Consider the following 63,377-nt stretch of genomic DNA (forward strand, 5'->3'; position numbering starts at 1 on the left):
TTTTTTATCTTTTGAGCTTTATAATAACTGGCTGTATTCAAAGAAGTGAATAGTTTCACTTTCGGTTCTGCCAGTTGATTCTATTCCACAATGTTTAGTTCAGGTGCTCTTGTTGAACATTTCCGCAAGCTTCAGTACGCTCAAGGGTGCGAACAAGGGTGCGCTGAGTGACCGACCCACTTTCTTCTCCCTGCAGCACATTCTGCCGGCAGAAGAGGACACCCTCCACATGTGGTGGCTCTGCAAATTCAACTTACATCGTCCCACACCTTCATTAGCCCACCAGATCTAAAACATGACTTTCGCGGCGAGCCCCTGAGCACCAAAGTGCCATGTCCCGTCTGCTACCGGAAGTGCCGTAACGGGATCATTATGGCCCTGCACTTGAAAAAAAAACATTTTGAGAATCGGTGCTTCAAGTGTGGCCCTGTGTTCGCCAACGCCACCTCTGCCATAGCCCACAAGCGCCTCCACCGCACGGTCGGTCATTTCCAGTGCGGCTTTTGCAGGAAGCTCTTCGGACAGAAGACGACCCGAGATGACCACTGCCTGCAGGAGCAGCTCTGCCGGCCTTAGCGTCCGCGCTCTGCGAGCAGCCTGTAGGCCAGCGACGGTATGACCGACACCCTCGACGCTTGGGGCTTGAAGCGAATGGTGCAAGACTATATCATTGGTCTCTCTTGACATCAGGCTATGCTATGAGTGTATCATCCTACCTGTCATGGAAGTTGAATTAAGGGATCTGGAAGTTGCCATTTAAGAAGCAAGAATACAAATTTTTCTTCCTGTTTATTATAAAGTGGCGACTTAAAAACCCTACAGGTATTTCACTGATCACTTTGCTGCAAGCTGCCGCGGTGGCTCAGTGGTTATGGTGCTCGACTCTTGACCCGAAAGACGTGGGTTTGATTCAGGCCGCGGCGGTCGCATATCGAAGGAGGCAAAATGCTACAGTTCCTTGCACTATGCAATCTCACCGCATGTTAAAGAGCCTTGGGTGATCGAAATTATCCGGAGTCCTGCATTATGACCACCACTGTGGCTGAGTGGTTATGGCGCTCAGCTGCTGACCAAAAGACCCGGGTCCGATCTCGGCTGCGGCGGTCGATTTTGGATGGAGGCGGAATTCTAGAGGACCGTTTACTGCGCGATGTCCATGCACGTTAAGAACTTCAGGTGGTCGGAGTACCGGAGCACCTTCTGTACGGCGTCCCTCATAGCCTGAGTCGCTTTTGGACGTTAAACCCCGATAAAACCGGAGTCCCTTATTTTTATCGTCTGTCAGAGCGTGAGCCGCTTTGGGACGATAAACCCTTTAAATCATAATCCAACGAGTTATTTGGTTTGGTTTATGGTTTATGGGGTTTAACGTCCCAAAGCGACTCAGGTTATGAGAGCGCCCTAGTGAAGGGCTCCGGAAATAACTACCGCCTGGGGTTCTTTAACGTTCACTGGCATCGCACAGTAGAGGGGCCTCTGGAATTTTGTTTCCATAGAAATTCAACGGGATCGAAGCCGCGTCTTTCGTGTCAGCAGCCGAACACCATAACAACTGAGCCACCGCGGCGGCGCAGCGAGTTAGTTGATCGCTACATTTCCATCGGTTGCTTACCTGCCATGCCTCACTTCGTTCGGACCCGCCGGGTGGCTCCTGAGTGTGGCTCAGTCATTAGGGCCAGAGTAGCCGAGGTCAGTGCCAGCCGCGGCGCCCGCGTTTCAAAAATTGCCGTGAAATAAATTGTGAACTAAATTGCGGTGTTTAACGCTTGGTAGTCAAACCTAACTTATGAGGGAAGCCTTGGGGGACAGCTCGGCATTAAACTACCTGGGTTTCCTCAACGGCCACCTTAGAGAATCCCAGGTGGTCTAAATGAATCCGGTGCCCTCCACTACTACGCCGCCCCAAAGCCATGTGACGTTCTCTAAATTGGACCGCAATATTTCCTATTTTAGCGGACATGAAATACCCAGGCACATTCATGTCCCGGCATTCCATATCAGTGAGCGACTAATGCTTAATGAAGTCACAAATCGAAGGAGCTGGTTGATGAAAGCTCTTCATTGCTGATTGACACGCTGGCGCTGAATTAAAAGCTTGTGTATCTGAATTTAGCGCGCAGAAAGTATGTGCTACTAGCTGTTGGCATCTGACGCTGTAGTCCCTGACGGACGCTGAGTCAGTGGCGATCCCAGATGCAGAGAGGTTCAAATACTCGTGAAATTAAGAACGGCTGAGGAAGTTAATGTGTCGTGGTGAAGGGCGTCGCTTTTTTATCGAAGCTCAGATTAGCACAGTAAGTACCTTACCTTAGTTACCTTGAGCTGCGTAGACCTAGATGCAGACTTGAGATTTCAGGTTTGCTACAGTGTACCAGAGGAACTAACTACCTTTACACATAGGGCCCGCGGAACCAGTGAAAACTAGGCGTGCGCTCGCGGACTAACCAGTATGGACCACGCTTTGACGATCAGTTTTTTAACACATTACTTGTCACCGAACGAAAAGCAGTGCGGGTTCAAGGCATCTGCAAGAAAGTTTTGCACCAGCATGTGAGCGCAACAAGCACTCTTATTTCCGTCATGACGGGGTCCATATTATGTCCATGACTGCAGAGGTAGCTACCGTCAGCAAATTACATTTTGAAAATAGGGCTAACGCACTGCATTTTTTCGGTATTTTTCGCAGAACACCGAATGGGTTCATGTGAGGACCATTATTCCAGCCAATTCTGTCCTTTCATTCATCCGGCGTATGGAAGGAAGACACTGAATCTTTTGAATACTTGGTTGGCATTTTGGTAAACAGCCGATGGGGTGTTTGGCTATTCCTTCTGTCACTGTTGTACATGCACGGGTTGCGTCAGTGCATCGAGCGAAGAAAAGAACGTGGCGAGATTTAAAGAGTACTTCAGGCGCGATATACCTGTATGGTACGAATGAACGAGTCTGCTGCTGTTTTTGATATGCTAGTTTGCGGACATGATTCCTGGAATTTCCTTTAAAGGGCCATTAACACCAAATGCTTGCTTGTTTTCTTCTTTGAAACGATGTGTTAGACATTGATATACACGGAGAATCCCGTAGTATTCACCTACTACCGATAATGATATATAATTGGATTTCGTCTTGGCGATGTTTTGATTTTTCTTTCATAAACCGAACGATAACTGTGACGTGTGGTTAAACTTTAGGTCATGCCACTTGTAATTCTAGCTGTTGCAGCAGGCTGGTTTAGTGTTATAGGGAGTTGAATCTACGTATAAACGTTTATATTGCAATTTTTCCGTGCCTCACGTGACAGTGTTCAACTGTTGTCACAACCATCGTTTGGTTGATAGAACCGAAACTGAAACAGCATGAGAGAAGAAATTCAATTACAAATTATTTCGAGGTCGTAAGCGAATACCGCGATGTGATCCATGCATTCGAATGAGTAACGCCTCATTTGATAGAAGAAAATGTGCAACAAAATTACATGGTTACGAAACTTTAAATATTGCATCGTTATTCATGGTTCAACGCAAATGGCTCATAGTTGGTGTTGAAAGGCAGTTGAAATTACAGGGTTACGTTTATGCGTGAACATGACTGACCTGCCCTTCAGTTAGCCGAGTCATTAACAACGAACAGCATAGAGAAACGTTTATACGTCACATGAAGATCACTATTGAATTCAAGGTTGTGATCATTGTTACGGATTGCATCGGAAATTTTCCAGTTTATAAGGATCTTTGATACAATCCTATATGGCGCATTACTAACTCAAGTTTAAGCTTTATAGCCGAAGAAAACTCCCTTACACCAGACGACTCACCTTTGGTGGAGGAACAAAAATATCTGCGATTATAATTTTTGGCAGAGTGTTAAGAAATATCTTGTTTTCGAAACCAGTATTGCAATCACGCATCTCACCATCTCCCCTTTTTAAGTTGTGGGCGCCTAGTCGTTTTTAGAAGTGCCATTACAGAGCACGGGAAAAAGCTATAGCCAATTTGGAAAGGTACAGCGTTTCATGCAGTATTCATTTGCTTTAACATGTCAGTGATTTTTGAATGCAAGTTGCTGCGTATCACGCAAGAAAAAAATTAAACCGCCGAGGTGGCTCGGTGGTTATGGCGTCCGGCTGCTGTCCGGAAAGACGTGGGTTCGATCCCGGCCGCTGCAGTCAAATGTCAAAGCAGGTGAAATTCTGGAGGCAAATGTACTGTGCGGTGTCAGTGCAAGAACCCCAGGTGGTTGAAATTTCTGGAGCCCTTCTCTACGGCGTCCCCATAGCCCGAATCGTTTTGAGACGTTAAACCACTGTAAACCGTCTTTAGATAAACAAGCGTTTGAATCAAGGTGACTCTCCCCGACGGCTTGAGGCTTAAGCGCTGACGTTCGTTCCTGAGGATGCTACCATGCTTCTGGCTAACTAGGATGTGTCCCATGGCGCTACGATTGTTATAGAAAACTGGACATATGGTTGTAGCGCGGTGCGCCAGAAGGTATACGGTTTCGCGCTTTGCCTTCGCAGGCAGCGGCCGGTGCTTTGGATGTGGAATGTGCAGCTTCCCTGCATCGTCAACATCTCCGTCCTGAACTTCTGGACTCGGTGCGCGACGTGTGCTGGTTGCGTTGTGGTAAGTGTGGATCGCGCATGGTGAACTGAAGTCGGCCTATTTCTGATTCAGGTTCCTGCAGTAGTGAACAGTCGGCAGGGTTGAATTGCGCTGTTGAATTTTCATCGTGTCACTGCGGAGCACCCTGTCAGCTACACGTGTAGATCGCCCAAGTAACCTGATACCCGGACGCTGCTCTGAAAAATCTGTTGGAGGGAAGAGTTTCAGACAACGGGATTATTGCTGAGGTTCAAGGAACGGCAAAGTGGTTTATTCGTCAATGCAACTTATGAATAAGGTATAATAGCTAGGTTTGGTTTATGGGGCTTGAACGTGCCGAAGCCACTCAGGCTATGAAGGACGCCATAGTGAAGGGATCCGAAATTTCGACCACCTCGAGTGTAACGGAGTGGATTCCAAGAGAAGGCAAGCGTAGCTGGAGGCGGCAGAAAGTTAGATGGACGGGTGAGATTAAGAAATTTGCGGGAATACGGTGGCCCCAACTGGCGAAGGGACAGGGTTACTAGAGAGACATGGGAGAAGCCTTTGCTCTGCAGTGGGCGTAGTCAGATGATGATAGTGATGATGATGATGATGATGATGGGGTTCTTTAACGTGCAGTGACGTCGCACAGTAATGGTCTATTGGTATGGATCAGCAGAGCGCAATAGTTTCGGAAGGAGAGCGAGAAGCAACGTCAGTGATGACAATGAAGTCGACACGGACCAGGACCTGAACTACCAGAGGTTTTCAGCGGAACTCGCTTCTAGTGCTCTGCGGAAATTTCTTCAATCGTGTGAAAATTAAACCCAAGCAGCACAGGAAATCAGACCAATATTGGAAATTTATGGTTTTACTCTGGTGGTTTGTAGGACCGGCGTTTCCAGTGTTGGCACAATTAGCTGAGCTGCTGGTGAAGCCAGCACGAATCATATCGCAAGATAGAAATACCGACTCCCTTGATTGTTTCCTCCCTGAACACCGGTTGTTGTAAACATGTTAGTCTATACTGTAACGACTCGCAAGAACCCTCCTGCCGCAGTTGTGAAATGTGATGACTCATTCCTCGCAGGTGTAGCAAGACGAAGCGAAAGCCGCGAGGACGACGTAGTCAGCTGCGCCAGTGCAATGTCTCTTGCCAAGCCATGTGGGCGCGCCCAGCAACTGCAGGGAAGGACTAACTCACAGCACAGTGCGCCGCACCGCTGCCACGAATCGATCATGCAAGATCATTCATCTCCTGTCCACATGGAATGAGGTTCTCTACTAGGTCCAGATGGAAGTGAGGGAAATACCTCTAATACCCGGGCAGTTCACCTTAGCAAGCAGACATTCTCCCTGCCTTATAGGCCACAGCCTGGAAACATTGCAAAGAGTGGCCAAGCACCTATACTTCATCAATGAGCGTCATCATATCACAAACATGGACGTTATCAACGGCATACTGAACTTCTGCCACGGCATCCTGTCCGATGCTCTCAATGGCAATTAGCGCATCCAGAGTCTCCGATTTAATATCTGGCACCAGATTGAACCTCACAGCTTTTTATCCGCAATTCCATCCATGAAGGACTTGAGTTACATCGAATGCTCGACTGCTGAGTTCAAAAAGCCTCTTCTCTGCGGACGTCAAAGACGCTCGAGGCCTTCCATGTTACCAAACTCCGGACGCCGAACATGGACTCAACAGAACTCTTGAATGTGCTAACCGAGTGTCCTTCGTTGAGAAACCTTTCTTTGAACTTCAGCGTTCTGCAAAGCACTTCGCTTGAGTGCTGCCATGAATAGACTGCGTATCATCCATTCCTCACACCATAATAGACTGGAATAACCTGACATCACACATATGTACTGAGACTAATTTACAATCGTTTCAGCATTCGTTAAGCAAACCATGCAGTAACAGATTTTGTATTTTTCTTGTATTATGTGCATTTACTGAGTATTTTATTCTCATGTGAGTTAGTTCCATTAGTTGCTACAAACTGCTGACGGTCTGTTAAAAAGCACTCGAGCCATTTTAGTACGTCAGTATCGAGCCTTATCATGCGCAGTTTTAGCAGCAAAAGCCGGTGACAAACTTTATCAAAAGCCTTGGCGAAATCTAAGAATATGCCATCTGCAGTGGAACGATGATAAAGAATTGCATGTAATTTATGAGTAAAGAGAACAAGTTGCGTTTCACATGAATATGACTTACGAAAACCGTGTTGCGCATGATGAAAAAACGAGTTTGACTCTAAGAAATTTGCTATATGTGAAAAAAGAACGTGTTCTAGGATCTTACAGGGGATGCTGGTGATTGAAATATGCCAATAGTTGTAAGGTGAGTGCTTGTTTCCAGATTTATGTACTGGAATCACCTTCCCTATCTTCCACTCTGCCGGCATCGCGCTATTTTCTAGAGACTGCTGAAATAATTTAGAAAGAATAATGGAGGAATATATCTTAGTGCTTTTCAGAAATTTTTAGTTAATGCAGTCGATGCCGGCGGCTGAAAATGGTTTCAGGTCGTCAATGATTTTGCGAATCCATCCGGGTTGACTATGACAGGATACATTGGCAGATAATTATGGGCGCAACAATAAAGTAAGTCGTTTGACAGGGATTTTGTGAAGTAGCTGGAGAAGACATTTAATACAGTGGAGCATTCATCATCAGGAACAGGTTCGTAATTAGCGCTTGTTAAAATAATTTTAGACCGGTCTGTAGGATTGATAACTTTCCAGAACTTTTTAGGATTATCTACCAATATATCGGGTAAAGTCTTTGCAAGAAACATTTTTTTTAGTATTTTTAACTGCTGAAATTTAAGCGTCTTTTCGCATATCGCAAGATATGCGAAAAGGTTGGTTGGGTTCTGAACCATCTTTTCTGAGATTTCTGGGTATGGAAGAGGAACAGTATTCTCCCTTTCATTATGCTAAAAAAAATGCCAACACAGATCAGCCTTGCCTTCGAGTATTGCACACCGGTTGCCTTTCACAGGTTTCCTGGCTGCCGTATAGCCCTTCCTGATTTTTCCGAGTGATCCCCAAACATTAAGGTTGGTTGGTTGGTTGGTTGGTTTATGGGGTTTAACGTCCCAAAGCGACTAAGGCCATGAGAGACGCCGTAGTGGAGGTCTCCGGAAATTTCGACCCCCTGGGGTTCTTTAATGTGCACTGTCTTCGCACAGTCCACGGGCCTCTAGAATTTACTAGAAATATAAAGAGTGACGGCTGATAGAGGGGCCATCGAACTGGTAGCCCACATTTTTGCCGAAGACACCATGCTACATTCTTTTTCACCCGGCTGGCTCTTTTTCACATCTAGAGAGGAAGGTAGGTGTGATAGCTGAATTCCGAGTCTGATAGGTAACAAGGCAATAGAAGTAGTATCTCTGCATTTTGATGTATTGAATTTCCAGCAGTGGAGGCCGTTCCTCGCTGCTCTTCCGACGATGCGTCTCCTAAAAAAGATAACCGCAAGTTGGCATGGCATGCTCGAAGGAATCCACCAATTCTGAGCGCTCTTGCGTGAAACTGGAACAGAGGAAAACGTTACGTTCAGGCCCAGCTTAGAGCCATTCTTTTTTAGAGTCGAATTAAGCCTACTGCAGTGCAGGTGCTTCGCGGACATTAGCTGTTATTCATTGCAAAGAACCGGTTATGAGCAGCTTCACAGACTAGTGGGCATGCTCCCCGTATATAATCATGCGACATGGCGTAGTACTTTACATCGAAGACGTTATCTTCACGGATGTGTGTTCTGCCATAGCGAAATACGTCGGTACAACGACCACGCTGAAGAAGCTGCATCTCGGGTTTTCTGATTATGCTCTCTCTGCAGACGATGCAAACATAGGCTGGAAAGGCGTCATCGAATCATTGCCAAGAAACCAAAGCATCGCAGAAGTTTGGTTGGATGCGGGATTAATCAAGACAGAAGTGGCGGAATGTCTCGGTAAAGTCATCCGATGCAGCGAAGACATTAGCAGGGTGTTTACCTTCTATTCCAGAAAGATCGCTTTCTGGCACATCTGTCCAGAGGCATTGCCAGAAACTACGTCCTTGTTGACGCTGAGTTTCCGTTGTGCATCGACTCAGAAGCTTTCGCCTTATTGGATACAGCGCGCCGAAATTACAGCCTGGTAGCACGAGCTTCTAAACACCAGAAAGGAACGGCGCCTGAAAGGTGCGTACGAAGTATTCAGGGTATGGAAGAAATATACGCCGGCAATGCCGGAAGAAATTCAGAGTGTAAGTCCAGGATTCTTGGACAGCAATTTGAATCGTGAGGTAACTGTGGAATATTGTAATATATTGTTATAGAGACAATGAAGGTAATAGTCCGTTCTACCGAACATTTTGCCATGGCTAACATCGAGCTGTTAAGAGTGACATAGAAAACGAAATGGGGAATATTTTTGTCGATGGCAAAAGCGTTAATAGCAACGAAATGCAAGCCTGGTGAGGAGAGATCTGCCGAAGCATTGACTGTTACAGTGATATACAAATGTTCCATCATGACCAAGTTCCCATTGAAAAATGCACCTGTCCACAGTTGCTGGTTATCCGGTACACAGAAGCGTATATCCTTTCCGACCTTCGTGATGATTATTACTCATTTTGCAGGATTATTTTTAAGAATGCACGCCAGGCCACTAAAACGTAGTACAGATCCCTTAATAAAGTATTTTGTCTACGTAGAGTTTATTGGGCTAGCTTAATTTTCCCGTAACGTTATGCACTAGACAGTGGAGTAATAGTACGTCGCCAAGGAGCCAAGAAAGTTTTCAGCGAAACGTTCGTGCAAGAGTGAATGTGGAAGAGACTGTTTTTCCAGTGCAGCGTGTTTGAACAGTATATCGAGCATTCCGATTTAACATTGCTAAGCACAGAGTTGGGCTGCTGAGGCTGACAAAACTTTGTAGCGCATAAGCGTAGGGGATTAAGGCAAATTAGCTTGCGTTCCCCAATTCGTGGAGACCTTTGGCGACACCGGCCCATTCGACGGTTTTGGATTGAATGTCGGGGTCATCACTAGAGCTTAGCTTATTCCATGCTTCTTTAGAGTCTGCCGGAGGGAGCCGGCAGATCACACGCACATCTTGTGGGGCTGCATCAGAAATCCAAAGGAAGCAAGATCAGGAACAATCCCGCCGCAGCTGGAGGCAGCCGCGAAGAGCAACGACCATGGCCAACAGCTATGGCCCATCCAGCAGGTCCTCGGGGCGGTCGAAAGGCAGGGACCCAGCGAGTCGGCAACGGCGAGCGGAAACCCGCGCCGAGTAACGGCAGCCTCGTAGACGACGTAGGCCCTCGTCGGGGCGCGCGAGCGCCCAACTGCAGGCACAAATAAAGTTTGCTCCAATCCAATCCAATTAGAGGGATCAGACAAGAGTTCTGAGGGAGGCTTACGGACTTTGGAGACCGAGATCATGTGGTCGAAGTTTTTCTTTCTCACCAGAAAAGCGGCAGGAGGGACTGATATGCTTATATATGAATTTATATATGTAGTTTGGGCTGGGAGGGTCCCCGGCTGTAGTTGTCTCCACGTGACCTGTTGTTGCATGGTCAATGTTTCACAGGGTGGTGGAGGGTTCTTATGGCTCAGGGTATGATATAATAGCTCACCGAAAGGTTCTGGTTCCTGAATTTGCGCCACCGCTCGGTCTGATAATTCTCGAGCGTGTTGGTGAGCAGCCTCAATTCCTGGATTCCCCGCGCGAGCTGGACTCCATATGAGTTCAATATCTCTCTAGAGACGAGGTTCTGTTTTTTTGTGTAACTATTTGCGCGGCGGGACCTTACCCCTAAGGAATTTGCTGATCCCTTACTTCGAGTCGCTTACTATATGATTGCGTTAGCAAAGGCTCCCATGCGATGCAGCGATTCCGCACCAAATGGTTCGTCGAAGAAGCGCGACAAAAGCTTTCGCCTAGCGCATTTTAGGCTGCCAAATTGCCCCCATAAGTTTTTTATGCGAAGCATATTACTAGAGCTGCACCACAGCCCGTCAAGCGCGGCGGTGGAGCTGCCATTGACCTTTAGCGTGACCACGTGACACCACGTGACAACATGACGTCACAGCAGAGGAGAGATCGGCTGCCGGCTCGCGCGGTCGGCCGCGGCGGTGGAGGCTCCACATCAGAGGCGCGGCGGCTGACCACGAGACAACATGACGTCACAGCAGAGGAGAGATGGGCTGCCGGCTCGCGCGGTCGGTCGCGGCGGTGGAGGCTCCACATCAGAGGCGCTGCAGCTTACCACGTGACACTACAGCAGCGGTATAAATCTGAGCTTGCCTCGCTCTCCGGGAACTTACGAGGCGGCCGGGTGTTGGGATGCCGCCTAGAAGCAGGGCTGATTTAAACGATAAGCGAAAGCTTCAGCGTGCCACAGAGACCAATGAAGAGCGGGATGAACGTCTGGCTAAGCGGCGTGCTCAATATGCGGCTCGGCGACAACTTTCCACAACAACTGAAGAACAAAGCGAGGAACTTTACCAAGCCTAGCCATCAATATGCTTCGCATCTGACTAGGCTTTACCTTAGCTAAGCTCAGCCATTTTTTCTCTACAGGTTAGGTTTCGAGGGGCTTGTGCACAAATCGCTTTTCTTCGCAAGCTAACACGGCGAAAAAGACCGCAGCGAGCGCTAATTGAAGCTATGTGGCTGCAGCTATGGAGGATTTATAATATCATGCACATGCTCAGTGTGTGGTGGAGCTGCCGGTGAAAGGACGTCGTCGCCATTACTTTGGGACATTCCGTTATCATAGGCTCACTGGCGGAACAGACGAGACGTTTCTCTATGAACACCTTCCGTACTGAGCAATAATTTAGTGTCACGTAACAGTGTCCTTAAGGCCTGTGTTAAGAGGGACATTCCACGCGTTCATTGTTTCCAGAGAAAAGATATTTGCGAGATCAGGAGCGCGTACACGTTGTATTTTACATTTTATTTATTTCCTTTGTCGAATGTTCATTTTTGCTGTTAATATATGCGCGCACGTGTTATGAAGTATTCTCTCCAAGGGGATCGGCCAAGACCAAAACCAACCCACGTGCAGCTTCGGCGCACTATTGGTGGTCGCGTCGACTGCCACCGCCTTGCATGAGTAATTAAGCAAAATCAGCGGACACTTCGGGGTTGAATGTCTCGGAACATGCTTACTCCAGAAAAATTCTGCCTAATGAAGTAGTATGGAAATGCTTTCAACTCAATGTTTACAATATAAACATTCAAGTTAGCGGCTCTGCCAAATGTTCATAAACATGTCTGCGAACTTGGTGCGTGACGGGAATATCACCAAATTTTAATGTTCTGGCCGTACTGCTAATGTGCAGAAATGATTTACACGTACCGCTCAGCGCAGAATTTTAAGATATTTTTTGTGCTTAGTTTTGATCACCAGGCTCATTGCTTCAGCGGCGCCTTTCGCCGTTTACGCCAAGCTCAAGAGCCACCAATGGAAACAAGGGAAATGACATACCCTTGAGCGAAAATGGACATCTCCTCCTGTCTGGATCGTAGGCGCCGCTGGTAATTGGCTTGGCAGTCATGTCTAACCGATGCGCTTGAGATTTACACCACTGTTGCTCTCCACTGTACGCAGCCGGTTCCACATGACCTCGGAAAGCCACGGAGATTCCGCGACCCACCTTGTCTGCCTTCACTCGTCAAAATCTGGACAGCTCAGTTCGGATTTCGTCACCCTTATTATGGATGGTGTAAATCCGACGTCGCATATGTGTTCGACTCCCTCCGCGTGCGAAGACTCTTTTCTATGGTTTCACTAGTTACTGACAACGTTGCATTTCGAACCCGTCCAAAAATTGTTTAGACTGTCTATGGACTGTCCATCGACTTCTGTCTATATAGTCGATAGACTCTCTATAGACAAATCTTCGACAACAGACTATAGGCATTACTAATGCTATAGACACTCTGTAGACAATCTATGCATTTCTGGCCATACACTTTTAGCAGACTTGTCTATCGACTATAATAGACAAATATCTATAGGAAGGCAACAGTCTATAAGGCAATAAGAAATAGAGTATAGACAATCTATAGATAGTCGATAGAGAGTCTATAGACAATCTTCACATTTCTGGCCATACACTTTTAGTAGACTTGTCTATAGAATATAATACAAAAATAAATATCGATAGGAAGGCGAGAGTGTCTATAGCCAATACAAATGCTATAGACAGTCTGTAGACTATCTATATATTTCTGGCCATACACCTTTAGTAGACTTGTCTATAGGCTATAATACACAAAGAAATATCTATAGGAAGGCAACAGACTATAAGAAGTCTACAGACTGTCTATAGACAATTTTTACAACGGCAGGATCCGATCATAGCTCCCCTTACACAGGCCGTTTGATGTACTGCACCCCAGGTTTGATTCCCTACTCCATGTGTCCAGTATGACTATCCCAGAAAGTGTAAGCCAAATTCGCTATCTGCTCTGGGTCCTCGCATATGGCAGCCTGCTTAGTGTTCAATGCCTCTTTTCGGCAGTTTGCTCAATCTTTTCATCCGCTGTACTAATGATTTCAACTGGCAGCAGGCCTGCATATTTCACGCGACCTATATCGGGGACGCCACTCCACTGGATGAAACTCACTTCCGGCGCCTGGCGCAGCGGATTTTTCGCTGGAGGTATATGCATACTACGATACTTGGCAGCAGGAACCGCACCTCTCCTAGGCTTCATTCAATTGTAAAACGCCTTATAACTATCTCCTTTATTTCATAAAGTGTGCAAGTGGGGCTTAGAAATTTGTTGGAGGAAGGAAAAATACACAAAAAAGAAGAGTACACAGCGGCCGGCCCTTCGCAAATTAGACCTCGCAAGAAGCGATTCTCTACAAAATCAACTATGCGGTATGCTTCTGTTCACTGAGATCTCATGACAATTTTACGCGAACCCAAATTGGTGCTCAGCACAGGCATTTGTTGGTGCAGAACTGACTCCGCCGGCGGCCAGGCGCATTCGTCACAGCAGTTTCGCGGCAATTTGTTGCTCTGCATCAAATGCAAAATCTGCCTATCTATAGTGGCCTTACTTCTTAGCTGGCCTGCCGTTTTATTTTTTTTTAGCGTTACTCCACGAAAAAAGGCTTCCTTGGGCAAGTGTGTCGAAATCAAACCCATAGAGCAACTTCGCCTGGAAACATGCGTCACGTACTTGAAGCGTTGTGGCTGAATCTCTTCTGCAAGTTCATGCAATACACACAAACAAATGCTAATAATATAAGCAGAGTCTCAGTTAGCGCTTGTTTCTATATGTTACATAAATGCAGAGCCAAAATGCAAACCCGATGAATCTGTATTGAAGCCGATAGTGATTTCACTTTCACGGCGCCATGATAGGTACGACAGAAAGCTCCGCCAGTAGCACGTTTTGTTTCAGTCGAGGTCAGGCTCCCAGCAGCCCACATAATCGGCCCAGTAATGGAAATGAATGGACTCACTCGTGTCCTTTGTATTACCGGCCTTTGCCAATACGTGGCCAGCACTGGCCGATTATCTGTGCTGCCAAGAATTAAACGCTCAATTTCCCAAGTATTTCACTCCAGTGAACTTTAGCTAGTATAAAGTCACTTCAGTGCGCAGCCGGTCCAGCTTCGAATCAGGCTGCGTACAAGAGAATCTGCTCATTTTTGTTTTTTTTTTTCAAACAAGAAAGAGTGTCATGCTTAGTGCTTACAAATACCCAGGGTCAGAATACACCGAGGCGTGACAAACAAGCGGCACTCATTGTAGCCGTGAAATATAGCACGTCTCCGTGACCACGTCTTCCAGCATAAGGTAGGGCCTCAAAGCACGCCAGCAGTGTTCGTTAAGGTCTCCAAGCTGTGCGCACCCGTCTGGCCGAGCGTGGCACACGACGCTGAAACGGACAACACCGGCCATTCGCATGAAGGCGTGCATGTCTTCTAAGGTCCTGAGTGCAGCCTTGACCGCAGCCGCCGCTTCCTCCACGGATATGGACACCACGTCGGCGAACTCTTCCAGCAACGCTCGATGGCGACTGATCCGCTCCAGAGCTGCGGCAGTAAGCCTGCGGGCAAGAGACTTGGCTTGAGGCGCGATGACCGATGGCCTTATCATATCCGCCTAAGGATGTTGCCACCTGTCATCCTTGGCCCCTGCCTTTCACTATCTTTGAAGCTGTAGTTTACGCAACGGAGCAAAAAACTGCTGTAGTTTTCATGGAAACCTAATTCAGCGTAGCGTTAATTAAGGCAATGAAAGGACGGTGTCTTTGTTCTGGTGAAAAATGAAATTTAAGCAGTTAAAGAAAGCGTCCTCAGAGCTCTCAAAGCGCTGATTTTTGGCTTCTGGATAAACCGACGTAGGGCGAGAGAGAGAGAAAAACTTTATTATGGCAAGTGTGTTTAGACCCCCCTTGGTTCCCTGGACCACCGCACGGTCCCACTCTACGTCGGAACGTTCATGTGGTGTTTGTCCATGACGTCGGCACCCCGAAGCACCGCAGCAAGCTGCGATGGCGGGTCCGGAGACTAGGGCGACTGGTGCGTAGTACATTAGCACAAGATCACGTGATACTTCGTTAAAGCGGCACAGCCTGCTTAGTTTTTCAGGCGTGATATTGAGGATTGGCCGTCTGTTTTTCGTCCGTTGTGCGAATGATTTCAGCGGGCATTGGATGCGTTAATTACTCGCGGTGTCAGCCTATTGCCTGAATCTCGGTTAATTAGCTAAATGAGAGTTTGCCGTCCTCCAGGACAATACAGATGCTCTTGTGTGAACAGGTAGCCAACGCAATGCCTCTCTGTCGTCCGCCGTAATCCATGCTCACCGAGTCATCCTTCCTCATATCTCCGCCAAGCTTTTTGCCAGTGTACCCTGCAGCTCTTATATGTAAATTTATATGTACTCCCTCGAATATATTCTCAGTTTGTCTTCAGGCAGGAGGTTGAAGTACTGTCGCGGGTAAAAGTAATAGACCCACTCTCCAAGTTTCGATCCCGGCCACTCTGCTTGGGGGCGCCAATTGACAAAACACTTCTGGTGCCGAGACCAGAGTAGTCGGACCTTCTCGAAACTTGAAGTGCCTTATCAGGTGGCGGTCCCATGCAGAGTGGCACGGGTCGGAACTCGCAGCTGTGGGTCTGTTACCTTTGACCACGATAGTACCTAGGTAGCGTTATTGGAAGCACTGTCAGAACGCCTTCGTCATGCCCTTTCTTCGTTGTTCCATTGGCTGGTGCATAGTTTACTCCCTACCGGATGGTGACGATTGATTGCTGTGGTCGAAATTTTTCAATCTTGAATTTATTCTGCTGCTGCTGGTAATCCCCGAAATTTGGTCGCAATGAACTGCAATTAAAGAATGCCCTACTCGCAGACCACGGCTGTGCCAGCATTGTGGTCTCCTAAAATTTGCAGTATTCAGCGTTAAACAAATATGGCGCAAGCTCACTTCACTGTGCACAAAGGAAATGCATTCTTCTACCGTGAAGTGAAAGTGCTGCATTCAAGTGCTGTGACCTGCTTAAAACCGATAAGAGGAAATTATTACAAACCAAGTATAAGGCCGTAACGATATCATTTTGTGTACATAGAGCGTGTTTCAGACAAAACTTCCGACAATTTTTAAGAATATGCTTTTGGAGTTTGAAAAGCGCTCTTTACGGGAAAGCATTCTCAACGGTGTAGTGCACCATAATACAGCTAAGACGTGCTAACTAGCAGGCTAGATAAGCAATAGAGAATAGATGAATTTTTAGTTATTACCGTTAGGCTCCTTAATTATTCAAAGGTATGTAGCCTACGATAGGTAATATCCATATCAGTTATTTAGAATTTCGGAAACGCTATTTACCCTCAGCGCTGAATTGTCCAACAAAGTTTGGCTACTACGATGGTATATGAGCACTGGAGAAGTTGCTTTGCCTGCAAGCAAATATGACGCTAGCTCACTGCACTGTAGACAAAACGCATCCTGTCGGAAGTGAGATTGCTGTATTCATGTGCTCTGTCCTGCTGTGAGGAAATGTGAGGAAATTACTTGAAATTACGTGCAAGGCCGCTATGATAAGAATTTGTGTGCCTGCATGTGGGTTCCAAATTATTCAATACTGATTTTTCCTTGAAAAGGTGCAAGACTTACGACAATGCGGTTCATCCAGCTGCATCCTACAGCCAGATAAATATTATGTACCTGATAACCCTCGATAACTAAACGACGAATTAACTAAATTTAATTGATTAACCAAGCTTATTATACTGAGAAATTGCGGGTCCGCAGTACTGAAAGTAAGCTGAGTTTCAAAATTTTCTTAATATCAATAGTGGTTCTAAATATCAAACTTCTTTAAAGCTCGTTGAGTTGGCTTTAACGGATTAAATATTTTTTTTTAATTTTCTTCGCTCGCATTTCAGATGCAGCAAATAGAAACGCCGCTTTATTTTATGAAGTAAAAATGGTTAAAGTGATTTCCGCGACAAGACTACGAGCAGTGACCACCTTGTAAGAAATGTGTAATGCGTGAAAGCCAACTGAAGAGCTTTAAAACGTGTATTTTTGATGTGCAATATTTCGAACTACATTGCCAACCAAGAAAATTTGAAAACTGAGCTCAACTTCAAACTTGCCGGCATTCAATTTCACCATGTAATAATGGTCCCAAAAATACCAAATCAATTAGTTGATTAGTTTAATTCACTAAATTGTACAATTGTAACACTGTATCAGGTATATAATGTCAGCCATGCTATAGAATTCACCAGAAATCGTGGCTCTGTCGCATCTTTCACACATTTTTCAAATAGAAATCTGTATTCAGTAATTTGAAACGTCCTGTTTATTAGCGTGTCCATCTTTCTCGCACAAAATTTTTCAAAAATTCGCAAGTTGTGAGACACTGTTCTAAAATTGTTGAAGGTAATGATCCATTCTGCTGATATGTAGCAAAATTGTTCTTTTAGAGTGTTCCTATCGATCGCATCTAACAGTTATGACTGCAGTGGGAAACCAATGTTGAAAGATTTTGACGACAGCAAAAAAAAAAAATTGGCTGTTGCTTAGCTAAGGTTAAGCCTGGATATCTCGAAGCGAAAAGCTCTCGCTGCTTTTCAGCCAACTCCCAAGCTACCACTTATAGATTGGTGTTTCTGCGCCTGTTGCCTCTCCTTCCATGGCGAATGTCTGCGCCTGTTCTATGGGAAAGCGCGCCTTACATACCCGTCCTTTCAAATGCGCACAGCTACGGCGAAAGGTCAAACGGTGGCAAGGAGGGGAAGCGCTGGCGCACATGCGCAGTAGCGCGCGGCGGCGGCGCTGACGGCGGCTACCTTCGCCGTGCGTGACGTCGCTCGGTTTCGCGCGTGCGCAGAAGTGACAAATCTGGCCTCCGTCTCTCACGCAAAGCCCGGTGTTGACTAGTCTAGTGAAGCTTTTCGCTTCAAAACGTTAATAGGAAAAAAAAATACAAGACTGCCGTCGGGTGATCGGCGCATATATTGATTGTTATAGTGAAATATTATATGAAAAAAAAAAACTGCGGTCATAATCGGTTTCCCGCTCATAAATGCTTTTATCCAGAATTGCTGGCAATGTAAAGTCGGGGACAAAAGTCTCTGGACCACGTGTTCCTCAAACGAAGCCCATAGCTCTGCTATTAGAGGGCGGCTGGAAACCAAACTGCTGGAGATGACGGAACAGAATAATTACTTTCACCTCCACAAGTGTGGTCTCCATCCGCAGGCTTTTAGTGGTGCTATGGGCTTCGTTTGAGGAACACGTGGTCCAGAGACTGTACGCTGTGGACCCAACTGTACGATGTGGCTTACCTTCGTATAACCACTGCAGCTTTTTGCATCACTCATACGCACCTGTCGAATGGGGCTCCTTTCCGGAAGTTAGAAGTACGTGCAACCAGGCTGGAGTTCCGCCTCGCCGTGTCCATGACTGCGAACGCTTCGGGGACGGCGCACGCGGGGAACTCAGCACTGACCAAAGCGTAGTTGTTCTCAATGCCTCTCGACATATGCATTAGGATGTTTTGGAGGAACACCACTTCTGACACCCAAAGGGTAACCCTCCTGATGTTCTCGCTGCAGCTGATAACTTCGCCCAGACATTCACACTCTTCGGTCTGCATGAACTGCGCCTCAAAGTCCAGTTCTGTGATGCTTCGGTTTCGTGACAGTGCCTCGAATGTGGCCTTCCAGCTAGGACTGTCGAGAAATTTGATTCGCAGTTTCCTCAGCGTTGTCGTATTCAAAATGTAGTCGGCGATGGCAGAGGACACATCCGTATTGCACTCGTCTGAGATCATAAGCACGAGCGATGTCACGTGATTCAACACGGAGAGCTGGCGCACCAACATCTGAAGCTGGGAAACACCGGTTTCCGGATAAGAGCGGCAATACAGAATGTCCCGGAAGCTTCTGCACTGGACCAGGCTTAAATTGTCTCCACCTATGAATGGATGGAAAGGTGGTATGAAGGTGACCTTATCTTCGGCTCCAGTCTCCCGCAGGGCCTTGCAGAGGTCGTGAAGGGCACTCCCTACTCCAAGCCATTTAATGGTGACGTTTTTAAGGCAGCGCTTTTTTGAAAGGATGCTGAAGACCTGCCTCCACTGCTCAAGGCTCCAAATGTTGAAGCTCAGAGACAATCGTTCTAATGTTTCGTTCTCTCTTAGAGCTCGAATCCAGTCAGTGCAATCAACTTCCGGTGAGGGGGTGAAGAAACTTCTGCAAGGAGGAAAGGAACGGAGGGTACTGTTCTCGGCTAAAATGCTCGCAACGAGTTCGCATGCTTCTCTATCGGCTTCCATTTCTTCCATTTCAAATTCACGGATGCTTGTGTTTCCGTATAACCCTCGCAGGATGACTTTGGAAGAATCAGCATAACAACAGCCCCCTGAAACCTTTAGTGACGTCAGCGCGTTGCTTTTCCTGACATAATGACTAAATTGGTTGCAGCATTCCCGAGAAGCCCAACGTAAGACCGTCCAGTGTACAGAGAGGTTTGTTAAGGAAGGACATTCAGTAATCGACTTTAACAGCCCTGTTGAATCCATGTACGAAACAAAGATATTGGGAATACAGAAAGACCGGAGCGTCTTTGTCGCTCGCAGAAGTGAAGAAAGTGTTTCTAGAAGCTGCTCTTCGTATTCGTCTTCGGGCTTGCACTCAATATTTTCTAGGTTTTTCATAGACGAGATTACAGAGAAAAAGTTATACGCTGCAACGCCGCTCTTGAAGGAAAATCGAAGACTGCTGATGTGCTCGTTGCCACTGAGCGCATCGCACAGGATGTCGTAGTAGGAGTTCAGGCTGCCGAGCTTAATGTCCAGGTTTGTTATGCAATGATAGTCCTTGATTAAGAAATGCAGAAGCGAGGCCACCGTGCCTACGGTGCCCTGCTCGTTGTCCTTGACGCATGTGAAGTGTCTGCTCTTTAAGGTTAACTCTGCCGGTTGTCGCGGTATTTCCCGTAGTTCCACCTGGGCCTCCAAGAACACCTTGTTCCACGTGGACAGGTGGCGACTAATGTGGACTGCTCGATTCGTGGTGGCCGTGGAGGGCACAATGTGGTGCGTAGGTTCTTCCGTGTAAAAATCTGTCGGGCCGTGTATCTTTCCTAAAGAAAGTGCACCTCGTTCCTGTGGTGGGGCGGAATCAGATGACGATGAGTCCTCCGCGGTGTTTTCACTGCTTGCCATTTCACCTGCGAGAAGTGTTTGTAATGACATCTCAATAATTTGGGAAATGTGTTTTTGGGTCCCCCCCCCCCCCCCCCCACCATTACCAGACAGGCCCTTAAAATGGATCAACTATTTCACGTATCTTTACTTAGAGAGGCATGATTCTTTACTGGGGTTTAAATCTCAGCAAAAAAGTCACTTTTGTGGGCTCTGGAAATTTAAAAGTATGCTGTTCAACAATTTGAAATTACTTATATTATAAACTACAGGAACTGGTGAAAGCGGCAAAAAACTAGCGTAGCAGAATTGTTAAAGACTGTTACCCACAAATATTTTTAAAACGATACATTTCTGCGTTCTCTGTTAAGTCAAAAGCGGGAAATTTTTGTATGAGTTCATCAAGAAAGTCACAAGAGAGAACATTGCAGTGAAATACTGAAAAAATTAAACTTCGCGCTTTGCCCTGTTTCACATTACATTTAAAAATTTATAAGTGTAAACAACTTTTCCTTCTACCCGGAAACTCCATTAATACGATCGCCAACTAGGCGATATTTTTTTTTTCAAAAGGAAAGATGGTCACTGCTCTTGGAATATGGCACGCTTCGGGCGGAATGACTCCTTGGGGTAATGAGATGTCTGAGGCAGAACATCGCTGCGCGCCTACCAGCGCGTTTAGCGGCTGCATCTGCCTCGCTCATCGTGGTAGAACTCGCTGCATGTACTGTGGTGCTATCTTGCGTCGCGCTTTTAAACGGGCGTGTCGGATTTAATTCCGTCAGCGTGCGTCATAACAGGCGGCTCGTTTAGATCGCTGGCTGCATACGTCAGAGGTGGCACAGGTGCCTTAACCACGGTCTCCTGTCACATCGCGGCCATATAGCCGCTTCTTATTTCGTCGTCAATTCGTCTTCGTCACTGAGCTCATGCGGCGCGTTCATCCCCTACGTGTGCTTCCCTCACCCCCGTTATACCGCGTGTTCCGTATTTATCTGTACGTGTTAGAAAAAATCCTCCTGCGCAAACTAGTGGGCTATATGGGCTCAAACGCCGACTACAAGGTAGCTTATGGTGGTCTTCGCCTTTGAATAAGTAACGTAACATCTAAAGTTGCCTGCACTTTTAGGAATCGGTGAAAAACTGCATTCGACAGCGGCCGCACTTTTCATCGGGGCGAACAAAGCCAGTTTGATAGGCTGCGCCATCTGGCGAACGATGAGGTACCCGATGTGAGGCATCAACAGGCACCACAAGCACCACAAGTGGCGACACGCACATTCGAAGCCATTCCCGCCCCAAGCCGTGACATCGGCTGCATCACCGCTCGCCAGATGGCGCAGCCTGTCAAAATGGCTTCTTTGCTCGCCTGGACGAAAAGTGCTGCCTCAGCCGAGTGCAGTTTTTCGCCGATTCCCGAAAATGCTGCAAGTTTAGATGTTAAATTACTTATCGAAAGACGAAGACCATCATAAGCTACCTTGTAGTTTGCGTTTGAGCACATATAGTCCAGCAGTTTGAGCAGGAGAATTTTTTCTAACACGGACAGACAAATACGGAACAGGCGGTAGATCTGGCCGGATGCAGTCTGCCGCGCTTGCGTTGAGGTCCCCCTATGGCTACTGCAACCTGTGGACGACCACCCTCTGGCTACCCTGCACAATTAGACGTGGCGACCACCCTCTGCGTACGTGGTCACTCCGGTGTCATGCGAAAATATTTTGCGGTTCCTCAAGACCTAAGGAATAATAAAATGATACCACAAAAAACAAATAAAATTTGTCACGAGAGCAGCTCGGGCACGTTGGTTATTCAGTTGTGATGAAACAGCGCAGAACGACGGGGCAAGACAGCAGACAGGCGCTGACTTACAACCCAGTTTATTTCACTGATTCATCTCCATGATTACAAAACTTCCTGCGACCTTTCAGAGCGCATGAGTGATACGGGTGTGACGCATGTGGTTGCACAGATGGGGTAAGAAGACGTGTTTCTTCGCAATAAACTGAGTCGCATGCGCGCACTTGCATTCTGTCCTGTCCCGTCATCCTGCGCCACTCCATCACAAAAGAAATAAATAAGATCCATGCGCCTTGCTTGTACAGGGTCGCTCACACTTAGGGGGAACATGCCTTTATGTGGCTGCGCACACGCGGGGAATATTGCGACCAAGCCGGTGGGAATCATGTGGAAATGGCAAACGAGCAGATGACACGAAGTGCCATGTCAAGGTCCCTGTACACGTGCGCCACTCTGCATTCATTCATGATCGGATTTGATGCAATGGCCCTCCTCAGGTACGTGGCCATGCGGAGCCGTGTTCCCGCTAAGTGTGACTGACCGTGTATGTCATATTGCCTCTTCATCTTTTTGTCATTCTTTCAGAACAGGCTCCTGTGCTGCGTTCGGGGGCGTGCCTCGGCGCCGGCCTCGGCGTAACCGAGCGAGAAAAAAAATCATTTGTTGTCCCGGAATGAAAGACGCCACGCAATAGGCACGCGTGTGCTGTGCGATGTCAGCGCACGTTAAAGATCCCCAAGTGGTCGAAATTATTCCGGAGACCTCCACTACGGCACCTCTTTCTCTCTTTCTGCTTTCACTCCTACCGCCCTCCCTTCCCTTACGGCGCGGTTCAGGTGTTCACCGAGTTATGTGAGAAAGATACTGCGCCATTTCTTTTCCTCAAAACCAATTTACTGCACTGTAACTTCTAGGCGGACACCTCAACCTGAAAGCCCAAAAGGCGAAGGTCGAACGAGCTATGGCGGCTGCGGAAACCACTGGGGTCCCGTACCAACGTTACTAGAACCTACTCTAGTAACGTTGTCCCGTACTAGGGACTCCACCTAGTGTTTGTGAGGGGAAGGGCACTAAGCCTGACTCCAGAGCAACCTCCATGTAACTCCCTCTTTTCAGAGGAAATAAACGTTTTTACCCCCACCACCACCTCAACCCGCTCATCCTCACTGTGAGCGAAACGAAGAAGGTGGGAGTAAAAGAAGAAACAGAAAAAGAAGAACCGTAGTGGAGGGCTCCGGAATGATTTCGACTAACTGCGATTCTTAACCTGCATTTACACCACGCAGCGCACAGGCGCCTTTTGAAGCGAAAGCTTTACTACGCTAGGTAAAGCCAGTTTTGCGGTGGCCCAAATTTCACCTTCAAATGACCTTGAGGTTCTCGGCAGCTTCGAAAGCAAAAGAAAAGCGCATAACTGGCTCCTTGGGTCAGTGAAGGTCTCAATCGCGCTCTCAGGGTCGTGGGGTGGTGAGAGAGAGATGTGGGCTGCATGCGTTAGCGGTTGGAACGTTGTGGCAGACACGCGCCACTGCAGCAATAGGCCGCAGCATCCATTGGGCGAGCAAACACTTCCAATCAACCATTAACTGCCACCTGCCAGGGTGCCAATCCAGTGTCCGGAACGCACTCAACCTAGCACAGACGCCATGCCGCGTATAGTTGCCCGATACGCCATAGCTTTCGCTCTACAACCAAGTTCACCAGTAGTTGAGCCGTTGATAAATGTTTTTTTTTTTCACTTAGGCATCAGCCTGTCGTTTAAGACTCTCGGTCTCCGCTTCCCTAACTCGCGTCTGGGCATCCTCCAGACGCTTTCGCCGCTTCTCTTACGCATTATTCTCCTTTTTTTTTGGAGTTCACACGCCGATAAAGTCGCCTGGTTTCAAGTATACCGAGCCTTGGTGTCCGCCCTCTCTGCTTGCGTCTTGGACGGCCTTCTTCGTGGCTGACCCCCACCTCCGAGGGAAGGCACAGACTCGGAAGAAGCTCACGCACGAGAAGGCGCCACCGACTCCATCACAAGTGTGTCCCTTTCCTGTCAACTACGTGGCCAACATACCACTCTATTCCACATACTCTGGGCTTGCCCTCGGGGCTCCCCTCTTCCAGGTTTGCAGCTTTCGAATCCAGACCAGTGGGAGGCGGCATTGCTCAGTTACGACTCGGACACTCCGATCTGGGTTGTGACAAGAGCCCTAGAAGTCGTCGAACGCCACGGACTCGTGGCCACTTGATGGGGCTATAGTCCCACCTCAACCGCTACTTTAGCCGGCGCAAATAAAGTTTATCCTCCTCCTCCTCTCCGCGCGTCCGGCTACACTACGTCCCGCGCTCGCTCTGGGGCCCTTGGTGGCACGCACGAATAAATCTTTTCACACATGTTGCTTTGGCATGCCCACCATCTCCGGCGGCCACCGCGAGGTCGACACTTTCCGAATTCACAATTATCGGTTGCAAATCAACACTTACGGACTTTCCGAAACAAAAAGTATTACCAAATATAAAGCCATTTAATTTTCACATAACAATCCTAAATATCTATTACAACTATTCATAACCAATCGCCAGCCACCGTTTAGCAAGCCACTAGAACACTGCCGATCACGGTCATCGATTACAATGAAAATTATCGATGGAATTATCGATTATCAATCGCCAAACACAATTATTCATTACCAATAACTAGTCACTGTCTAAGTTACACGGCACCGTATACTATGTCACTACACACTCATACGCATAACTTGTTTCCGTACTAAGAAGCACCATGACACCGCCTTTTCATTCCGCATAATTTCTCACGAATATTTAGCATATTGATGTTTCTTTTTAATACTATAAGACCAGTGCAGATGCCAAACACACGTCAGTAAGTAAACACACCACAATGCGCTTATCAGGTCCTCTTCGCCCCGCCGTGGTGGCTCAGTGGTTACGGCACTGGGCTGCTGACCCGAAAGACGCGGGTTCGATCCCGGCCGCGGCGGCTGAATTTCGATGCAGACGAAATTCTAGACGCTCGCGTGCTGTGCGATGTCAGTGCACGTTAAAGAACCTCAGGTGGTCGAAATTTCCGGAGCCCTCCACTACGGCGTCCCTCATAGCCTGTGTTGCTTTGGGACGGTAACCCCAATAAACCAATAAACCAATCTGCTAACACGCTTGAGCCAACTACCCTTCGTGGCCTACGCGTTGCGTTGTTGTTGTTCACCTCGTAGAATGGTGCACGGGTGCATACGGGTGCAATCGCACCGTCATATTGGCAGTAAACGGCGCTTGCGCGGGGCCAATCACGACAGAAAACCTACCTGAAACCTGCGTCTTATCCTTTTCCCGGAGTCCCTCAGAAAATGCAGCCGACGTCCGGTCTCAGCGTTCGCCTGTAGCACAGGTAAGCTGTATAGCACTTTCCAGGACTGTCCGTGGTCACCTGAGCTTAAAGCAAGGAGCTTGCTAACAGCAGTGTCACAGAAACAAAGCCGGCCAGCAGCAGTGCCACAATTGATTGGTTGGTTGGCCTCAAATAAAATCGCGCATTGTTGTTGTTGTTCACCATCTGGAATGGAAAAATACTTCTTCTTCTTCTTCTTCGCCTCTCTTTAATGGCTCATACCCACGTGGGGGGCCAGTCTACTCTTCTTCTTCTCCTCAGTAAACATAGAACACACCCACGCGGGGGGATTAGCCAAGGTATGGTGGTGAATGCCAAGGAAATATATGTGCGATAAAGAAACAACTGAGTAGAATAGTAGAATGACTGAAACTAGAAAAATATATTATGTAAATTTTTAAATATATTAACCAAATTAAAATTACCAGAAGTACAGAAAGGTGGGCAAGTTGGTTATTACTATCCATGGTAAAACAGCGCGGGAAAAACACGAGGACGGGACAAACACGACAACACGTGTTGTCGTGTTTGTTCCGTCCTCGTGTTTTTTCCGCGCTATTTTACCATGGATAAAATTACCAGCGATGAAACAAAATACACTTTTTGGGCATGCGGTCGAATTTTATATGGAGTTAGCAGGGTAATCGACCAGTTGTGGTAATATAATCATGAAGGTAGCCACAAATAGTGCTTAATGAGAATCCCGTGGCGATCGCACCAAACGAGAGAAGAACAGGTAGGGACAGAAAGAGTCCTAACCTCGAAAGAGGGAGCTCGAAATACCGTTTTCTCTGAAATGCGAACCGCCGGCAAGAGAGGAGAAAATGTTCGTTTCTTTCGAATTCTCCACACGAGTTAAAAAGGTTTGTCGTAGGGGACCCGCATCTACATAGGTACAAATAGAGGTAGGGGATTCTGCATGGCAAAAGAGTTATGCACACTTCACACAGGCTTGACTTACACAATTGGACATTCCATGGGAACTTTAAACGTTGATAATCCACGGTATTGTGCACCGGATCACCAAGCTGGCTGACATATGCTGGAGCCGCTGGAAACGGGAAGTCTCCAACAGAATGAGGTGAGGTACGGGATAAGGTACAGGGGCAGTGAGAGCTGACCTTGCCAATAAATCAGCCACAACGTTGAAATAGATTCCCGAATGACCAGGTACCGAGGCAAAGCGGCCCTCCCTTACTGTGCGCGGAACAAAAACTAAGGGAACGATTCAATAGAGAGGTGCCGGAAGTTTGGAGAGAGACTAAAACTGAAACGCAGTCTGCAAGGATAAGAGCCCGTGCTACATTCCTCGGAATCTTAAGAGCCAAACCAATACCCATAAACTCTTCAAAGAATACAGGAGTATAATCAGGGATACGAACGGAATAGTTGAAAGCCACATCCTGCGAATATATCTTAATCGCCGCCTTCTCACATCTTCCAGAAGCATCAGTGGAGAGAACAGCATGGTGAGGAAAATGCTGTAAATAAAAAATAAATAAATAAATAAACACTGTTAAGTTGGTTTCACTGGGGCTAGGATACTGCCTTTTTTTAAAACACTCGCTGCATTTAGCTGCGACACCTGTGTAAACAGCAACACTAAACAACGCCTGGTAATACTTTACATATCAGGTGTTTCAGGGACGACGAAGTAATTTTAAAAAACAGGCGTTTCTTGGCAAAAAATTTGGCTTTGCGGTGTTGTGTTACCACTGTTTTCGGGCCGCAGAAAAACGGTTAATCGTGTTAACTAGCAAACAATTAACGTTTTAACTATTAGGGCTAGGCCGCTTGTTCTAATTAGAGATTTGTTGCTGGTTGTTTGTGATAGCGATATCAGTTTTTACAATTTCAGAGACGAGATTATTTTCTCCGCTGTGGTTTGACAAAATTTGGTTACATCGTGCCAAATACATGCATTTTCGAAACTCATGCAGCCAAAGCAACCTTTTCATTACACGCAACAGTTCAAAAAGGCGAAAAATAGAGTCCAGGGGTGTATCTCTTGAGCCACATCGTGTAGCTCGTTATCCTGAGCGTTCTAAATCATCTAGAGCTAAGAATGCATCTGGTCCTGCCGCCTTCATTGAGTAGGACTTCCACGAATACTGCAGGAGCCCCCCAATAAGGGGGTTATCTCTTGAGCCACATCGCGTATCTCGTTATCCTGAGCGTTCTAAATCATCTGGAGTTAAGAATGCATCGGGTCCTGCCGCCTTCATTGAGTAGGACTTCCACGAATACTGCAGGAGCCCCCCAATAAGGGGGTTATCTCTTGAGCCACATCGCGTATCTCGTTATCCTGAGCGTTCTAAATCATCTGGAGTTAAGAATGCATCGGGTCCTGCCGCCTTCATTGAGTAGGACTTCCACGAATACTTCAGGAGCCCCCCAATAAGGCCTAGAAGGAAACCCCGTATGCTCTGAACAGACTGTAGTGTTGAACAACACAATAGAATCTGCGTTCATTTGTTGCGCTGCCGTATATTTTGAAACCATGGCTGAATTTAGCTAATACGAGTGGAATAGCCAGCCAACAAGAAAACTCTGTAGTCGTATTTACCATTCCATTTTCACTTATTGTTTTTATTTTATTCTCGCAATGCGAGAGAGGGAAGGAGGGAGAGAGAAACAGCTTTATTGAAACACCTGTCCATGAACACCAGGAAAAAATTCCATCTCCCCCATCACCCCTAGCTGTCGGCCGGAATTCCTTGGGACACTGGTAGCAAGGGTTCGACCAATGATGTCCAGCTGGAGGGTCTGGGCTGCAGTGCAAAGCCTCCCAGGATCCTCTGTGTGCGAGCTATTGTACTTAGTCGAGCGATTCCACACCACGTGGACCAATGTTGATGCCTCGTCGCAAAATTTGCACTTTGACCTGAAGACTTCAGGATGCCCCCTGCTGTAGAGTACTGGGCTGGGAGAAACCCCAGTCTATTTTATTCACATAACCTCCCCTTTCGTAATGAGCGTTCTGTCCGCTGGCGGATAAACTTGTAGATTTAGTGAGTAGTATAGTGTTATTTACTGGTATGCGCGCATATCCTCTCTGCTGTTTATAGTTTCGGGGACTTGGGAGGTTCCAGGGGTCGACAGGTAAGTGAGACCGCGGGCGATCGAATGAGTGTCCTCCTTTCCTCTTAGTCCCTGGTGAGCTGGTGCCCAAACGAGCAAAAACAGTTCTCTGGGACCTCATCTCCTGTTTAATATAGCGATGGCTGTCTGCATCGCCATCCTCGATTCGTAATTTCTTAAGTGTTTTCCGAGTCGCTGATGACCACCTTGGCGAAGGCTATGAGCTTCTACCGTCTCAACGCCATGGACTGTGCAGCAGGCCAACGTGGTTTAATCTTCTCTAACCGCAAGGCCGCGTGTGCCGCTTTGCTCTCTTATACTTCAGCGTCCGTATATGGACGTCCTGTCGACCTGTGCAATTGGCTTGCAATGCCTCTGCCCTGTCTGTACGCCTCTCTTCGTGAAAGGCAGGGGCAGGTTTCTGGGCGGCGATGGAATTTCAATCATATCCTTGATTTGTCGCGGTATGTCTTTTGAGCGCACATGCTCTTGAACCCATTTCCTTCGAGTTTTAGACCCGAGCACGGTGCAAAGATCAAAAAAATTCCGAGGGCACTTCGAATGTCTAAAGTGCGTAGAGGCGAAAGCGTTTTCCGCACCACTTTGCCTATGTGACACTGGTGACGTCACCACTGGATGACGTCACACATAATTGATGAAGAAGTAATGACAAATTACCAATTAACGACTAATTACTGATTAATAAATCAGTGGTAATTGACTGTCAATTAATGGCGCTTAAGCTTCGCCTTTAGTAGTGGAACGCGACAGCGTGTTGTAGCGCTGCCAGGGAGTCCATGAAACAACGCCACCACCCGTTCGGCGCGATGCCTTGCCCTTCGAACGCAACTCTTTTTTAGGGAAGGAAATGGCGCTGTAATTCTCAGGTCAGATTAGGTCAGGTTAGGTTAGGTCACGTCACGTCACGTCACGTCACGTCAGGTCAGGTCAGGTCAGGTCAGGTCAGGTTAGGTTAGGTTAGGTTAGGTTAGTCAGGTCAGGTCAGGTCAGGTCAGGTTAGGTAAGGTGAGGTCAGTGAATTACTGCTGAATGATTAATCAGTACCGCACAGAAAGGGAGGAAATGGCAGTGAAAGAAGAAAGAGGGGTCGTAATGAAGAAATTGAACATTGCATTCGAGGAAAGAAAATTACGCAGTAACTGTCTCGCATATCTCGGTGGACACCCGTCAAAACGCGGACACATCTGTCGACACGGCTGCCGACACGGATTGCTAGCGACAGCATGAGGCATTAAAGGCTTTCGCCTTATTAGTCTTTGATGATATCGCGCACATGGATAAATGGAAAAAAAGGTAGGAGCGTCTCCTTCGATGTGGGGTGGTCGCAGATGCCACTACGCTCTTTTACTGTTTGCATCAACATTGCTAGACTGTCGAAGGAGAAAATACGGAACGAATACGGACGAGTCGTACGCTTTTGCTTAACGGCAGATGTCGTAACGTAATCAAGGACGATTTTGCCAAAAAATTACGGAAATTTTTTGCAGTGTAGCTTCATATGACTCAGTGGACGTGTTGGGGGGAGTCCAAGCGTGACCTTGACACTTTTTACTAACATGCTCAGCTAAACTCAGTTGAGATTGAGGTAGGGTGCCACTCACACTACCCTAGTGATTAGGTCTCAAGAGGTTAGCCTCCTTCATCCCAGCGTGCCTGTTCACTATTCGTCTGAGAAGACGATACGGCTGATTTGCGCTCGCTTCTCCCGGTTTGCCTGAATTCTTATCACGTGGACGCGGATATTGTTGACAAACAGGTGGATGTCTGCCTCGCGCTATTGGTGAAGCCGTCATTTTCAGGGGGCATTAGGAACAGTGCTTCCGACTGTTGGTTTGGTTTGGTTTATGGGGTTTAACGTCCCAAAGCGACTAAGGCTGTGAGAGACGCCGTAGTGAAGGGCTCAGGAAATTTCGACCACCTGGGGTTCTTTAACGTGCACTGACATCGCACAGTACACGGTCCTCTGGAATTTGTCCTCCCAAGAAATTCAACCACCGCGGCCGGGATCGAACCCGCGTCTTTCGGATCAGCAGCCGAGCACCATAACCACTGAGCCACCGCGGCGGCCTTCCGACTATTCGGTCGAACCTTTTAAGTCCTTTGGGTTTCACGTACTCTTCAATGATTTCAATTGCAATTGTAAGAGCTTTAAATTTGCCTGTCACTTCCCTCGTTTATCCATGTTAAGTCATCCGCATATATGGTTTGGTTTATATTGTCAATTTCCGCTAACTGTTCGGGCAGTCTCAACATCGCAATGTTGAAGGAGGTCGGAAAAAATACTGAGCAGTGTGGCGTCCCCTTATTACCCAGTTTATTGTCCTCGATTGAGTCTTCGCCTATCTTGAGAGTGGCTTTCCTGTACGGAAGAAAGTCCTTGATGTAACTGTACGCTCTTCCCGACATTGAGTTGTTTTTGAGCCACCTGTCCTATGTTTTAATTGCTTAAAGCGCGTTGTACTTAAGTGACACCCAAAATATTAGAAAAAAACTGTACAGGACGGGAGCTACCTCCTATCTTTCTGCATGTTTGTTGCACTACTTTTCCAATCCCCAGAATTCAGATTCTTATGTAACGATACTCCACTTCATACATAGCAGGCAACGCTGCCAGAGCTAGCGCGCCTGTTCGCGCAGGCTAACTACGCACGCAAAAAGTAGTTCGCCACACAACCAAAGCGAACACAAACATATTTCGAAGCGGCATATCAAGTGACGTTACTGGCACCTCCTGGACTTCATTTTACCGCTTGCCACATTTTCGTCTTGCAACTCGTCGAGATTTCGAGAAGCAAAAGTACACGTGGCGGTATGATACGCGCTTGGTAGGGCGACTCGCTTCTACTAAATCCACGCCCAAAAAGTAGTTCACACTCCATTAAAATTATGGCCAGAGATCCCGAACACTGAGCGCCTCACAGCTTTGACTACAGCTTTGACTACAAACTAACTGGAGTTTGGAGAAGAACGAATGATACGTGGCGGACTAATGTAGTTTCGCGGACGCACTATTTCAGCAGCCTCCGCAGCGTTGCCTGCTATGTATGACACGGAGTATAATATGGACGTTTCATGTGCAACGTCACAAAGATTTTTTTACATTTGGGATGCCCAACACTGTCGATTTTATTTTCACCTTGGTCAAAAGAGGAGTCTTCATATAGAAGACAGCACCTCCAAAGGACACGTCCTCACCCAACGCTTCACACTGCTTTACTTCGCAGCGTACACCCCCCCTCCCCCCCGGCCAAAATCCCACACAAACAACACGTCTTTCAGCCTTATAGTCTTTGCTACGAGTCCCAATGTCTTCAAAGCCTCCGGCTCCACGCTTAGAGACAGATGCGTGTGGGAGGCCATGCTGTCCGGGAGCTCTAGTAGTACTGCGGTGGGAAGGCCGGCCCGTATCTCTGCACCATGGCGCCGGCCACCTCGGCCAGCATCCCATACTTCTTGAACTCGACCGTCTTATTGGCATATTGAAAGGTCGCCTCGTGGAGGTCGTCTCCTAGGTCGTCGAAAACGACGCACCTGTCGTCCGGATAGGCATTCAGCAGCTCCTGCATCTGTACATGTCCCTCGCGATTAGAAGGATGACCTGTCCAACGATGCGTTTAACATATTGGTTATTGGGATAGACTGTACAGTGGCCAAGTTCGCAATAGACACCTTTAGCATACCATGTACCGTGTTACCGTTAAGTTACCGGAGTACCGGAAGCCCGCCCACCGCCGGTGAGCACCCGCTGATTGGTCCTGATGCTGCAGGCACACGCGCAGCTACCGGGTCGCTGGCGCCATCTGGCGCCGTTAAGGCGATTTGCGCATGCGCACTGGCTGTGCATGGGCTCCCGGCACTCTGGTACCGGTAACGTAAACACGGTACACGGTATGCTAAAGGTGTCTAATAACTCGATATGGATAGGTAGCGCAAAGGTAATGAAGGCACAGAGGGAAGTCTTGGCTTTCTTTCTGTGGGTTCAACGTCAGAAAGTGACTCAGGCTAGACTGCCAGAACACTGGCTGAGAACCTGGGCATGGAATATTTCAATTAGAAACAGCGCTGATTCTGTTTGTTTAAACCTCTGTTATTGTTTTATGGCGAAATATACTATAGCGTTGGTAAAGCTTTACAGCCCTGCATTCTTACGAGGAATCTACACCGCCAGCCATAAGACGTTCATTGAAGAAAAGCCAGCGCACAAGAAGGGAGTGTCGGTGCTGTATTCTTTCTCGTGCGTGCAGTGTTGGCCCAAAATATTTTTAGTATGTATGGTCACCCACTAGCCCAGCATTTAATTCTCCTAAAGGGACGAAGAAGAAGAAAAAGCGGCACACACATCTGAACTCACGACTGCAGCTTATTTAGGGACGCTGAAAGGAAAACATAGCACAGCATGAAGTTGCATTTGCTTGGTATTCGAAGGATAGCTCTTAAGGTGCCCCGCATTGCTTTTTACTGAGAGTAACAAAAGCCCCAAATGCTGACAGATATTGAATCATCCAATATCAATGCAAAAAATGAGGGGCACTTTGACTGTTTAAAGTGCGTAGAGGCGAAAGCGTTTTTCCCACCACTTTGACTGCCTGTGTGGCACTGGTGACGCCAGCACTGTATGACGTCACACATAAAAATAACTTACTAATTCATGGTTAATTACCGATTAGTGCCTAAATAATAACTAACTGCTAATGAACGACGCTTAAGCTTCGCCTTTAGTAGTGTCCTCTTCGTTTTGTGGAATCTAATAAATTCAGATTTTTCTGGAGAGCAGGGAACGATAGAATTAGAAATAGATGGATAACCCGTAAGAAGGACAAATAAGGAGAAAGGCAAACGGGACCATACCATCCAACTCTTGGAACACTCCACGAAAAAGATATGCAGGTTGTTAAGCCGGATTACGAACAAGAGAAAAGGGGTGAAGGAGCGAGATGCGTTACGGATCACTTCTGCGCTCATCATACCGAGGATGACGTACGCGCTTCCGTACCTACAACCTAACAAAGGGGAAAAGAACAAAATGGAAACATGCATCAGAAGGGCGTATAAGCAAGCCTTAGGCGTCATGACCTGTGCCTCGACAGAAAAGCGAATGAACATGGGTGTGTACGGCACCTATGAGGAGCACAGCGAAACCATGCTCAGATTTTAACTCGAAAGACTTAAACGAACAGCCGCTGGCCGCGCACTACTGCTAAAGTTAGGATACACGATAGAAGGCGAGGGCGAAGACAAGACAGACATTGACAGCCAAATTAGGAGCACTTTCTTGGTCAAACCAGTGCCCAGAAACATGGACCCGAAGAACCACGAAGGAAGACGGGCGGCGAGATCCTTGGAGTTGGACAGGTTCCTAACGAAGAAACAGATGGTTCTGTATGTTGACGCGTCCAAGTACAGAACGAAGGAAAACGCGAGGGCGGTAGCAGTAGTTAACGCCAATGGGAAGATAATTAATTACTGGTGCATCAGTGCGCACAATGACAACACAAGCAGCGGAAGATATCGCCATAGCTCTAGCCCTGACTGAAGCCCATCGGCAGGGACTGAGTTACTGGATAGCGACGGATTCTCAGGCTGCAGCGAGGGCATACAGAAATAGAAGGATCGGCCAAAAAGCCGCGAGGGTTCTCTTCGCACAAAACCAACACAGACATGGATCAAACAACACAAACATTCAACACACCATCATTTGGGTCCCTGACACTGGGGTTGAGGGAAATCTCATGGCAGACACCGTTGTCCGAGAGTTCACGAACCGGAGGGTGGGTTTGCCGGTCGGACCCTTCAGCACGTCAGAATCTTACGGGGAGGCAATGAAGGCGTTGTTGGGAGCGCGCAAGAAGTACTCGGCTCCAGCGGATATCCTCAACAGAGAGCAAACCACCACGCTCAGACGACTACAAATAGACACCTACCCAAGCAGAGCCATGTATCATAAAATGTGGCCGAACAGATACGCGAAGGAGTGCGTGTGGTGTGGGGGCTACGCCACAACGTACCACGCCACCTGGGGCTGTGAAAAAAGCCCTTTACTACCAAGGGTAAATAGCCGTAGTCTAGAGCAGTGGGAGGCCCTCCTGGCTGACTCCGACCCGAGCACACAGCTTGTGCTGGTGACGAGGGCCAAGGCAGCGGCGGAGGCCAACGGGATCCTGGACTAGGGAAGACCGACCACTGAAGCTCCACATCTATCTATCCCCATCCCCCCTACTCCCTAACTCTTCCTTTTGTTACAATAAATGTGTTTACTACTACTACTTAGTAGTGGAACGCGACAGCGTGTTGTAGCGCTGCCAGGTAGTCCACGGAACGTCACCACCCGTTCGGCGCGACGCCTTGACCTTTGGACGCAACCCTTTTTGAGGAAAGGAAATGGCACAGTAATTCTGTCCTCTCGGTAGACACCCGAACCACACCCTAGAGGAAGGGAGGAAGTGGGAGTGAAAGAAGAAAGAGGTTGTAATGAAGAAAATGAAAATTGTATTTAAGGTAAGGAACGGAGACTGAGATAGACTGCTGGCGGGGCGATGGAGAGCGCGCGGCGGCGGCGCCAGCTGTGCGCCGTGTGACGTCACCCGCTCCTCGCGCATGCGCACCTTGGCCTTTCCAGAGCTCCACGAAATGTCTCAGCGACTAGCGTAGAGTTTTTGGATTACGCAGCGCCATAGACAAGGGGGAAAAATTTAACTCCGATTTACTTCGTTAACCAAAATCCGACGTAGGTGCCCTAACACAATTTTGCACGGAATTTTCGCATAGGTTAATTTTGAGGGTTTTACGATGCAAGCGCCTCCGGCGCGATGCGGCTTCTGCTTTTCCACTTGGCTACAGCAGCCGCGAAACAGGTCTGCCTCCGTGTCCTCTAGGCAGCAGCCGGCGTGCTTCTGTCCTTTCTACTAGCATGCTGATAGCGTGTACGGAGTCCGTCCTTTCCACCTGACTGCAGCTGCTGCGAATGGTGGTGGAGGTGGAAAACGTTTATTTGCTCTATTTTACAGTGGTTTTTGCGGCTTCAGATGGAGTCTTCCATCTTCTCTTCACGGCCGGTTCCCCTAGTCCAGGGCTCCGCTGTGGGTAGCTGCCCAGCGTGCACGCCTTACTAGTCCTTGTTGGACTTTCAGGATGTCGCTGGATAGGATCCTCTCCCACTGTTCCGCACTCGGGTTTTCTATTATGGCTAGCTCGTGTATTTTCTGGCAAGCCCATGTGGTATGGTATAGGGTTGGTTTGTCTCCACACCACGGGCACTCGCTCTCGTACTCCGTGGGGTAGATTTTGCTTAGCATGTTTAGGCGCGGGAATGTTCCCGTTTGTAGCTGTCGCCATGCTACGGCGTCTTCTTTATTTAGTTGTTTGTGTGGGGGTGGGTATTTTCGCCTGCTCCCTCTGTAGTAGTTTAGCATCTCTGTATAGCTTTGGGATACCGGCTCGGGTTCCTCACCGGGGTAGGGATTGTTGGATGCTCGGTTTGTTGCGTACCCTCGAGCTACCCTATCCGCCTCCTGATTTCCTGTAATGTCCGTATGTTCCGGCACCCAAAGTATCGTTTGTTTGGCCTGGTTGTTTTCGGTTTTGCCACTTTAGCGGAAGAAGCGGAGCGCGCTGTGGCTGATTCTGCCGTTTAGCTAGTTGCGGCATGCAGCTTGTGAGTCTGTGAGTATGGTTAAGGAGCTGTTGGATCGGTAGCCCTCCACTGCCCCTAGAGCCACGGCTACCTCGTCGGCCTCGACTACCGTACAGTTTCGGATTGATGCGCTGGTGATTTCTTTTAGGTCCGAGTTGATCACTGTTGCCACTTTGCTTTTCTGGTGGTTTCTCTCCTCAGTGAATGTAGCGGCGTCTACGTAGACTGTGCCGTTTCTAGTTGCCAGTGTTCTTTGTACATACTCTGCTCTTGCTTCTCGTCGCAGCGAAACCAGTTCTCTTCTATCAACACACCACCAGGCTTCGCCACTACACACAAATGCCTTTTCGCTAATTTCCCATTTAGTGCTACGCGGTCCGCTTGCCAACAGGGGCAGGTGACTGCTGCCATGAGCAGGCTTCATCCGCAGGCAGGACGGCCTTCTCACTAACGATGCATCGAGTGCTAGGGCACTGGAACAACCCTCCGCCATTTCTCCGCTCCCTCATACAAAGAATGAGAAAGCAAAAGTTGGCTGTGGTTTCGCTCTGCTTGTACCTGGAGTGACGCGATAGCTCCACTGAGCCGCCTACTTATACAGCTGCGACACCTCTCCCCCCCCACTCCCCCCCCCATCGCACGACACGGCGCATGCGCACAGGTGTTCAGCTCGGTTTCGCCGGCGCGCCTCGCCGCCGGCAGCAGCAGCTGCTCCGCACCACGTGACCAACCGGCTCAAGGCCACGGAGCTCAAGGGATGTCACGCTGACAGCTCAAAGAGCTGGCGTAGTGTAGCTCTCGCTACAAAAATTGCGGAGACACTTGGGGGGGGGGGGCACCTTAAGACTGCTTACTTGCTGCTCTTCAAGCTTTCTTCTGTCATCGCGTACCATCCTGGGGCCACGTCAGAAGAAAAGTGAAGGTGTTGAAACCCGACTCCGCGCCCGCGGTGTCGTGTTCGTTTTGTCTGCCTTTTGTCTTCATCCTCTTGCGTTTTTTCTAACCTTCCTCAAAAATGAACCACCTAGCCTCCGCGAGAATATTTGGGCTCTATTTTCTGCACGCAACCTAAAGCTATTGTGCGATTCATTTGCGCAGTTTCAAAACTTCCTAAACTGCGGCTTAAAAAAAATGTGCTCATGTTCATTAATATCATGCGCTGTATTGCCTGTGCACATCGCGACAATCGCGGCAACTGTCGGCATTTGTCGCGTCCTCAGAGTTCCTGTAGATGTACAATACTAGCTGTATATGGTGTATCCGAAGTTAAAGTTTGCAAAAATAGTCGATAAAATTCAGCTCATCATCCCTTTAAACATGCTGTCAGCAAGGGTACCCTATAAATGTTGCTAATGAATGGGTATAATAAACGATTTTTAATATCAAGTTGCTTATGAACGCATTTTCCTCGCACATCTTAAGATTCCACGGTAACAATCTATATATCCGCAGATTCCCTCTTGGGATGCTTGCATTTCTCGGATAGTTATTGTCTAAAACACACCCCACTTGTTATTCGCGGCCGTTTAACGACACGATGCAAGCGCAGCAAACACTTTAAAAGCAAGATTTTGCTCTGCATCGGATGATTAGTCCATTACCACGAATATACTGATAACCAACTGTGGAATATTGCAAGATACTGTTAACTATGTTCAGTTGGATTACAGTTAAGTGGTTCCAAGAAAGCTGGACGTGTTTAATAATGAAAATAATTACTGACACTGCAGTCAAAAAAGAATAATTTTAGTCATGATTTCAGAATACGAGTGCTTTAGCATTATATGCTTTTGTGAACTTGTAACTAACTTTACCGTGTATATTTCTTTTAGCATTACGTTAACCTCTAAATTTAACGTGTATCATTACTCCGTGTTACGCAACGCGTGTTCAACATTCTCGGTCACAAATTTTAAAAATTGGAAAACTGTAAGATACTGTTATGGAAATACTGAAAGCAATGGTCCACTTTTCTGATATACTCGTATGGCAAAATCTTCCTTTAAAATGTTTCAATCGCTCACATGGAGCAGTTAAGACTGCAGTATAAAACCAAGGGACGACAGTTTTTGATGATAGCAAAAACAATTGAAAAGCATGCTGCAAGACTGCTGTCAATTGATCTGCGGATAAATTGGTTGTTAGAGTGAAATCTTGCATCATATGAAAAAAGTGCTTTCGTAAACTGTTTCCTTTTCTAAAGTGCTGTTGTTCAGAATTATTTGGTATGTTTCGTATAGCATTATCATAATATTGTGTTCTAGTTGATAGCGACCCTTGTCGAAGTGAAATTAATCCCAAATAAAGTAAATTAAGCAAGGTGCGTACCTTATATCTCATCGTCTCGGCATCGTCGTAGGCGAAGAATGCATTCAGCCCACCCGTGTGGAAGTAAAGTTTCCAGAAGTGGCTGTGCGACCGGTTGTCGAACTCGTACTTCATCCCGTAATGCTCCACCGGATACGTCGTCCCGTTGGTGCGGGAGGTAAACTGGCGACACGGCATGCAAGGGCAGACCAAACCGAAAGCAAACATAGAAGTTATTCAGGTTCCAAGACATTCTGACGAACACATAGGGAAAAAAAATTCAGGGGGGCACTTTGTTGAACTAAAGTGCGGTGAGACGAAAGCCTTAAGCGCAATGTTTCTGCTTGTGTCAGTGATGTGATTGTTAAGATGTTAATTAAGTACACAATTGTTTTAGAGTCTTAAGTGCCGGAGACACTGGAGGGCGTTTGGGAGGCATCCGTCTGTTTTGACGCCATTCTGCAAACAGTGTGCAGCGCCCTAGACAAGGAAAACTACATACGCATTGGCAGGAAGTAGGGTAGCCATTACCACGCTCTCGCTGCGGAACGCAAGGATGGCGGTTCGAATCCCATCGTGCACAAAGATTTTTTTTGAGATAGCGTAACACCTCTGATGACAGCCTTTTGTCGACAATAATAAGGCATTAAAGGTTTTCGCCTTCAAAAAATCTTCAAGGGACGCCCTGGAGATGTTTTATTCATCTTTTCCTGTTTGCAAAAATCGATCATATGGTTCATTCTGGATTTGCTGTTGTTCGCCATCGAAATAAATCGACAATAATGAAAACAGTATATGCGAATGCAGAACATGTTTCGCTACCCCTGGGTTGAACCGCGGGATGTCAAATTGAAAAGAGGCACCGATTGACTATTTGTTAATGAATGGCTGTGTAACTTATTGGTGTTCGAATCCGCGAAAAACTGCATTGACGTTGCTAAAATGTTCTGACAAAAACTTGTGCCAGTATTTAATTTCTTGTCTTTAAATTTTTCAGAGCTATAGATGCTTCAGTTGAGTGTACGCAGCTTTTTCGTCAATAAAACGCGGTAGTTCCTTTGAACGAACTTTCGTGAACTTTGTATTGAAGGCGTTTGCCATCCTTATTTCTCGGTTCTGACAATGAGGCAACGAGTGCGGCGCACCTGAAGCACTTTTAACGCGACGGAAATCCTAGAGTAGCACCAGCAAAAACTGCTAGCAAACAACACGTCAGCGAGTTGCGAAAGCAAATTGTTTCCCAGCAGCTTCTCACAGCAAGGAAAATAATGGCGCATGGTTTATGATTGCTATGCACAAAATATTGTGCGAAGGCACGATGGGACACTCAAATTTCTGGGGTTGAACACAAATTTTGAGCGTCGGCCAAACATGTTCAGGGGATGTCCCAGGTAGGTTCCGAACTTGAGTCAACTGAAGTTTCTAATATTCGGGGGAAGCACCAAGCCGATTTTTGGAGGTGGGCCAATTGCACATTGAGAGTAGGTCAAGCCTGCCTTCCACGCGAGCACACCAAGATTCGCTGCCATTGAAGTGGCACAGAAAACTTGAGGGAATGCCATAATCACATCCCCAACCTTCATGGCAATTACTGAACCTCTTCACAGCCGTTTTACAGACGCTACAAATTGAGTCACGTGACCCGCCTGGAGGCTTTACTCATCCCACGGCTTTCACCGAGAACGCAACAAGAAGTGCCTTCGCACAATACGACATACAAGAACAGCAAGGAACCAAGACAGGATGCTGCTGTGTTGGCTCGCTGTGACAGCTTTCAACAAGAACAAGCGTCAAGCGGCTATCGTGAACACGTGTTGGTAGATTCGTTAGCCATATAAATTCTGCAGGACCGATACTCTAGCCAAAGAACGTACTTGTGTTCGCTGCCAATGTTGTTAGCAGGACTTTGCCTCATTGCATTGTTTTCTTTTCTTCGGCGGCTCGTTTAAAAAGCATATCAGTGCACCAACTAACCTTGAAATTTGAAATTTTTGCACGGCTCTGGACCCCCAGCCGCAAACATAACAAATGATAGAACAAAACATGAAAACTGTGTACCAAAAGAGAAAGAATATGCAAAATTTCGAAATAAATATATAAAATAAAACTTGTCGTTCTGGGGTAAAGTAAATGCACTTACGTAAAACAGCCTGTGAACCAAAGCAACTAGAGGTTTACAAAGCGGCTGCCCTTCCATTGCGCCACAGAGCAGAAAAGATGTGGCGCTCACGATGATTAGACATGAATGATCGCGCTGGGACCGCTGGGCATCACTGGTTACGCTGCATTGTGGTGGTTTATACCGCACGCCAGTGTGCGGAGTCCTCAGAATACGCTAAGCGGGTGTGCTGTTCCTAACTGCAGGCAGCTAAACCACGTTGCCACCACCACGATGAAGGACTTCGCTCGCTATACCCTCGACAAGCCACTAATGAGCACGAATCCGCGTTAGCTCGTGACAAGCGCTCCTTTTCTGTGACATTAAAAGGCTACTGCTTCTGTGGCCTCTGACTGTTCTGCCGGTGCCATGGCTTGACCGCTGTTTCCTCATCACGCCGGATTGGGCGTTACTACCAGCAAAGAGTTCACGCGGGTGCAAGCAACCGAACCTACTATGAATTGGCCATGCAAAGACAGTGGCGTTCTCTTTAACCACTGAATAGAAGGGGCGCGTCGTATAGGTTAAATAAAGGCTATTATTGTGCGATATACTAGACTAGGAATATCGTAGTGAAGTCGTGGATGCGTGTCCTCAGGAGATCTCTACAAAGAGGGCACAAATTTCACAGGTGAGAATAAGGAGCAGTCTTTGTCAGAAGTATACAGCAAAGAGGTCTGCTTCTGAGCCTTGCAGCGTGGCTCCTCTGCATGCTCTTCCTTTATGGTGTTTAACGTCCCAAAGCGACTCAGGCTATGAGGGACGCCGTAGTGAAGGGCAACGGAAATTTCGACCACCCGGGGGTTCTCTAACGTGCACTGGCATCGCACAGAGCCTCTAGAATTTCCCCTCCACAGAAATTCCACCGCCCCGGCCAAGATCGAACCAGCGTCTCTCGGGGCAGCAGCCGAGCGTCATAACCACTGAGCCACCGCGGCAGCTCTTGCATACTCAGGGACCCTAATCTCAACATAAGTACTCAACCCTCCAAAGTTTAAGACATCAAATGTGCTTAAGAGTCCCGCTGCACTGCGTTTTCTAAATTGCATGTATTCAGAGGAGTGTAGAATACCATAAATAATATCCATAAGGACATTAACTTCAGAAGGTAAAACATTAACCAGCTTGCTAGTTATCATGTCTTAGCTGCATCCTGATGCGCTACACCACTGACAATGCTATGTCGAAAAAGTGCTCTTCTAACTCATGAAGCCTATATTGAAGAAGAATTGCACAACATTTTACGGGAAACAACCGGTATATGCCAATTAAGAAAAGTGGCCTCCTCCACCACTCAAATTCAAACGTGTTTATGATTTATCCAAGCAGTAATCGATTCTAATGCGGCAGCTCTGGTGCGAATTACGCAAAGGAATGAATGGCACTCGTGGCTCAATAAAAAGCTGATGTTTATGACTACCTCATTTTCCAAAATTAAGTGCACTTTTTGAAGATGAATGTGAGCCTTTATGACTGCTAACGGAAAATCGCGAAGATGCCAGGTGTCGCTCTTATGCATATTGTATCTTTTATTTATTTTTTAAGTAGAGAAAAAGCTGCCATTACAGCTCATTTCATTACGAATGTTCAATGATTAAAAACTGTGGGGACAAAGTAGAGAAACCTTAGCACACTACTCAAGTACCACACAGCAGGCCTTGATGATGATGAACTTCAGGCTAAATCGGACGCCCTCAAGGTCCAAGTTGCTAATGGCAGTTTGCAGACGTGGCTGCATAGAACCAGGCTATCTGTGACGATCAGGCGATAATGCATGTTTTGCTTCACACTGCATAGAGTGCCCGAGAGGAAGTGCTGTCGTCTGGCTGCTTACCCTGATGCGATTGTAGCGCTGGACGCGGTCTGGAAATGCGATTGGCAGCTCCGTTATGAAGTCGATGTCTATGTAGCTGCTTGTGGCGAAGTTTATCGCCGTAGAGACGGAGAAGCAGATCCTGCTGCGGTTAAGCACAGTCTTCCAGTGAGGAAACTCCTGCACGATGTCAAGCTGTGAAAAATAGGCGCACGCGTCGAGGAGTGAGGCCATTGGCAGGCAAAATCAGGGGCGCATGCGTGCATGTCCTCGCACCTGTTAGCAATTTGAATTTCGTCATAGAGTATAGGAAGAAAAGTTGTACACCTCCAGTATTTTCCATTATCAGTCGGCACAGGTACCATCACCCCTTAGTTAACTACGTCCTTCAAGGCGCACCGAAGAGGAATCTGAACGCGGATTTTTACCGCTGGCACTCGACCTACACGCTCCGAGCGTTCTTGAAAACTTCGAATTATTGCCCTGTGTGGCCTACCGATTTCCCTAACTTAAATCAGATAAACGTCGGGCTCCCGTGGGCAGAGTCGACCAACCTTTCACCCAGACCCGTGACTGCTTGCCGCTCTGCCATCGGCGCAGTGATACGTAGTGATCGGTGAAAGCAAAGAGTCCACGCCTATTTTTTTTTATTTCCGTGCGCCTAATTTGCACCTGTGTAGCCTCTGGCTAGACGTATTTATTCCCGGAAACTTAAAAGAAACAAAATAAAAGCGAAAGCAAAGTGGCCACACGACTGCCTAAAATGCACTCCATGCGTTGGTCGACTCCTCCCACCGTATGCGGGGAATAAAAAAAAAAGGCGGGAACCGCGCGTTAATGCTATCTAATTAGGGAACTCAGCCGCACAGGCAGGGCAATACGTCGAAGATTCTAAGCATGCTGGGAACATGTAGACCGAGTTCCCGCGGGAAAATATGAGTTATGATTGCTCTTCAGGGCACGTCTACTATTGATTGGGGAGCCTCTACTATTGATGAGGTCCCACTAACCAGGTCTACCTTAATCCCACAAGTTTCGGATCTCATCCACGCAACTGATTTTATGTTCTCTCCACATACGAATACTGTCGCTTCCGCTACTTTAAAGAAGCGTTTAATCATCTTTCCTTGCTTAATATGTCCTGCCCAAGCTTTGTTATCGATTTCACCATGGATATCATCAACTCTCCTTTGTTCCCTGACCCACTCTGCGGGGTTCCTGTTAGCGTTACACCTATGAATCCGTACCTCGCCGGGCTGTCGTCATAAAATTTTCAAGCTTCTCCGTTATTCTCAAGCTCCAATTTACAACTATTAATGTGCTCCCTGCGTTAGGGGAAAAGTATAAGGGAAAAGGAGGTGACCTCGCTGAAACATTTCTGCCTGCTTTCGGCTGTTAGAACACAGAACAAAACAGTGGCGGTAGTTGATCATCATCATCATCACCATCAGCCTGCCTCTCCCATGTCTCTCCAATTAACCCTGTCCTGTGCCAGTTGCGGCCACTGTATCCCCGCAAATATCTTAATCTCATCCGCACACCTAACTTTCTGCCGTCCTTTGCTACGTTTGCATTCTCTTGGAATCCACTCCGTTACCCTTAAGGCCTAGCGGTTAGATTGCCTTCGCATTACATGCCATGCCCAAGCCCATTTCTTCCTCTTGATTTCAACTAGGATATCGTTAACCCGCGTGTGTTCCCTCAACCACTCCGCCTTCTTCCGATCTCTTAACGCTACACCTATTATTTTTTTCCATAGCTCGCTGCGTTGCACATAACTTAAGCTGAACTCTCTTTGTTAGCCTCCACGTTTCTGCCCCATAGGTGAGTACCGGTAAGATACAGCTGTTGTATGCTTTTGTATACAAGCATGCAAGCCCGCCGAAGCTTCCAGGTTTTGCAGTGAAAGCCTTGCAAAGCAGTTTTAACTTTTAAAGCGAAAATTGTTTAGGAAAGACCACCTGCGGGCGATCAAGTGCATCAAAACTTTCACTCAATATTTTACAGTATGATAATCTATATACGATAACCAGTCACGGGGGCGCAAAAATGTCGGCGCGTTCCTGGGCGCCTCCTGGTCTGCTTGCAGTCTGCACCCACCATTTGGAGAAAGCATGAGAGCAGACGTGTCTATGCAAATGCCGCGGTACTAGCAGAAACTCCGCAAGTGGAAACAGGGGCAGAACAGTGCTGATAGTGCTGTCTAGAAACTACAAAAAGAGCAAAAACAACATTAACGCCATTGTGGCGGTTTCCTTACAAAGGCCTCTACCAACACTGATTAACTATTGAGTGGAGATTGTAATCTTCGACAGCAGGGGAAGAAGTTCGTGGCGGTGCAAAAAGAGTAATTTAATATGGAAGCCGGAACGGTATACTCTAATAGGTCGCTGAAACATAGTTCATAAAATAGTTTGTGTTCCGCATCTACTCCCGAAGAAGTAGTCCTCCCGCACCCTTGAACCTATCGAAGTATTTTATATCATCGGCGTGCGGCGACATCTGGTTCTTAAGCTTGACATACCAATATAACATTTGTTTCTTTATCTTAAGTAGACGCTGCTTTTTATTTAATCGTCAACACTATAGTCTCACTGTACTCTGTTCCCGGTTTTCAGTGGCCGCACAAGTGAGCGGGGCGACATTGTTTGGCGCCATTGACTGCTTTTCAAAGACTACCGTGGACGGGTACAGCGGCGACAAACTGTCCTTCCGACAGATTTACTTATGCGAAGCTGGACACATAGATCCCTTCCCATGTCCACAGAGCTGCATATAAGGATTCGATGAGGCGCCCCTGCATGCCGTAACTTTCATCAAGTTGCCACGAAGTCCTTGGCAACCATGGCGTCCATATGTTTGCATCGGCTTGCATGTGAACTGGCTTCCATGTGCTTGCGACCAAATTGGTAGATTACGCGAATTTCAAACTTCTGAATGCTGAGAGGCCACGCGGAGTGGCGACCGGACGGGTCTTTTAAGAGGTGACAGCCAGCAGAACGCGTGATGATCCGTGGCGACGCCAACTGGCCGCCCTATATTGACAGAGTCGAAATTTTGTTAACTCTCAGACAATAGCTGAGCCCTACTTCTCCTTAATGTAGTACTTGCATTTAGCTTCGGTTTGGTTTGGTTTATGGGGTTTAACGTCCCAAAGCGACTAAGTCTATGAGAGACGTCGTAGTGGAGGGCTCCGGAAATTTCGACCACCTGGAGTTCTTTAACGTGCACTGACATCGCACAGTACACGGGACTCTAGAATTTCTCCTCCGAAGAAATTCTAGCCGCCGCGGCCGGGATCGAACCCGCGTCTTTTGGGTCAGCAGCCGAGGACGCTGAGCCACCGCGGCGGCGCATTTAGCTTCCGTTAGCACGCTACTCCCATACGTAAGGACGCATTCTTGAAAATGGTTTTTTGGAAACATTTTTGCTGAGCCAAGGCAGCTCCCAGGCCGACGCCACTCGCCTCCGTACAGCGAATCAGCCCGGACAGAAACACACATCCCTACCGAGGCGACGCCTATAATATACCACCCCTGGTTTCCTTGCTCAATGGAGATAGGACGAGAGAGTTTTGGTGACAACGAACGACGACGAGAGAAAGGGGAAGAACGGGCCGCATACGAACGCTTGGTGGTTGTGTGCGGATTTAAATACAAAGATGGAGAAGCAGAACGAAGCAGCTGAGGTGGGCAGACAGGGGGCGAAGCGTCTGAAGTTTGGCCATACGGCGATGACAGTGGCGGGTCACGTGTCCTCTGAATCCACAGGGCAAACAAACAGGGCCATTGTCCGATCTGTGCCAAGGATTGCAAATATGCGGAAGTGTGTCTGTGTGTGTGGGGGGGGGGGTGAGGGAGGAGGGACCGGAGCCATTCGTAGAAACAGTCCTGTTCGCGGGGAGGGCTGACTGGTTAGAAACACGGCAGCATTGTGTCTGCTATCATTTCTGTGTGTGTGAAGGAGACGACGATTGGAGGGGGTGCTGATACCTGGCAACAGCTTCAATGTAGGTCAAGGAGAGCGACTTAAGGAATTTTACAGGCAGCTGGAAGGGCTTCAGCGACTTCGGCTCGGAAGACCTGCTGCAACGACACCAGAGGAAAAGTAGAGTCGAGATGCAGGGGCACTACAGAGACCGGATGTGCAACTTCCTCCCGAACAGACCGCTTGATATGGTTCAGCAGTGGCGTCAGTTCGGAGTGAAACGTCAGGGCCGCAAGAGGCTCCGGCTGCGAGAGCGGAGAACTACTGAGCAAAGCGTCTTTGGCGAAGTTTATCCTAGCTCTAGCATTGACTGATAACATGAGCAATGGTCTTTGAAGTTTTGTCCAGGAGCACTTGGAACGCATCATGGTCAATGGCATTTAGGATGTTGTTGATCTTGGCGCTCTCTGGCATAGCTTGCACACGCTTGTAGAGGTCACGACCTCTTCGGTATGACTGTGAAAGTTCCTCCGCGCGCAGCTTACAGATGGCAGTGCGGTCGAAGACGTCGAAAATCTCTTCTCGAAGACCAAGGAAATCCGATATCGACCACGTCCGTCACGTCCGTAATTTTAGAAAGAGCGCTCAATTACGGGTAATCATCCCACTTTCTACGGGTGCTCACCCAAGGCACGAAGCTCCAGCGCAGAGGACGGGTGGCAGCTAGACCCCGGGACTCTGGCCCTGAGTCCTCAGGCATTGTTTCTGCCAGGAGCATCGGCAGCGAAGTTTCAGAGCGGGAGCAATCCGATCCCTCAAGCAATTTTAAGTGTTCGTAATGAAGAAAAACGGCGGATGTAATTCGCAGTGTCAAGCAACAGGCAACTTAAAGGACAGCCAGTCCAAGCGCGGGCGGCCACGGCAGCACACAGCCGCTTAATCGCTCTCATCTTCATCTGCCTGGACAACATAAGGCGCATCCGTCGTGGTTCGCTTCAAATTTTGTTGAACTAATCACTTTTTAATTATACTTCGACGCACGTAATGCCCGCCTTGTTGTGCAATCCATCGGCATGGAAAAAACGGGCATATGTTCCACAGATACTGAAAGCATAATTACGTAGAAAAAGCAAAAAACATAAGGTGTAGTGTCCTCCAAAAATGTGAAGCGTATTGGGGAAGATACAGAGGCATAGGTTCACGATACTCCGAAGTCCTAACAAACTCTCCCTCGACCCCCAACATAATGTGCCAGAAGGAGACTGCGCGTTTTGAAGCGAAAAGCTTCACTAGGCTGGGCGCTAGCCATAGCTAGCACTGACGCGGAAACAATCTTCTCGGATTCCAAATTGGCCGTCCGTAGTTTTGCGGGGGACAGAATCTCGAATGCGGCACAGCGAATACTGAAACTGACCAGGGAACCTTACAAGGAAATTGAGGTGATATGGGTGCCGGCTCACTCGGGGAATCCGGGAAACGAGGCGGCCCACAACATGGCTCGAGGTTTCGCCAACCGAGTCGGTGGGTCGTCCGTATCCATGGATTACTCCAAAGAGGCGCTGGCATCTTTTCATGATATTACAACTCATTACAAATTGGAAAGACACAAATTTCCACCACCTGACAAAACGTTGGATGAGGCACAAGAGACCGCCTGGAGGAGGCTCCAAACGAGGTCCTTTTTTACCCCCTATCATCAAAAATGTACCCGTATGACTATAGCCCCGAGTGCAGATTCTGTGGGGAAACAGCCACGTATGACCACATACTATGGCAATGGAAAGAAGAACCTCCACCGGAGGATCTAGTACGAATTCCATCTGTTGAGCGATGGGAGGCCGTGCTGCTCAGCTCGGACCCGGGCATTCAAGCCTTGGCCACCGAGTGGGCCGCTCAGGTCGCCGCCAGCCATGGTTTGGTGGCCATCTAGCGCGGACCGTCTGCATCTGCATTTTTGACGGAATAAATGCTTTCCAATCCAATTCACTAGGCTAGTCAACACCGAGGCAAGCGTGGGCCGCGTCGTGAGAAAAAGCCACAGGTGCGCATGCGCGAAATACGTGACGTCACGGTGGACAGCCGAACAGCGCCGTAAGGGAAGGAAAATGAAAAGAAAATTGGTTTTAAGAAAAGGAAACGACGCCTGTCTCTCTCATATCTCGGTGGATGGTGGTGGTGGTGAAAACATTTATTAAGAAAGGACAGGAGGTATGCTTGGATCAGCCCGTAAGGAACCGATCCTTACAAACACTAGGTGGAGGTCCTTAGTATGGGACCCAAGTGGCGGTGGCCGCCGCCCGGCTAAGGCTTCTTCGGCCTGTAAGTCGTGGCAGCCGAGCAGGGTCGCCTCCCAGTCCTCCCGGGTTGGGTTGGGGATGGGGGGAATAGCGGGGTTGGAGGGGCAGGCCCACATCATGTGATAGGTGTCAGAAGACACCGCACTACAGTGCGGGCAGCTGCCGTTAAAGGAGGGGTCAAAATGCTTTAGTGCTGCCGGGCACAGTAATGTATTGGTGAGAAGACGGAGAAGGAGCCGCTCATCCGCCTTCTTGAGACCTTTACATGGGCTAGGGTAAAGGCGATGACTGTTTTGATAGTAGGTTGTAATTTCTTTGAATGTATACCCCGGATTAAAATCGGGTTCATGATCGGGTGGGGAGGAGAAAACAGTAGAGACTGTAATGATCGGAGGCCCAGCCAGCGGAGAACGGGGAGACAGTCAGGTGCCATCAGGTATGCGGCCAAAAGCGTTGCTGTTTCTCGGCGTTGGCGTGGACAAAAGCTCTAATCCCCTACGCCGGCGATGCTGAATGCTGCTCTGGTGCCGGACTGCGCTCCTGGGGACTGGCAGCAGAAACACGCGAGCCAGCCGGGCGCCATCAGCCCACTTCGGCCGAAGCGCTGCTGCGCGGGGAAGACAAAAGAGACACTGCGTGGGGCAGCTACTGGCGACGGCGTCGGCGTACACAAAGGCGTCTAATCCCCTTCGCCGGGGAGGCTGAGTGCGGCGCTTCTCCTGGACTGCCCGTGGACCGACGGACGAGACTCAGTGGCGACGACGCCGCCAACTCAGTGCCCGCGTGCGCCCTGAGGAGCCGACACAGCGGAGGGGCGACACGGCTGATTTGTCCCTGAAGAGGTCACCGGTGTGAGCGGCCAGCATACGCGTCCCCATCGATCAGGATCATCACACAGCAGCAACGACCTTTGGGCCTGGTCAAACAGTTCGCGAGTGAGAGACGCCAAGTTCCTCCTTGCCCGCATGTGTGTGTCTGTGCGGTGTGCGCGGCCACGTGGGGAGGGCGGAGCCTAAGAAGACGCTAGCGGCCCATTGGACGCTCAACCAGAGATCAGATTCCCTAGCTAGCTGCCTGGGGAATGTGAACTGCATTTAAGCAGCAATCTGCGGTGTGCCAGATCATCCTCCCCCATTTTCTGACTTTGGTCTACTTGCTACTGTACATAATGTAAAATAAACCTTCAAGTTTGCTATTCCTCCCGAAGGCTTCCCTCCGTAGTCTGGCTGCTTCGCCCTAATGCGGTGAAGACGCTGGTCCCGATCCCCGAGCACATCAACTGGTTGGCAGCTGTGGGATGGTCTGTGCGGCGTCCTGGCTCCGGTATGGGTAAGTGCACGGTCTTGTCTCTTATTGAGTTTTGCCAGGTTGTACATCTTTGGGATTTGTAAACCTAGGTAATGGAATGTGGCTCCAGAGATTGCCTGGGAATCTTCTCTGACCACTAGTAGACACTAGCCGTCGCTTGGGCAGTAGACATGGACTGGAAAAAGCTGCGCAAACCGGACCTGGTTTTGATATGCGGGAAATTGGGCATTGATTGTGGGTCGATCCGTAGTAAACCGCTCTTGATTGAGGCAATTGAGGCAAGCGGTGCAGACGCGGAGGAGATAGTCGGATGTTTAGAGGACATTTGGGAGGAATTAGAGAAGGCACAGGAACAAAAGAAGCGAGATGATGAAGAAAAGAGGAAGCGCGAAGAGCAAAGGGAGATCGAGAAAAAACGGCTCGATCAAAAGATGCGAGAGTGGGATAAAGTAGCTCGACAGGAGCGGGAAAGGGAGCTGCGGGAAATCACACGTCAACTTAACCTCGTAAGAATGAAAAGAATTCGACCTAGGTTAAGAGTTTTCAGAACAGGCCGTAATATCAGGACTTTCCTTGAAAAGTTTGAAGGAATTTGTACGGAGGAGCAGCTGGACCAGCGTTATTGGTCAATAATGCTGCTGGGTGTCCTCCCGTGTGAAGTCGCCAACATATTAGCGCGCCTCTCGGACGAGGATGCGAAAAACTACGCGAAAGCTAGAAAAGCGCTCCTCCGATACGTCCGAATTCCCGCAGAGGTCGATCTCGAAACCCAAAGTGACTGTGGTAGGCTTCACCACGGCAGTGTCAGCGACCGACTTAGGAGCACCGCTCAGTCGCCGAAAGACAGGCAGCTGCTCAGAAGTGCCGGGATAGGGCAGATGTGGCTCTAGAAAAAAACGCTACTTCAGCAGCAGCGACCGATGATTTAGGTCAAAATTCTAGAGAACAGTGCAGATCCGCAAGCCGCGAGGGCTCGGGGGATAGTGTAGTCACTGAGGCTAGAAATGAGAACAAGTGCAGATCCGCAAGCCGTGAGGGCTCGAGGGATAGTGTAAGCACTAAAGCTAGGAATGAGGAAAAGTGCCGACCTGCAATCCGCGAGGGCTCGGGGGATATTGTAGGCACTAAGGCTGGCGAAAAGTGCATATCCGCAAGCCGTGAGGGCTCAGGGGATAATGTGGGCACTAAGGCTAGCAGTAAGGAAAGGTGCAGCGCGGCGGTTTTGAGCCTAGAGGAGCGTGCACTTTCCGGGAAGAAGGCGGCCGTCTGTAACCCTGAGGCAGATGCTCTATTGATAAATGAGGTTGATTGCTGCGATCGAGAGGGTAGCACACAGGACAAAAACGCTACGTTAGGCGAACAGCGTGGTTCAGGTCGAGTTGCAGGCCAGAGCGTTAGTGTCGTAAGCTTGAACAGCAAGCCTCGAGAGAGCACATTATGCTCAGGAGAGAGTAAAGTGCCGATGAGACAGTCAGATACTACGACATGCAGTGACTCGCCGAAAGCACGAGCCCATTGTTCAAAATCAAGAGGTAAATGCGGCTCGGTGCTGCGTCAGAGAGAAGATGCGGAGAGCGAGGACACCGCGAGGAAGGGAGGCGCGCAGGGCCGATCTCCTAAGGCAGTTTTTAGAAGGCGGCCGCGCGCAGGGAGAACCAAGCGAGAGCGTGCTCTCCTGAGAACAGACACAGTACGGGCCGAAAACACTGGAAAGCTAAAGGCCAGCCAACAGTGCAATCGGCCGAGACGGTCACCGCGACACGCCAGATGCGACAGGCACCGCACGAGGGCCAGAATGACTCGGCGAGTTGAGACACAGCGAAAGCCACCTGACCCATTGTGGCGACGCTGCGGTAGTTCTTGCGGGACGAGTGAAGCTTGTAGCAGGCCACAGAGAAGCAAGCATAGCTACCACCCGAAAGAGCGCAGCAGAACGCGTTTCAGTCTAAGGCCATTCTTGAATCGAGGGGGGAATGCTCGTAGGCATTGCTTTCTTAGATCGTCCCCCTCCCGCATTCTTTTCAAGTCCTGCTCAGGTGGTGGAGACGCGCGACCGGGGTGCGGAACAAATCAATGTCGCGTGGCGTCTGGAGCCCGATGAAATGAACGCGCACTTAAGCCCTTCGGCTTTTGTCGGGTCTAGGCGGCCCAAGCTACTGTCAGTCTGCGACCGCGCCGAGCGCGGCTGAAGAATAGGACTCTTCGTGTCGCTGCGGGGGTAGTTAGCAGAATCCGAGAATAAGTCTCTGCTGTTTGCTTTTTCTTTTTTTGCTGCTGCTGAAAAGGTTTTGAGTATGTGTAGTTTATGGTATGGTCATTAACTTTTGAAGCAGTGGTCTTGCATTTCTTTTAATGCTAATGGTTTGACAATGCACAGGTAGTGCTTATGTATAGCAGCGCCCGCTGTCACGCGGAAATGCTGGAAAAGACGGGCCATTGTAGGACACTGGCATATGCGCCTGGAGACTCTTTGTTTAAGGATTAGGCAGAGTAATGTGAGTTGGGCTCCGATATGGAGGGAAGCTTTGCCGGGTTGAGCAAAGATGACGGCACTAAGCGGTCATGCAAATGAAGGGAAGTAAGCACATTCGTAATTCTAGTGGTAATTACGAGTTGAACTCCATTACAAAGAGGGCGAGAAAACTGAAGCGCGAGGGCCTCAGCACGTGTTTTCTCCGTGGCCCTATTGGAAGTGCTTAAAGTTCCCGAGAAAAAAAAAATGTTTGGATTTGTTTTCTCCGCATTTGCATCTCTGAAGCGTCACCGTTTTGTTCTCTTTGTCGTCTAGTTGGAGCGGTTTTCTTTGATCAAAATTCGGAAGCGAGTGGCTTCCATTACAAAAGAAAACAAAATTGGCTCAACTAGGTCCGGTAGGCCAGCTTTCCAGGCATGCGCTTTCGAGCAAGCGCTGTGGTGTGTATCAAAATTTACAGCCTTTGTTTAACCTTATCCGAAAACCTGGCAGTTCTCTGAGGTTGGCCGTGTGCTGCCCTGCTGGAGGTATGGGCTTAGCGTAGGCCTGATCACTAATGCTCGAGGACCACTGCAAGATGTGCAGGGCTTCCTGGCCGACCTGTCGAGCAGAAGGACTCGGACACTGACGTACATTCGTGGTGCACCGATCAGTTGCCACCACTTCGTGACGTCTTCTTGGAGGCGGACGGACTGTAATGATCGAAGGCCCAGCCAGCGGAGAACGGCGAGACAGTCAGGCGCCATCAGGTATGCGGCCAAAAGCGCTGCTGTTTCTCGGCGTTGGCGTGGACAAAAGCTCTAATCCCCTTCGCCGGCGATGCTGAATGCGGCTCTGTTGGCGGACTGCGCTCCTGGGGACTGGCAGCGGAAACAGGCGAGCCAGCCGGGCGCCATCAGCCCACTTCGACCGAAGCGCTGCTGCTCGGGGAAGACAAAAGAGACACTGCTTGGGGCAGCTACTGGCGACGGCGTCGGCGTACACAAAGGCGTCTAATCCCCTTCGCCGGGGAGGCTGAGTGAGGCGCTTCTCGTGGACTACCCGTGGACCGACGGACGAGACCCAGTGGCGACGACAGCGGGGCGACGGCGCCGCCAACTCAGTGCCCGCGTGCGCCCTGAGGAGCCGACACAGCGGAGGGGCGACACGGCTGATTTGTCCCTGAAGAGGTCACCGGTGTGAGCGGTCAGCGTACGCGTCCCCATCGACCAGGATCATCACACAGCAGCAACGACCTTTGGGCCTGGTGAAACAGTACGCGACTGAGAGACGCCAAGTTCCTCCTTGCCCGCATGTATGTGTGTCTGTGCGGTGTGCGCGGCCACGTGGGGAGGACGGAGCCTAAGAAGACGCTAGCGGCCAATTGGGCGCTCAACCAGAGATCAGATTCACTAGCCGGGTGCCTGGGGAATGTGAACTGCATTTAAGCAGCAATCTGCGGTGTGCCAGATCATCCCCATTTTCTGACTTTGGTCTATATGCTACTGTACATAATGTAAAATAAACCTTCAAGTTTGCTATTCCTCCCGAAGGCTTCCCTCCGTAGTCTAAACACCTCCTGTCCGTTCTGAAATAAATGTTTTCACCACCACCACCACCACCACCTAATGCGGTGAAGACCCTGGTCCCGATCCCCGAGAACATCAATACCTTGAACCGCACCGTAAGGGCCTTAAGGAAAATGAAATGAAATTAAAATTTGTTTTAAGGAAAGGAAATGCCTGTCTCTCATATCTTGCTGTACACCCGAAAGGAGTGACGTCACACCAAGCTGTGCGTGAGGAACCTCTCAAATCTCGGTGGACACCCGAACGGCGCCGTAAGGAAAGGAAAATGAAAAGAGAATTGGTTTCAAGGAAAGGAAACGACTCCTGCCTCTCTCATATCTCGGTGGATACCCGAACCGCGCCGTATAAATTGCTTTTAAGGAAAGCAAATGCCTGTCTCTCATATCTTGGTACACCCGAGAGGAATGCACGCCACAGTACATGCCTCTAAAGCAACCTTCTAAGACTGCACCGTATTCGGTTTGGTTTCGGTTTATTTGGCTCCTCCTCCGCCTTGCCGCAGCTTTTAGGTTCGAGATATCCAGGCTTAACCTTAGCTAAGCCACAGCCAAATTTTTTCGGAGTTGCCACAACCGCTTCTTATTCATGGTGGAAAAAACAGCGCAAACTAAGACAGAAAACACAGAAAAGAGGGGAGACACCACAAGCGCTGACTCGCAACTAAGGTTTATTAGAAAGAACAGAACACAATATATACAAAAATCACCCGCGTCTGCGTACGTCATAAAAAATTACGTGCAAGCGTGCAAGATAATCTAAACAGAAGCATCGAGCGTGTGCACCCGGTTATTTAAGTAGCTAAATTCCAATTCTGACAAGGCCACTGAAGGATCACTCACGCACCGTTTGCCGGTTTTTCGGATAAAGAACGCTTCCATCAGCTCCCGGGTCACCTTATCTTGGTGGAAAAAAAGCACGTCAGTTTTTGGGAAAAGGGGTGTGCATTTGCAAACCCGGCAGTGTGCGGGAAGGTTGTCTCGCGAGTCACTGCCGAGTAGGTTGCGGTGCTCAAAGAGCCTTACATTTACACAGCGCCCCGTTTGCCCGATGTACTCCTTACCGCAAGACAGTGGCAACCGATATACAACACCCTTTTTGCAAGGAATGAAAGGCGCCACATGTTTTGTTGTACAGGCCTTGCGATTCTTGTGGACACCAGCCGCCAGTTTTTTGTCCACTTGTGGGCAAATTGCAGCGAGCTTCTTAGGAGCCGAGAACACCACCCTAACATCGTACCTCTTTGCCACGCTCTTTAACCCATGGGAAAGCCTGTGAGCGTACGGAATGACGGCTGGCCTACGGCGCTCACTGTCAACACGGCCTCTTCCGTTGGCTCCTGTCTTAACCCACCTCAGAACTTTTTCTCCTGCCCTGGAGATGACGTGGACGGGAAAACCACTGCTTTTAAATCGTACCACTTGCTCTGACACATTTTCCGCAACACGGTGGTGGTACGACCTAGATGTGGCGGCTTTAAGGCACGCAACAGCGATACCGTCCTTGATTAGTTTTTAGTGCCCTGACTCATAACCGAAGAGTGGCTTGGCGGTACGCGGGCACAAGGCCTGTACAACAAAACATGTGGCGCCTTTCATTCCTTGCAAAAAGGGTGTTGTATATCGGTTGCCACTGTCTTGCGGTAAGGAGTACATCGGGCAAACGGGGCGCTGTGTAAATGTAAGGCTCTTTGAGCACCGCAACCTACTCGGCAGTGACTCGCGAGACAACCATCCCGCACACTGCCGGGTTTGCAAATGCACACCCCTTTTCCTGAAAACTGACGTGCTTTTTTTCCACCAAGATAAGGTGACCCGGGAGCAGATGGAAGCGTTCTTTATCCGAAAAACCGGCAAACGGTGCGTGAGTGATCCTTCAGTGGCCTTGTCAGAATTGGAATTTAGGTACTTAAATAACCGGGTGCACACGCGCGATGCTTCTGTTTAGATTATCTTGCACGCTTGCACGTAATTTGTTATGACGTACGCAGTCGTGGGTGATTTTTGTATATATTGTGTTCTGTTCTTTCTAATAAACCTTAGTTGCGAGTCGGCGCTTGTAGTGTCTCCCCTCTTTTCTGTGTTTTCTGTCTTAGTTTGCGCTGTTTTTTCCACCATGAATTCACACCAACTAGCCCAAATGTCTGCTTTGCTACGCTTCTTATTCATAACGCCACCGTGGGAACTCACCATTCCTCGCATGTTGTCGTTGGGCGGCCGAATCGGGTTTGGTGGGGAAGTCCAGTATAATCCGGGAGCATAAAGGGTCTGCTGGACGCGGTTGGGCTCGTCCGTCGTGTTACTCGTGCTCAGTCCCACGATGTCGGCAACTCTGCGGACGATGGCCAACAAATTAGGAGTCCCGTAGTCGAGTACAAAAGCCCTTAAAGTAAGGCTGCACTATTAATGGCGTAGAAAAGTAATCGTGACATCGCTGTCAAGAGCCAAACACTACCAGCTTGTTGTCGCAGGTTGTTGCGAAAAAGACGAAACGTAAGGGCCATGCAGTATGTGTCTTCTTCTTGTCTGACTGTTGCATGCTCTTGACCTGCGCCGCAGTCTGATCACAAGCACGAAACATGCCGTATAGAAGCATGGTAGCTGGTAGGAAGGGCACTCAATACGTTTTCTACCTATGTATGTTCAGCCAGTGTGAGTTTGCCATGTCTTTTCCGGCGCAACGTTTCACTGGGATTTCAATCTGAAGTGTGAACCCAAAGTCGAGGGTGGCAAACGCAGTACGATGTCGCTATAAAAAAAATTGAAATACTTCGAGCTTTGTTTCGTGAATAAATGTGAGCAAAGGAAAGAAGGCAGCCTGAATAAATCGATGAAATCATGATGGCTGGTAAGGTGATGACACGCCTTCCTAATATGAAGCACAGGTTTGGGCCAACTGGCTTAATAGGGTGAGCAATCAATGGAAAGTGTGTCTATTCAGGGCGACCCAAGGAAGCACTTTTGGATGAAATGAGCCGCTAACGACATTGGGAAAAAATCACTGGTACAGCTAGTGCAATGGTACAATAATCACATATTGAGGTTGGTGTGGTTATCAGAATCGTTCATTAGGATTTGTTGAGGCCAAACGGCAGTTCCTGGTAAGTGCCTCGACTTTTTATTGCTAAATTAAAAACATTCCGCTAACAGGTATGAAAATTTAGTTTACATACTTAGGACACATACAGCAGAATTTTATTCTGGAATTAATGACGGCTGCGAAACCTGCCTACCACCATGATCCGGAGACCAATGGAGGAGTACATGAAAAGTAAGCATGGCACTTGGTCCCCAACTTTGTAATATTTAGGGCGGGCATTTAGAGCATTATACTTTGGAGGCAAATTCTTAATATTTACCGTATTACGTGAGGCATTCAACGAGAATCTTCATGGAAATTCCTGGCAGGTATGTTGATGTCCAGAATGCGCCAGCTCACATGTGTCCTTAAACTCAAGCTGCTCTCAGGGAATGCGACTTTATATCGCCCTAAAACCTAGCAGTGGAGTGAGCAATGTCTTCTGGACGACAGTGAAGTCAAATAGCCACAACAAGTCTTTTGTAGCTGCAAGAATTTTCCATTGGTTCAGAGCGGATCCAATCACTGCTGCAGAAGTGGCATGTTATGCTGTTTGGCTAAGACGGTTTACGGTCGAAAACAAGTAAGCTCGAACGATTTGTTCCCATGGTCAGGTTCGATAACCCGTTGAAGCCTAATCACATGACTTATGTCAGTTTCAGCGTCTTTCCGGTGCACGTGGGTTAAGAAGAACGCAATAGTGGAATGCTGCTGATTAATTCGGGTCCATCCCACTTCCGGCCCGGGCTAAAAACAAATTGCTATGTATTGAGCATGAGCTTCTAAACTAAATAAACATAAGCTAAGGATCATTTTCAATTCTTTTTGTGATTTGTGACTGCTGAGGCTTTTTACTGCTCCTTAGAAGCGGTTTCTTATTGCTAACTTTTTTAATTTTTCTTCGCCAGTTTGGACGACAGAGCTGCTCCTTTTATTGGGTTGCATTGGCCTACCCAAGTTGCACATGCAAGGGATTTTTACCCAGGCAACCTCTTCTGCATTATTTACCAATGCGATAGGTTCACAGGCCCCGTTCGCATGAAAAGCCGGCGTTCATCCGTTCCTTGTCACAAAAAGGCAGGTGACGCACCTGTCACGGTGGGCAGGTGGGCGACGGGTTATGGGCCTCGGTCTATCAAGCCCCACTGCTGGCTTTGTTTGGAGCATCCACCTACCGTGCAGCGGCGTATCGCTAAACAGCTTCCCCACTGCGCCAGTTGTGGTATAAGGACTCGATGCGATCTATGAATCTTTGAAAGAACAGTACTTGTACGGTACGAAGCTATGATACTATCGCATGGTACTCTTGAGGGTAGGTTAAGCATTGTCTAAGTTTTATTCATCTGAAAGAGATAAAAATCTACGCGAGAACGGAACTCGCGTAAGATCTCCACGAGGAGCTCTTAACGGGCACTGACACCGCAAAGGACGAAACAGACAGGTTGCAACATCTCACCCAATGAAGTTCTTGACGTGTAACTCTGGTATACCTCGAGGGCCTACGGGCCAGACGGCAGCTGTGTGTAGGAACCGCCAATCTGGTGGTACGATGGGATTTTGTTTGCCACGAAATATGGTCCACTGAAAGAGACGAAGAAAATGAAAAAGTGAAATGCAAGGAGCGTGTGCGCATTTTCACGCCAGTTTCAGCGTCACCCTGCTTCTACTCGCATTTGCAAGAACTTTTCTCCATCATCATCATCATCAACAACCAAGAAAAGCCCACTGCAAGACAAAGGTCTGTCCCATATCCTTCCAATTCCCCTCTCCTGCGCTTGCTCCGTCCACATTATCGCCGTAACATCCCAATCTCACGCACCCACCCAACTTTCTGCCGCTCCGTGCAACGCTTGCCTTATCTTTTTATCTTGCCTGTTATCCGTTACCTTGTCTTCGCAGTACATGCTCCCCTCATGGTCATTTCCTCTTATTGATTTCAACTACGATATCATTAATGGTCAAACGTACATGGCAACCTTCCAAGGTGGAGTAGATTTCTAAAAAAGGAGTACTTATTCACTGGCATACACCCAAGCGCACCCATACGGCTTGAAAGGAAAGCTATATAGAGCTTCTACAGACACCCTGTAGTTGCTGGACGTCCCGCGTAGCTCGTGGTAGCATATCCGACAATTCTGGACAAAAGCACTTTTGATCGGGAAACCTTTTATTGAGCACAATTTTTTTTCACATCATGAAAGGTTCCACTACAGCAATCAATACATCCGCAAATGACCCAACGGCAGTCTTGAATTTTTTTCCATTAGCGTTTTTTCTGTCGTCAGAAACGTTCCTCGTTGGTTTTCTATCGTTGTGTTAACTGTCCAATACCATCGAGAAAACACTTTAAAAAAAATATTTGCGCAATGTAAGAAGAATGGACCATTGCCTTGAATGTTACCGCAGAAGTATCCTACAACTTTTCAATTTTCGAAATTTTTGTCCGAAATTGTTGAACATGGAGCGACTGCTCCAGTGAAGCGGTGCGCCCGACATCGAAACACTAACTAGGACGAATTTTTATTTAGCTACAAAGTTTCTGTAGAAGCAGTATAGCTTGCTTTTGAAGCCGCATTGCGGTGGTCGGATAGACGCCAATGAGTAGTTACTCCCTTATTAGGATATCATTAAGTCATGTTTGTTTCCTGATCCATCCCAGTCGAAAAAACGAAAGAACCGGGTCAGAAATGAGACAGAATATTTTGCTGTTTGGTCACAACGATAAATTTTGTTTTTGTTTTGCTGTATCTTTTGTAGCCCAGTAATTCCTTTTCTGTGACACTTTTCTGTCGACTGTAGTTCCATAGTACATTTCTGCAGTAAGTACACAAAATTCTGCTGTTTCTATAAAAATTTTTGTTCTTGCTACAAATTTCAGTCAAAAACTTTGCGGAAAATCTGTAGCGACAGCAGAAATCTTACGTTGCGTTTTCGACCTGGAGTCTTCTCTCTTCCTGTCTATGAACCTCGCACCTATCATTTATTGCGCAGCTCGGCCGCGCTGTCTTTAACTGCATTTGAAGCCTCGTCGTTACGTAAAGGTTTGCACCTTTTAGCCGAAGTGCTGGCAAGATACAGCTGTTGTATACTTTCTTCTTGGAAGATACTGGTAAGCTGCTATTCATGACCGGAGAGCGCTATCAGTGCACTTCAATCCATTCTTTTTCTTGTTATATTTCTCCAGTGGCTGGATTTAGTGGTTACTACACGCCCTAAGTAGATGCAGTCTCGGACAACTTCCAAAGCGTCTGACTACAGTAAGCTATTCAGGTTTCCCGGGACTATTGGCGATTATATATTTATTCATATTAACATGAAGATCTAGACATTCTTGTCAGCATGGGGTCGATAAAAGTGAAATCATGTTTTCCCGCTTCGCACCTTTCCTCACAGGGAGTTTATAACTTTCCCCATCAAAGCCTATAGTTGCGCTGCAGCCGCTCTAAACTTTACATATGCCTCTTCACTCTTCACAACCTCCTCACTCAGTGCGCAAATAACCGCTCATCTTTGAACTGAGTCATTCTTTCAAGCTATGAAAGCTACATATAACGAATTATACTCTAATAATTGATCATCTTAATAATGGTGTTGATGGGATTTAATGTTGCGTGCTTTAGGGAAGCCATTGCGGTCCTCCCATTCACTGAAGTCTCGGTCGCATTTATTTTTTTAGCGATTCTTGTTGTAAATGCCTTGCTGAAATCGCACGTAACGAAGCTTGTTTATGAAATTATTTTGGTCCATTTTACCGCGCGGATTCACTCAGTGAAAGCAAAGGAAACATTCCGGAATATGGAGTTGTTTCTAGGCTTATAATTCTAGTTCGTGTTCGGTAACCATCCTTTTCCAACTGATAATATCAACGCTGTTTCCAGCCGTATTACGGACAAAAAGGTACAAACTTGTAAAGAATGAAAATAAAAATTTGGATCGACCATCAGCTAACCTGATGCGAGCATCGTGCGTAGGCAGTGGTTTTTTTACCCGAATGCTTTTATGATGATATTTCTTTCATATGAAACTCCTGGTTGGCGTTGTGATAATCAAAGCACTGGTAGAATTATCATACCAGTTATTTTTCACGCCTAATTCCAGTGCTCTAAGTTACGCATATTATATACAGTACCCAGGCCCCTTCCTATGTTTACATTCACGTACAGTGTACGCATTTTAAGGAGCCATGGAAGCCGGGGAACACAAATCTGAACGTCAAATAACCACCGATTTACTTTTTAAAACTGACTGCGACGTAGGTGCGCATGCGAAATACGTGCGGGCCTTACTCATGGCAGTTTCACAGACGATCTAAACGGCAGGTGGCGCGACGCAGTTTCTGCCTTTCCACTTGGGTGCAAGTGCCGCGAAACCGGTTTGACTCCTTTCCACTAGGCTGCAGCAGGCGCGCTAACCTCCGTTCTACATTGCTGGAGCTTGCGTGCACCGGTTTGTTTTAAGGCTTTTTAATGGCTCATGCTCGCGGTGTCCGTCCGTGCGCTGGAATCGTGCCAACTGTGGCCTCTCCTCCGCACAGCGGCGCAACCTCATCCCCTCCTTAGCAACCGGCGCGCCGGTGGGGGCGCAGCTGTGCATAGCAGCCGTGACGTCACACAGCGGTAGAACGAGCCCGCGCGCGTGGTCGATGGCAGCAGCACCGCCGCTCCTTCGCCAGACATCTCGTTGCAGTCGAGTGAGTGAGACGCGTGGCTCCGAAGCGGCCCAGTGATTCTGCGCTAAGCGGTTCGGGGAAGCAGTAGTAGGTTGACCACAAGGCTTTCGCCAAGAACACTTTAGAATTTCCAAAGTGTCTTCGGTATTTTTTTTTGACATGGCTGCCTCGAAGCACTTTTTACAATTCCACCAGGACACACATAACGGCTTTTTCGCTAGTGAGATTTCCCGCTCTCCCCTTTGCGTTTATTATTTGCTCTTACATTTCCTCTAAATGTGAAGCAGGATTAACATCTCTCCACAAGCGACCTGCCAATCACGGCAAACACGACGCCGTTTTCTCTAGTGGCCCATCTAGTGCTAGCGGAGTCCACATACCTACCCTGGAAGCTGGCAAGCGAACGCTTCAACCGCAGAGAAGACTGCTTTTACGCCAGCGAGGCATATAGTGATAGCGCAACAAAAAAAAGGTTGCCTTGAAAATCGGCAACGTTTATCGTCGCTGCGTGGAAAGAATACGAGCCAGATACTTGCGTTGTAGGTCAGGCCGGCCTGATGGTCTGCTCTGGTGTCCCTAATTATTGTATTGATGATAGCGAATCCGTTAAAGACAGAAGTATTGAGTGATCCTAATAATGGCTGGCGTACAAAGTTATGTAGGCTGTCGCGTATTTTTAGGGGTTCCCAGAAGCTCGCACTGCAAGGAAAAAATATATATGTAGATAAAATGAAATGTATAAAATATAAACTATTAATTACGAGTGATCCCACAATGTCTCGTGCAATAGTCTAAAAACTTCGCCTCTAATAAGGACCTTTTCGATGTAAACCGCTATTTTTAAATGGTTTAACGTCCTAGAGCGATTCAGGTTATGGGGGACGCCGTGGACAAATTGGCTCTTAGGCGCAAAATACTAGAGAAGGTTTATTGCTGAATGTCTGATTTGTATAAAGGCCACTGAAAATGAGACCTTAGCGTGACAGCATTGCTTATTATGTTTACATGCTACCGACAATATACAGGTTGTTTCGCCTAAGACTACACAATTTTTAAAAATAAGCTTTCTTAGTTAGCAGAGCGCTTTTCTCGGCATAGCATTGACAGAAGTGCATAGTACATCAAAATACAGATAAGAACTGGTAACTGGCATGATCATTAACTGATATTACATAGTTAACTTTCTAACTATTACTCTTAGGTTCCTTAATTACTAAGATGTGTGTAACCCACCGTAAGTAGTATCAATATCAATTTTTAGAACTTCAAAAGCTCTGTTACACTCAGTGCTGTGGCCCAGCAAATTTTGGCTATTTCCACGAGTTACGTGCACCGGAGAGGTTCCTTTGACTGGAAGCTTCTCGAAAGCACAGGTATTTTGGTGCGATGCTGCTAAAATTTGTTGGACTACAGCGCCAAAGGTAAACGAAACGTATTTTCTACACTATAAATACTGATATGGATATTAAATACGGTGATCTACACGCCTCTCAAAAATTAATGAGTTTAACAGTAATAGCTAAAATTTCCCGTCGTCTTCTTTTGTGTCCCTGTTCCTGCGCTGTTTTTTCTCAA

At 48.0% G+C, this 63,377-nt stretch overlaps 2 protein-coding genes across 2 annotated transcripts; one reads left to right on the top strand and one right to left on the bottom strand.

Moving 5' to 3' along the window:
- The first annotated feature begins 130 nt into the window (after positions 1-130).
- Positions 131-6,500, top strand: LOC149347668 (uncharacterized). Its single transcript, XM_089585640.1, has 3 exons — positions 131-613; positions 4,517-4,622; positions 5,674-6,500. The coding sequence occupies exons 1-3, from the start codon at positions 539-541 to the stop codon at positions 5,856-5,858; spliced, it is 366 nt and encodes a 121-aa protein (XP_089441766.1). The 5' UTR covers positions 131-538; the 3' UTR covers positions 5,859-6,500.
- A 25,451-nt stretch (positions 6,501-31,951) lies between these two features.
- Positions 31,952-59,037, bottom strand: LOC149347669 (uncharacterized). Its single transcript, XM_089541623.1, has 6 exons — positions 59,020-59,037; positions 58,590-58,714; positions 56,245-56,386; positions 42,507-42,680; positions 38,536-38,697; positions 31,952-32,143 (listed from the first exon to the last, which is right to left on the bottom strand). The coding sequence occupies exons 1-6, from the start codon at positions 59,035-59,037 to the stop codon at positions 31,952-31,954; spliced, it is 813 nt and encodes a 270-aa protein (XP_089397749.1).
- Positions 59,038-63,377: the final 4,340 nt, after the last annotated feature.

The sequence above is a fragment of the Amblyomma mixtum genome, chromosome 4 (genome assembly GCF_055824585.1).
Source record: "Amblyomma mixtum isolate Tamu chromosome 4, ASM5582458v1, whole genome shotgun sequence".
Classification (NCBI taxonomy): domain Eukaryota; kingdom Metazoa; phylum Arthropoda; class Arachnida; order Ixodida; family Ixodidae; genus Amblyomma; species Amblyomma mixtum.

Bases quoted from the DNA above. Each gene is read 5' to 3' on its own strand.
- LOC149347668 (XM_089585640.1), top strand. From the start codon at position 539: ATGACCACTGCCTGCAGGAGCAGCTCTGCCGGCCTTAGCGTCCGCGCT. The intron at 614-4,516 runs GTATGACCGACA...TTGCCTTCGCAG, and splicing joins CAGCCTGTAGGCCAGCGACG to GCAGCGGCCGGTGCTTTGGA. The intron at 4,623-5,673 runs GTAAGTGTGGAT...CATTCCTCGCAG, and splicing joins CGTGTGCTGGTTGCGTTGTG to GTGTAGCAAGACGAAGCGAA.
- LOC149347669 (XM_089541623.1), bottom strand. The intron at 56,387-58,589 runs GTGAGATGTTGC...CATCGTCCGCAG, and splicing joins CACGTCAAGAACTTCATTGG to AGTTGCCGACATCGTGGGAC. The intron at 32,144-38,535 runs GTACGCACCTTG...GGACATGTACAG, and splicing joins CCGAGACGATGAGATATAAG to ATGCAGGAGCTGCTGAATGC.